Genomic DNA, 72,089 nt, shown 5'->3' on the forward strand with positions numbered 1-72,089 from the left:
GTTACTGTTTATTTTTCTGGTGATCAACAACTTCTGCCATTCAACTGCATTCATGTATTAATATTTAAACTTTATACCATGTTCAAGACATTTTGTTGCCCTGAGTTATCAAGTTTTATTTACTTATTTATTATTTATTTTACATTTGTTTACCAGGAAACACCGACTAGGCATAAACTGCCCATTTTCAGTGGAGGCCCAGGTAGAAAAACTCCACATAGTACCTCACGGTACAATAACTTTCATGAACATTCAGTAGAGAAAGACATGCAACATAATCACAGTACAAGCAATATTCAAAAATTCTATAGAAAAAAATATACAACATAGCCATTTTGAAAAACATTTAAACAATACATAGAAAGTTGTATACTGGTGGTTAATGTGAGAAAGTGATACACTTTGAAGTATCATACATGTTACTACAGTAGAACTTTGTCATTTAATGTACCATTAGCAGTTAATAATAAGAGATGGACTAGGTATTTATTAGGTTAGTCTCGGGCTTGAAAGTTGCATATCCAGGAACTGGATAAATAGGACTTCAGCTGACTTTTGAAGTTAAATATGTTATTTTGCATTCTGATTTCATTGGGGAGGGAGTTTCAGATTTTGTCAACTGCACTTGAATAAAGGGAATCTCCAAAAATATAGTTCCTATCTTTCTATACAGAAAGTATATATATGTCTATATATATGTGTGTGTGCTTGTGTGTGTGTGTGTGTGTGTGTGTGTGTGTGTGTGTGTGTATATTTATATATATATATATATATATATATATATATATATATATATATATATATACATACATATATATACATATATTATATATATATATATATATATATATATATATACACACACACACACACACACACGCGCGTATTTCCATATACTTTTCCTAATTACTCTCCTTTTATGTAGTAACATATATCCTCTTACTCACTACTAGGCAAAAACCCTGTTCTCTTTTTTGAACTTGTTGCTATAGTTCGGAGTTCTGTCCTCTTGGAATTCTACTAAAAATTGGTTTAACCAGCTGGTCATGTCAATTAACAAATGAAAGAATTAATAAAGTGTTAAAATTATCATATCCATAACTCCCTAGTTTATGTGTTATTTTTAGCTGTTTCCTTTAGTATATATAAACACTCCATTTTGTTAGGCCTCTCAACATTTTACTTTGAAATCCACATACAGCTAGGAATATAAATGAAATCCTACTTCAATTTACAGGAAAGAAGCATGGATACCTCTCAACTGTACAGATTTTTGCAGAATGTCCAGATTTTTGCCTCATATTTTTGGTCCTTTTCCTCAGAAAACTGTGGTTTTCTGGCAAATCATTGGCAATTCATTGAAGGTTAAATTTTAAAGTAATGGGAGGCATTCAAGTTTCAGATTTCATACCCTTCAGAAAATTAATGCTAATGCAAAACCTGTAATTCTATCAATTTTGTAAGTTTGTAAGAGCAGTACATTTAAAAAGTATCCATAGTTTTGGGCCTTTGTCCCCCCATTTTTGATGGCTTTGTCCATATTTATAGTTCTAGGAGGTTGAGAGGTATGAGCATACTGTGTGAGAAGATATGTGTGAAATGCTGAAACAAGTAGGTAAAAGAAACAATCATATTAGTACAGAGATAACAAATAAATAACAACTGAAATCAGTATTATGAATAACTAGGAAAAAATAAACAGATCACAGATTTAAGGCAAAAATAATCATATGTCTAAGAGATTTGAGTGAGGATTTTTAATCAAAATGTTCTTTGCAACACTTGTTAAAATCAGTTATCTGTCAAGTGAAGAATTCTGAACCAATATTCTAATAAGATGATAAAAACACAAACTATTTGAAGAAAAAATAGAAGGGCTAAAATGTATATTCAGATCACTGGAAACCTGCACTGGCAACATAACCAAGGCTGGTAAATTATGTAATGTTCCCATTTACTTAAAAATCATACCAAAGTCAGAGCGGGCATGAGTAAATTATAAACATATTTTCATAAAACACTGCATGATTGCATGGTATGTGATGCATGATAACTTTTATTTTATGCTCCAGTTAAAGGCAGCATATCTATTAAACCACTACTTATTTTCAAGAGACAAAAATAATTATGAGTGGTAATCTTAACTTAGATATTTTTAATGGTTTTGAGTAGAAATTAATGCCAACTTTCACAGTTGTCAATATTTGGAATTTTAAGACTTGCATAAGTTCATAGGTGTGTACTAAGCTAACAACCACAAGGGACATTTTAAGCCTAACCATGCATCCCAGATTTCTAACAATTTCTGGCAACCTTGGTAGTGTAAGCAGGGAATTGGGAGGGGGATGAAATATTTACAAGCAGGGGTCTGGGAGATGAGCCATTTGTGGGCTGCTTGCATCCATTAGAGACATAGGTGTCACATCAGAGGTGAGTCTCCATTCCTCATACAGTTATAACTCTGATTTACATGGATAATGAGCAGTTCCAGAGAAAGGGTAGTCTTTGGGGCACATACCTTTCTATCCATCAGTTCCTATTTATATGACAGACAATGTTTAAGTCTTTAGAATGGGCAATTATTGTGGTGTTTGTTTTGAGGATATGCAAAAGGTCCACCAGAGTGAGGTCCAGAAATGCCTTGTATGTTAGACATTGATCTCCTCTCAAAGGTTTGTGGGAGACAGAATACAGGGAAAGGGATTTTTGGTGGTCTGCATAGGACATGTTATTTACACTCTGTATTCTTTTACTGAGAAACCTCTGTAGATGTTACAATGTGTTAGATATGACTGGTTAGTTAGATTCCAAATGGGGCATTGTATTCAGTGATAGGTCTGATGAGTGTTGATTATAATGCAACACTGAGCTTACTGGACCTAGATGCTATAACCTTTGTTTGTAAGTTCCACAACATAGAGTGATTTCCTTATTACTGTAGACACACGATGTTCAAAAGCTAGATTACTGTTTATGTGTGTCCCCAAGACACTGACAACTGGATCGACTGTTGAGTGTGTGTTGTCATTACAGTAGTTACAAGGAGTGGCTGTCTCCCCAAAGGATACTATTAATGAGTTCTTGGAATTTAGTTTTAATCCTTGGCTCTAACACCAGTTATTTGTCTGTGTCAGCACTTCTTAGAAAGAACATTACCATCAGTGAGGAATTCTATGACTGCTTATAACTTGTAATCATTTACAAATTTTATCATCAAGAAGCCATTTATTTTGGCATTAACTTCAAGAGAAGTAGTAGATGCCAAAAAGGAACAGTCGCAAGACCACTCGCTGTGGAACTCCCCTGTTGACTGGCCTCCTTGTAGAGGTAGACTTTCAAATTCTTACTTCTTGGGTCCTATCATTGAGCAAGATGACCATCTACCCAGTGAAAAAAGATTTTGCACCTAATCTCTTGATTTGTGAACAAGGGCATTGTGTCAAATGCCTTAGCCACGTCAAGGTAGGCAATGTGAACCATTTTGCCCTCATCCATTGCTTTGGTGTTTTTATCTGCATTCATTGTTTTCTTTTGTTCATTTATCAGTTTGTACCACAATTTCCCTGATCCCCTCTCTCATTATAACTCTTCCTCTGGATCCAACCTTCCATAAATTTCTTGATAGTACTCCAAATTATGTTTTCTATGCCTTTATCTTTGCATTCTATTTTCTCTCCAGTACCCTTTCTGGTTGGGATTTACTGGGTCCTTCTGTTTCTCTTGTATTTGCTAACTAGATATCTCCCTTGTTCTTCCCAATATGCCTACTGACATCTTTCTGTTACCATAGTTTGATCTCTCCTGCTGTAGTTATCTGTTCTTGAGCTATCTTTCTGTCTTCTGAAGCCATTGTTTCCCACTTCCTTCTATTCTATCGCCTTCTGTAATCATCTAACAATTCCTCTTGCATACATTGTATCTGCTCATTACTTAATCTCCTTTCCCAGACTTCTCTCATCACAACTTTACTCCAAAATGCTGCTTTTATTCCACCTCATCAGCATTTTCCTGCTTCTGTTCTCCTGTATTTATTGCCTCCAGTGTTTCACCTGTTACATGTCTCAAGGCCTGCTTTCTCTCTTCATCTGACCCACCTCCATCCATGCTCCTGTCCCTGCTCATTCTTTGTCCTAGCTACTGCTGCCTGATCTGATAGATTACTATCCTGTATGTTGATGTCTTGAACCTGGCCCAGATTCTTCCCTTTCCATAGCAGTCTATACTGTCTGTGTACTTTGGCTACACACTTCCTAGTAAATGTGCATTCCCTCGTATCTGGGTGTGTCATCCTCCTGATGTCCACCCACCCCCCGTGTTTTATCACCTTCTGCAGTGCCATTTTCATTTTCTCGTTATCCTTTCTTTTAAAAATGGGCACATCTCTGCCTGGTCTATGGTGATATTGTAGTCTCACACTGTGATCTCCATCCCTTCTTTTTTCATCTGATTCAGCTCCTGAAAGAATCACTTGTAAAATTCTTCTTTATCATTATTTGCAGCATATATATTCTGGACTACCCATTGCCCCCCCCCCATTCTACCTTGCCAGCTCACCCATCTACCTTCTCAATTTGTTTTGCACTCCATCGATAATGGTGTGTAGTCCTTTCCAGAATGATATCACCACCCCCTTTATACTCCTGTTGGTTTACTGTCCATTTCACCTCTGGATAATTCTTTGCTTAGAATCTTGGATTGATATTTACATTTTGCTTGGTCTCCTGAAGTAGCTCTGTATCCCTTTTCATTATGTGTAGTTTATTATAGATCTTGTTTTTCTTTATAGGAAATTAAACCTTTTCTATAGTTCATCTGGTTAGTTTTGCCGTCATTCACCTCCTCTCTTATGTCCACATTCTCTCCCTCCCACCACCAACGTCGGGCTACCTCCATGGGTGTTTCCACCATGCTGACCTATCCTCAGTCTGCCTCCTCTGCCCATTCCCCCTTCTACTTTCCATGGCTTGGGTCTTGTCCCCATCTAGCATCAAATCTGTAGGGGTGTCCTTGGAAGAGATTTTACTTCTTTTCTTTTACTTGCAGTTCTTTGATTCACCTTTCTTCATGCTTCCTTATTTCAAAGGTTTCTATTTTTTTGGCTGCCCTCTGTGTGCAATTCCCCTACATTTGAAGGTATTTGGTATAAACCAGAATGAGCATTTACAGAAATTAATCAGATTAAACATATATATATATATATATATATATATATATATATATATATATATATATATATATATATATATATATATATATATATATATATATATATATATATATATATATATATATACAAATGAATTTACATGTGTGTTTAATGCCCCATTGATGATAAAATGCATTTTACTCCTCTTATTTTTTATCTGCAGTGGTGTGCTGCGGTAGTGTTGTCACCTCACAGTAAGACATTGTCCTGTTCAATTCTCAGCTAAAGCGTCTTCTGTGTGGAGACATGCATGAATGGGTATACCTTCTTTGAAGGTTGTGCGTCAGAGCTGGCAACTCGGCATGTAAAAATCTACTGCCAGTCATTAGCGGACCAGAGTTCCACTGTGACGACCCCTAACCGGGAAAAGCCGAAAGACACAACAACAACATTGTTGTATCTTTTTTGTGACTGAATTTCACTGTTGTATTGTTTCTTTTAGTGGAAAACAAGAAACCTGATGATGTAAACCTTGACTCTGGATGATTGTCAGTGTTGAAATTACACCCCGACTCCATGTGCAAAAATGGGAAAAAGGAGTTATGAATGGATAGATGGATGGATGAATGGATTTGTTCAAAAAATAGAACAGCATTTTGTTCTTAGCCTCCCATTCTTCACCTCTTCCATTTTTTCCATCCTTCACATTTTTTGTCTCATTGAGCAATGAAAAAGTTGTTTTGCTTACCTTGGCCAGTATTTTTATTCTATGGTTTTACACACATCTGGATCCCCTGTATTTTATGAATGGCCATCAGATAAGCCATATCCTCTTGAATTTTGCACAATTGATTAGAGAAAGCTTCAAATATTTTGATATAGCAGACTTTAAGAGGATTATTCTAAGGATTTATACTTGTCATGATTTCTTCTTCAACCCCCAAACCATTTATACATCAGAGCACATTGCATGGTCTATTCTGTTTCCTCCTAGCTTCCCTAATTTGTGAATCCTCACCGTGAGGTGTGTCTTTGTCCTGGAAGTAAGAACTTTGTGCCCAACAATTCCATTACCAGTAGCTCAAACTCTGTCCTAGTTTAATTCCCCAAATCCTATAATTCTCATATTGCTTCACCTTGATCTTGTGTACTTCGACCTGCAATGTTCCCTGTAGGGCAAATGACCACAGTACCTGTCTGCGATACTGACTCATAAGGATATCAAGAAAATGTGTTCACTTTCATTCGGGGCTTCAGGGTTCTGAGTTGCCTTATCTGTCCCATCTCTATTGCTTTTTTCTGAACCAAGTTTTAAAACATTGGCTGATCCTTTGCTGCTGGAGTCAGGAACCCTCTGAAAAATGCATAGCAGCTAATTTTGAGAGTGTTTACATAGCCATCTGGTAGTTTTAATGGAGTGATATGCTGGCTAGGTCAGCGGTGTCAAGCATATATTTCTCCATGGTGAACTGCATCATGACATGACATATGCTGTTCTACTATTAGAGTGAGCTATGACAGGCTATTCTAGAAGACCCCTTCTGTAGTGAAGCATCCTTTAGCAAGCTTCTCATACTGTACTCCTTAGTGTAATATTCTGTAAACCTTTTAATTATTTGGTCTATGCTATATACTGTTGTTCTAAAATTTTGGAAATTGTACTTAACTGTTTTACCTATGCATTGTACTGCTGTGTACAATTTTTTGACTTGTACTATATTTCTGTGACCCTACTTTAATATTTTGTAAATATCATAATTGTATTATTTCTGGAGCTTTTCTGCTCAGCTGTCCACTGATAATGGGCCCTTGGCTCAGTTGGACTAACCCGGTTAACAAATGTCAATAAATAAATAAATAAATAAATAAATACATAAATAATGTCCAAATGGGCCCTTTCAAGCCCAACCATGCATCTCAAATCTCTGATAAGGTCTGGTACCCCTAATAAGTGTAAGCAGGGGCTCGGGAGATGAAACATCCACAAGCAGGGGCATGGGAGATGAACCATTTACAGGCTGCCTGTGTCCATTAGAGACATAGGTTCCAAACCAGGGATGAATTTCATGTTCACCATCCAATTGTCTAAGTTGCACTTGAATTTGGTTATAGATGAACTCTGTTTCACATGGATGAGGAGAAGGTCATTATGATACTTCCATTGCATCTTCCATGATAGTCCATTTCTCCAAGAAGATATAGACTTCTCAGGTGATATGAGCAAAAAATAATGAGCAACCTCTGGAACAGAAACTCCCACCTGTAAGGTCTTTTCAAAGTCAGATCTTTCAGTGAGGACAACAGGGATTCTTACAGTCCCTTAAGATGACAAATGTGAGGCTGCTTCTACACAACTGCTGCAGAATCTAGAGATGGTTCAGATAAGCATAGATTGCCTCTTTTAGTTTTATCACTTAAAGAGCTCAATTAAAAGAACAGTCATTTACTACATAACTCTAGGAAGGGGGCTAGACTATACTTCAAAAGACTGGTAGCATAAAGTTCTTCTTCAGAACAAGTTAGGGACTTTGTTTTCTTGCATCCGCCTCATTCCGCAGGAGACACATAGTTTTCATCCCTTTTTGAACCTCAGCGACATTCAAGATTGCATCTTCTATGTTAAATTGCAGTTGTTGATTCTATTGAGCTTTATTGCCTTGGTAACAGATTTCTCCTGAATAATATTGCCGTATAAGATAAATATAGTTAGTTACACTGACCTACAAGATACTCACAGTATAAGATAAATATAGTTAGTTACACTGACCTACAAGATACTCACAGTATAAGATAAATATAGTTAGTTACACTGACCTACAAGATACTCACAGTATAAGATAAATATAGTTAGTTACACTGACCTACAAGATACTCACAGTATAAGATAAATATAGTTAGTTACACTGACCTACAATATACTCACAGTATAAGATAAATATAGTTAGTTACACTGACCTACAAGATACTCATAGTATAAGATATAGTTAGTTACACTGACCTACAAGATACTCACAGTATAAGATAAATATAGTTAGTTACACTGACCTACAAGATACTCACAGTATAAGATAAATATAGTTAGTTACACTGACCTACAAGATACTCACAGTATAAGATAAATATAGTTAGTTACACTGACCTACAAGATACTCACAGTATAAGATAAATATAGTTAGTTACACTGACCTACAAGATACTCACAGTATAAGATAAATATAGTTAGTTACACTGACCTACAAGATACTCACAGTATAAGATAAATATAGTTAGTTACACTGACCTACAAGATGCTTACAGTATAAGATAAATATAGTTAGTTACACTGACCTACAAGATACTCACAGTATAAGATAAATATAGTTAGTTACACTGACCTACAAGATACTCACAGTATAAGATAAATATAGTTAGTTACACTGACCTACAAGATACTCACAGTATAAGATAAATATAGTTAGTTACACTGACCTACAAGATACTCACAGTATAAGATAAATATAGTTAGTTACACTGACCTACAAGATATTCACAGTATAAGATAAATTTAGTTAGTTACACTGACCTACAAGATGCTCATAGTATAAGATAAATATAGTTAGCTACACTGACCTATAAGATGCGCACAGTATAAGATAAATATAGTTAGTTACACTGACCTACAAGATACTCACAGTATAAGATAAATATAGTTAGTTACACTGACCTGCAAGATACTCACAGTATAAGATAAAGATAGTTAGTTACACTGACCTACAAGATACTCACAGTATAAGATAAATATAGTTAGTTACACTGACCTACAAGATACTCACAGTATAAGATAAATATAGTTAGTTACACTGACCTACAAGATACTCACAGTATAAGATAAATATAGTTAGTTACACTGACCTACAAGATACTCACAGTATAAGATAAATATAGTTAGTTACACTGACCTACAATATACTCACAGTATAAGATAAATATAGTTAGTTACACTGACCTACAAGATGCTCATAGTATAAGATAAATATAGTTAGCTACACTGACCTACAAGATGCTCACAGTATAAGATAAATATAGTTAGTTACACTGACCTACAAGATACTCACAGTATAAGATAAATATAGTTAGTTACACTGACCTGCAAGATACTCACAGTATAAGATAAAGATAGTTAGTTACACTGACCTACAAGATACTCACAGTATAAGATAAATATAGTTAGTTACACTGACCTACAAGATATTCACAGTATAAGATAAATATAGTTAGTTACACTGACCTACAAGATACTCACAGTATAAGATAAATATAGTTAGTTACACTGACCTACAAGATACTCACAGTATAAGATAAATATAGTTAGTTACACTGACCTACAAGATGCTCACAGTATAAGATAGATATAGTTAGTTACACTGACCTACAAGATGCTCACAGTATAAGATAGATATAGTTAGTTACACTGACCTACAAGATGCTCACAGTATAAGATAAATATAGTTAGTTACACTGACCTACAAGATACTCACAGTATAAGATAAATATAGTTAGTTACACTGACCTACAAGATACTCACAGTATAAGATAAATATAGTTAGTTACACTGACCTATAAGATACTCACAGTATAAGATAAATATAGTTAGTTACACTGACCTACATGATACTCACAGTATAAGATAAATATAGTTAGTTACACTGACCTACAAGATACTCACAGTATAAGATATTGTTAGTTACACTGACCTACAAGATACTCACAGTATAAGATAAATATAGTTAGTTACACTGACCTACAAGATACTCACAGTATAAGATAAATATAGTTAGTTACACTGACTTACACGATACTCACAGTATAAGATAAATATAGTTAGTTACACTGACCTACAAGATACTCACAGTATAAGATAAATATAGTTAGTTACACTGACCTACAAGATACTCACAGTATAAGATAAATATAGTTAGTTACACTGACCTACAAGATACTCACAGTATAAGATAAATATAGTTAGTTACACTGACCTACAAGATACTCATAGTATAAGATATAGTTAGTTACACTGACCTACAAGATACTCACAATATAAGATAAATATAGTTAGTTACATTGACCTGCAAGATACTCACAGTATAAGATAAATATAGTTAGTTACGCTGACGTATAAGATGCTCACAGTATAAGATGAATATAGTTAGTTACACTGACCTACAAGATACTCACAGTATAAGATAAATATAGTTAGTTACACTGACCTACAAGATACTCACAGTATAAGATAAATATAGTTAGTTACACTGACCTACAAGATGCTCACAGTATAAGATAAATATAGTTAGTTACACTGACCTACAAGATACTCACAGTATAAGATAAATATAGTTAGTTACACTGACCTACATGATACTCACAGTATAAGATAAATATAGTTAGTTACACTGACCTACAAGATACTCACAGTATAAGATATTGTTAGTTACACTGACCTACAAGATACTCACAGTATAAGATAAATATAGTTAGTTACACTGACCTACAAGATGCTCACAGTATAAGATAAATATAGTTAGTTACACTGACCTACAAGATACTCACAGTATAAGATAAATATAGTTAGTTACACTGACCTACAAGATACTCACAGTATAAGATAAATATAGTTAGTTACACTGACCTACAAGATGCTCACAGTATAAGATAAATATAGTTAGTTACACTGACCTACATGATACTCACAGTATAAGATAAATATAGTTAGTTACACTGACCTACAAGATACTCACAGTATAAGATAAATATAGTTAGTTACACTGACCTACAAGATACTCACAGTATAAGATAAATATAGTTAGTTACACTGACCTACAAGATACTCACAGTATAAGATAAATATAGTTAGTTACACTGACCTACAAGATATTCACAGTATAAGATAAATTTAGTTAGTTACACTGACCTACAAGATGCTCATAGTATAAGATAAATATAGTTAGCTACACTGACCTACAAGATGCTCACAGTATAAGATAAATATAGTTAGTTACACTGACCTACAAGATACTCACAGTATAAGATAAATATAGTTAGTTACACTGACCTGCAAGATACTCACAGTATAAGATAAAGATAGTTAGTTACACTGACCTACAAGATACTCACAGTATAAGATAAATATAGTTAGTTACACTGACCTACAAGATATTCACAGTATAAGATAAATATAGTTAGTTACACTGACCTACAAGATACTCACAGTATAAGATAAATATAGTTAGTTACACTGACCTACAAGATACTCACAGTATAAGATAAATATAGTTAGTTACACTGACCTACAAGATGCTCACAGTATAAGATAGATATAGTTAGTTACACTGACCTACAAGATGCTCACAGTATAAGATAGATATAGTTAGTTACACTGACCTACAAGATGCTCACAGTATAAGATAAATATAGTTAGTTACACTGACCTACAAGATACTCACAGTATAAGATAAATATAGTTAGTTACACTGACCTACAAGATACTCACAGTATAAGATAAATATAGTTAGTTACACTGACCTACAAGATACTCACAGTATAAGATAAATATAGTTAGTTACACTGACCTACATGATACTCACAGTATAAGATAAATATAGTTAGTTACACTGACCTACAAGATACTCACAGTATAAGATATTGTTAGTTACACTGACCTACAAGATACTCACAGTATAAGATAAATATAGTTAGTTACACTGACCTACAAGATACTCACAGTATAAGATAAATATAGTTAGTTACACTGACTTACACGATACTCACAGTATAAGATAAATATAGTTAGTTACACTGACCTACAAGATACTCACAGTATAAGATAAATATAGTTAGTTACACTGACCTACAAGATACTCACAGTATAAGATAAATATAGTTAGTTACACTGACCTACAAGATACTCACAGTATAAGATAAATATAGTTAGTTACACTGACCTACAAGATACTCATAGTATAAGATATAGTTAGTTACACTGACCTACAAGATACTCACAATATAAGATAAATATAGTTAGTTACACTGACCTACAAGATACTCACAGTATAAGATAAATATAGTTAGTTACACTGACCTACAAGATACTCACAGTATTTTCCTTCATTTCATTCTGCTCAGTTCAATAGGAAAATGAGAAAGAGAGAGAGATGCCACTAAATGCATTCTCCCAACTCAGCTTTAGGGAAATTCCAAAATGCCTTTCCACATTTTCTTCACAATCCACACAAGTGAGCAAAATATAGGGAAGAGATACCAAAGCAGATCTTCGTCAGAGCTTGGTTGTTGAAAATCCAATGATTCAGGCTCTGAAGTTCACTGATGTACAAAAGTAGTTCCAGTACAAGGTAGGAAAGACTATATTTGCTTGTGATGAGACTTCTTATTTACAAGCACTGCTGGAAACAATTTATATTTCATTTTGCATGAAAGGAAACAGGACCACGTGGGCTGTTTTTCTGCTATGGACTAATTAAAAAATATTTAAAAATGATGCACACATTCCAGCTCTGGTGGCACACAGGGGATAAAGGCCTGACTATAACCTCCATTCTTAAGTTAGAACAGGTGCTCAGGTACCTAACAGAACTAGGAAGGTGAGAATGGCAGTGAATTATCACTGTTAACTTATCTATCCTGGGGGTGGGTGGAAAGTTACTCTATACCTCCACTTTCATTAACATGTAGCAGGAGAACAGGGTATTGCACCAATGTAGAATCCACCTGCAGAACATACAGTGCTTTTGGATCTGCACAAATTTGGGGTATTTAACATTTGGTGGCATACTATCTGCAGCAAGCATCATGCAGCTGAGTTTTGGGAGCCTCTGAGAAGAAGATACTTCATTGTGGGATAGCTAGGCCACTCATCAGGATCACCAAGTTCATCATTTGGTACCACCTGATTCTCACTGCTGGGGAACTGAGAGGTTGCAACGGTTACCCAGTCAAGAAAAAATGGCCCATAGTGTGCTTACCCCAGGGATGTCCTGCTCGCGCTCTTAGAATGAATGGGCTGATTGTGTGGAGGTAAAGGGGCTATGGGTGAGCTCCTGGGAAAGCAAAAAATGTGTACATACACACATACATGAACATGCATACACACACAGTGTAACGCTAACCGCTGCACCACCATGGCCGCCCCACAGCTTAGTCATACTATTGATCTTTATATACTGCACCAAGAGATGACAAATTAATCCAAATCTCTAATTTACTATATGATTCATAAGTTCAGAAAAAAAAAAACACGGTTATGTTTTAAATGTAAAATTGAGAAAAATGGGACAAAGAAAACACCCATTCTGCATAACAGCCTACCTTCATTCATGTACCACTTATTTGAAATCAGACATGAAAAATGTATTGCGGATGTGTTTGCAGTCGAATATGATAGATTTCAGTTGAGAAAAAGAAAACATTTTACAACTCATTAGCAGTATTCAGTGTCTATGTTGTCCTGGTGACAAATCCCACCGCTGTTTTTCAATCTATTACACAAATCCTGTCATGAAGGTTTATCAGGTGGATGCATCTAAGTGCACCCAACAATGTCTGCTTGGGTTCCCAGAAAGTAGCCTCCTCAGAATGTTTTTTTCTGCACTTTGAACAAATAGCCAAAAGATCCATGCAGTGGACAGCCCAAGAAGAAGATTGCTGAGTACAACATGAAGAAGAAGATTGTTTGTGTGTGTGTGTGTGTGTGTGTGTGTGTGTGTGTGTGTGTGTGTGTGTGTGTGTGTGTGTGTGTGTGTGTGCGTGTGTGCGTGTGTGTGTGTGTGTGTGTGCGCGCGTGCGCGTGTGCGTGTGCGTGTGTGCGTGCGTGTGTGTGTGTGCGTGCGTGTGTGTGTGTGTGTGTGTGTGTGTGTGTGTGTGTGTGTGTGTGTGTGTGTGTGTGTGTGTGTGTGTGTGTAAGATGTACTTGACAATCCCTCTTTCTCTCTCCTCTAACCTTCATTCTATTCTACATACCCCTCTCTCCCTGTAGTTCCACAAGTTTTTCTATCCTCAACCTCCAGTCTCATCTCAAATCTAAGTTTCCTATATAACATCCCTATGTATGTCTAGCCTCTTCCTCTAACCCCTTTTTCACACTGCCTCTTATTTCCAACCTCCCTCTCTCCTATACATGATTCCTAAACCCCCTCTTTATTACATCCACTCATCTCCACAGTTTCACTCCTTTACTATGCTCTGTAAAGCCTTACTGCAAAACTGCTCTTTAATCTTGACTGTAATGGAAATATTGTAAATAGTTCTCTGCTAACTCTATTGTTAGAATATGATGTGTAATCTGTATACTAGACTGCTATATTTGTACTCTAATGAAGCTTTTCTCTCCAGGTCACTGCTGAAAAAGGGCTTCTGCCCAGCCAGACTAACCAGGTCCACAAATGTAAAATAAACAAATAAATAAATAAACTTCTCTCCTTGCAGTTGCACTGTTTATAGGGGACATTATGAAGGGAAAAAGTTAGTCACATATCTTTGTTCTTTGTGATGACTGGTTGCAGAGTTATCAGGACAGAACAAATTCTCATTGAAGGTCATTTCTAAGCAGCTTTCTGTTTGCATACTTAAAATCATGTAATGCATCTCAGGTTCACTATTGTTACAAAGATACATTGGTTGTTTAGTCATGGTCATCAAATTGTAACAAGTACTATATGCTAACAATAAAAAATGTAGTCAGCAGCATACCATATCTCTCAGTATAATCTGTTAATGTTTTAACATTATTGAGATATGTACTTTTGTCACTATGTGTTTCCCCAAAGAAATAATTTATAGTGTTATAGATACTTTTTTTCCAGATGTCTAAAGTAGTATCTTTGTGGAGAATGGAATTAATTCTTTACCAGATGGGCATCACATGACACTGTTTTGTTAAAGAGAGTTGCTCATTGTATTTTATTTTCTTAATATGGAATAACACACACACCCTTTAATTTCAGAATTGCAGTATACCTGTCTTTCATGACACCACATGATGTGAAGTATAGAAACAGCATTCTTACTAGTACACAATCTTCTACATTTCTTTGCTGTGCTCAACCACATAAGAATCATGCCATCAGATGCATATTGCCCACTTGATACTGTAAGTAAAATGGTGGAAAGTGGCACACAGTTGATGAAGTGGTGTCATATTAAAGCCATAAGTTATATACATAAATTCAGATCTAAGTAATTAATTCAGCTTTGTCTACCCAGAGTGTCTCGTTACTAGCTAGATGGTTATGGCTGATATCTTATATCCCTATGAGTTTGTGGCAGTGTAGGAAAATACAGAGATGAGAGACTGTAAAACATTAATGGAAAAGTAAAGTTTGCAATTTGTTTGATTCATGTGTGTGTGAGTACCTAATACTATGGATTGCATTGGATTATACTGCTTGCATCACTGGTTAGGTACAATGACATTTAATTTATGCTGTCATAAATCTTGCATATCTGTTTTTTTTTTATTTTTATTTTTTATTTATTTTTTTTACACTGGAAAACACAGTTCACATATTTGTTTGATTCATGAATGAGACTGCTTAGTGATATATCTGTAGTGTGGTATGTACCCATTTCACTTTTTAGGTATGATGTCCAATGCTTTGTTCATCAGTTTTATTGAAATAATGATAAAACATATGTTCTCAGTTATCACATTCTTTTCCATCACACCTCCAACATTTGCTATTTATCTGAGGAAAAATTCTTTTAAATCTGCTTAGCATATAAAAATACCTATGCAGACAATTTCAAGAAAAAGATCTCAAGCCTTGGGATGTGGTTGCACACTTGGGAGCCATGCATATGTCTTCCCATTGTTTTCTTGTAAAGTTTTCTATCATTTACTAAGAGTAGATCATTTTGCAGGTTGGCATGTATCATTTTGGTATATAACATATTCTAGCAACAAAATAGCTTCCTGATGCCCTGAGATAATGCAAATTGAATTCTTTATCAAAGGGATATTTCTTAGTTACAATGTTGGTAATAGCTTGGTTGAATTACAGTAGCACAGTTAAATATATGCGACAGTACTATAGTGTTATAACCCTTGCAACAAAGATTAACATGAAGTCCTAAAGAATGCATATAGTTATCAATTGTTGCCAAAATACAGCATCAGCATGCAGTGTCTGTTGTGTGCCTATTACCTACGAAAACTCTAGTAATATTAAATAGTTGTGTTAAGAACCTTTTTCAAGTTTTGCTAAAGATCCAATGGAGGTCCAGCGGCAAAGAGGTTTTAACTGGTCTCTTAACCCAAATTTGTTGAATAAGGAGGAAATAGTGCAGGAAATTACAGGTCATCTTAAAGAATTATTAGATAGATTAAAGAAACAACAAAGTGTACCTGATATTGATTGGGCGACAGTTAAAGCACAAATAAGAGGGATCTTTTTGCAAAAAGCTTCATACTATAAAAAATACAAAATAGAGATATTCAAAAACTAGAGGCTAAAATTAAGACACTTGATCAAGAATTGATGCAAAACTGTAATACTCAAACAGAGGTGGAACTACTTAAATGTCAAAAAGATCTCTTCATAATACAAAATCGTAATTTGACGTTTCAGGAACATAGAATGTTAGTGAGGTATGCCAATCATGTGCAAACACCATCAAGGGCATTAGCTAGGATAATTAATCAATCGAGAACAGCAGTACAAATTTTGGAAATACATTTTAGAAACACAACTTATTTCAAAACTGAAGATATCATAAATGTCTTTGAGCAGATATATACTAATATATATGGTGAGCATAGTGACTTATCCCCCCATAGAACTAGCAAGGAATTTTTACAAACTATTAAATCTCTGAAAATAGAAGACATTATTCAAAGTGATTTGATTAAATTGATATCTGAAGAAGAAGTGATATATACAATTCAATATATGAAATCGCTCAAGTCATCAGGTCCGGACGGTATGACGGTGGAATTCTATAAGAAATTTGACAATATCTTTGGCAAAATACTCTCACGTGTCTTTAATTATATAATTAAGAATAAAATTAATGATCCCCATCTTAATGCTTCAAAAAACATTTTTATACTCAAACCTAACTCTGATTCTCAAAATCCAGATAATTATAGACCAATTTCATTAATAAATGTAGATATGAAAATTTTAACCTGTATTATAGCTAATAGATTAAAAAAAGTAATGAATCATATCGTGTCTAGTGAACAGGCTGGCTTTATGGCAAATAGACAAACTAGTGATAATACACTTACACTACATACCTTAATAGCTTATGCTAAACAGAAGAACCTTAACATGTATGCGCTTATGATTGATGCGCAGAAAGATTTTGATAGGGTTGATATAAACTTTTTGTTTGAAATATCATATTTTAATATATCTCATGAGTTTGTTGAAGTGTTAGAAATTCTATATAGTAATCCTTATACCACACTCTATATAAACAGCAATTTTTCTAAAAGAATACCAATCAGAAATGGAACACATCAGGGTTGTCCTTGTCTTTTTAAATTATTTAATATATATGTTGAACCTTTATTCCTATATATTAAACAAAATATATACCACAATGCCCCACTAGTTTACGGAACAAAAATATCAATGGCAGCGTTTGCAGATGATCTGAATATTTATTGTACAACTCCAATCTCAGACACTAAAAAGATACTAAAAGCAATAGCGAACTTTTCAGAAGTTTCCAACTATAAAATTAATCTAAAAAAAACTAGCATTTTCCTATTGAGAACTCCCAAACCCTTTTCACTGTTGCCTCTGGTGGGACAAATAATGTGGAAAGATAACATGAAATACTTGGGTATTGGCTTAGCTACGGATGATAAGGATTTTTATGTTACTAATATTAAAACAGTTTGGGATCAAATAGTATCTGATTTGGGGAGATGGAAGAATTTACGACTACCAGTATTATCAAAAGTATCAATTATCAAAATGAATGTACTACCACGATTATTATATATTTTCAGATCTGCTCAGGTAGTAATTTCAAAAACATTTTTTAAATTAATTCACAAAGAATTAGCTAAATTTATCTGTGAGCCAAAGAAAACAAGGATTTCATATGAAAAATTAATGACCCCAAAACATAGAGGTGGATTGGAGTTACCAAATTTTGAAACTTACTATCTTATAGTAAACTCAAACAGGCTTCTTAGAATTGCTAATTATAACATAACTAGCACTAAATGGATACCTACCTGGGTAGTTCTGAACTATAAATATATTTTACATTTAAATATTAATCCTAAAGCCATACCCTTTTTACCTAAAGAAACTTTGAAACTGTATGGGATAATGGATCACATTAAATTATATGTAACATCTTTACAAACCTTATTTCAATCATTAGATCTTGCTCAATATATGATGGCTTATCAACCCTTTCATAGAAACCCTAACCTGAGACTAAATAAAAAACTAATTGATCTTAAAGAATTCCCATTAATAATCAATTTAACTTTAATAGATATTTATACGCTTCTCAAACTCTCGGCTAATCAGATAAGACAAGAATTAAATTTACCCAAAAATGATCTCATTATTGTAAGACAAATTAGGGAACTTTCTATAAGTTACTTTAAAAATTTTAAACCCCAAGAAGAGAATATAATTAAATGTTCGAATTTGTGGCAATCTCTCCAACAAAATATTAAATTTATAGCAGCAGCAAATAATCTAATAAAGGAGTTTAAATTCCAAGATAAAATTCTTGTGTCAGAATATTGGAAAGAGAAAATGCCAGAGATAGAAGACAGTCATATGATAAAAGTAATTGATTTGACTACAAAATCTATTTCTCTTCAAAAACTGATGCATACCCAGTTGATAATATGGAATAATGCGTATTATACACACCTTAGCCTGCATAAATTTAATTCCAAAAATTCTCCAGTTTGTCCATACTGCAAGGATCAATCTGCTGATCTTTTTCATATGTTCTGGAGTTGCAAATGCATATACAGACTTTGGAACTCACTAAAGATACAACTTCAGAAGATGGGTTACCAAAGTACAACATTGTCATGGAAATTTATGATTTTGCATATTCCCCCAAAAGAACTTCCTAAATCTCAAAGTATTGTATTAATCAATATCTTTTTATTAATGAAGCTATACATAGCTACTAATTGGTTAGACCCATCCAAAACATCATGGAATAATTTTAGAGTACTAGCAATAAGGCATATACTAGCTCACAAATTACTTTTGAACCAACATAATAAAAATATTAACAATCCAAAAATATGGGAACAAGTATTTAATATTATATTAGCGTAACATATCATATTTGAATTTAACAAGAATTATTTTTACACCTTTAAAAAATTCTGTAACACTAACTTTTTATTACTTGAATTGATCTTAACCATTTGTATACTTTTGGTGTATAATTCAATGTGTTACTTGGAAGCATTTATGTAAATATTGTATATATGTTTTGTGTTTTTGTTAATTACTTTAGTTGGTAGTTTCTTTTTAATTTTTTTTGTTTTGTTTTAATTTTGTATGGCATATAAGAAGATAATAAAAATTATTATTGAAAAAAAAAAAGAACCTTTTGCACCACCCTGGTTACATATTTATATAAAAAATTCTACATTCAAGTTATCACAGTACTGGATGATATAAGCCTTTGTGGCATGAGGTATGTCATTGGACTAGTCATTTTTATTCAGGTTTGTACATTCTTTAGGCTCATTTTGTTTAGCTTGTTTTGAAAGTTTTAATGGCTGTTTCATTTCAAACCATATTAACAAATTGTATTCCCAGTTGCTGGCCCTATTTTGCAAAATGCTCTTTCTCCTGTTAATGATCTAAATGTGGATCTGATTCATTCTAAATTGTATTGAGTGGCTAGTGTTTTGGATAATTCATGGTTAAACTATAGCAGGATTGCAGTTTCATTGTTTTGAAAATGAGCGCATCCATTAGTAGGGTCACTGTACCAATGATTGGTAGCTAGTTAATTTTTCTAGTAATTGTAATGGTGTGTTCCTGTGTCTGTTACAGGAAGGCAAATCAGCATATTTTGTTTACAGCTGTTAGTGGTCTCTGTATGTTAATAGTAAAATGTAGGATGTTTACAGGTAAACTGTGTTCGAGTTTTGGTATTATGATATTTCTTTCTGTTGCATGTCTATTTTCTGGGAGCAAAATGCCTGATGTTATGCAGTATGCTATCAATTATAACAGTTTTTAGTAGTATGTTATCTGTGTATGGTACAAAAATAACAAAGGGCCCAGCATTGTCTATTTTTTTTTTTTTTTGGATTATAATGTGGATTTGTAATGGTTGGCCTAGGTACTCTTTTGTTTCCAATGTTTATTTGATTGTTGAGTGTATCATAAATTTTAAGTGAAGATGGATTTACAAGAGTTTAATGGGGAGCAAAAAAAGCATTGATCCTGATTTTTTGATGTTGATAAGGATCAAGTTTGTACATGCCCACTTACACAACTTTGTGAAGTCAGATTATAGTTTTTTATTTTGCTAACAGGCTAACATATGCACAATGAGTCAGATTTAAGACAGGGAATTTCAGAGTTATGTCATTGATAAAAAAATGCCAAAAAGGCCTAAGTCCTTGTGGGACTTTGCAGTAGAAGGTATTGAGTTCTTATGGCTACTTTAAATCTTATTTGTGAAAAATAATTCTGAATCCATTTAATTGTCCCTTACAATGCAAAAATTAGCTGTTAGGAGTATAATAGCAATGACTAGGCAAGTGATCATCAGGAACATTAGATGGCAAGGATATACATAATCTTTAAGAGACACACTCAGAAGTGTGTGCCTCCCTTTACAAGCATTTAGCATTGCTCATCTCCTAACTCAAATAGGGCTGTAGACAGCAATCCTGCCGTAGGTTTGTGAATGCTTATCCAATAGTCGACTCCAGCCTTAAAGGCAGTCAAAGCAGTAATTTGTTTGTCTTTTAGTAATAACTTATTCCACATGCTCAGAATCCATTGATCCTATGAGTATGGAACTTATCTCTTTCCAGCCAGTCTGGTTTATTTGCTGGTGTAGATTTAGGTGCTGTTTCTGGGTTCTAATTTATGCAGCAAGAAATTGTGCTCTGCAGTTTTGTAAGTTAATTTTGTGAATCATAAAATTTTGGCTGTGAAAATGCTATCATTCATGATAAGTTAAATGATGTTAGTAACTGAGCATAGTGTAGTTAATGTTCTAAATCCATTTTGAAGCCACTGTGCATATCTGTTAGTGGCCTATGGTTATTGATGTGCTTAAATTTCTATTTGCAAACTCATTTTTTGAGGAATTTTAATAGAAGATATATTTGCTATCGGATAGTAGTGTTTAAATGAGGTTGCACTGGATTGTGTGTGTAGTGGAATGATTATTGCATGCTTCACAAGATTGGTAGCAATGCCTGTGAATTAGCTTTTTCACACCTAGTCTGAATAGAATTCCATACCTTCTGACACCTAAAGAGTTCTTGCCTTAGCTAAAGAAGCCCCCCAACTACTTTGCTTTTATATTGTCAATTTTTTTTTATTGTTCACTAAAACCAAAGTAGGTAGGGGGCTTCACCCCCCACACTCCCTTACTATATATATTCTAACTCCAGGATCCACTACTGTGGGGAAAAGGACATGTACCTTTTATTTGCCTTTTTCTAATTGTCGGGCAAATGAGCTGTCAGGCAATTGGGCTTCCTGAAATTTCTGTCAGGCAAATGAAGATGACCCGCATATATATATATATATATATATATATATATATATATATTTTTGTTTGTTTAGCTGCAACAAGGAAAGGTTACACTGTTCTAGTAGATTAAGACACTGGATTATTTTCAGTATGTGTGTCTGCATGACAGGATAAAACAGTTTTCGATACAACTATATAATAGAATAAATTATTTATTCTTCCTGTACTAAATTGATTGTAATCATAATAATGAATATCACCAAAGGACTTTCAAAAATATCCCATAGAGATATAAAGTACTGGTGTATGTTTTGTAAAAGGGTTAGTTGGAAAGATGTACCATTGTGCTCTATAACAATATTTGGTACTACAAAATGTCTTATATTATAGTTGTGCTTTTCATAAAATAGAAACTATGATGCTGCGTTTCAAATGTTCGCTTGGGTTGTGGTTGTTAGATTGAGGGTCATGGTCATTGAATGGTGTTTGAATATTGAGGAGTGTTTGGATGTTTGGATTGGCAGGTAAGATGCAGTGCAGTGGTTGAGTGTGAGCTGGGAGAGCGTCAGGTCCATTTCAGTCATGCAGCAGGAAGGGCGTCATTGGTGTCTGTGGGTTGGTGGTATTGTGGATTGCAGGGATCAGTGGTGGGACATTACACTGTTAAGTCAAAGTTTTTACACAGAAGGGGCCTGGGTCGTAGGAGGTGGATTTGTGGGGAAAGCATGTTCAGGAGTAACGACTATTGATCGTGCATGTACAGAGCGAGATTACCAGATTGGTGCATGCCTCTCAACTGTCCATATTTCACAGTGTCCAGAGTTTTGATTCATAATTGGTCCATTCCTCATAGTATTTGTGGTTTTCTGGATTTTATAGCAAACCAGTAAAGGTTGAGTTTGCTGGCGACCGAAAGGCAGTTGAGTTTCAGACTGCATATCCTTCAGGAATGCATGGTAACACACAAGCTTTTATCCCATCAACTCCCATAGTTTATAAGAGCAATATCTGAGAGTTGCCCTATTTTTGGAGCTTCCTCTTACCATTACTGTTGCTGTTCTCCAGATTGTGTGCTGAAAAGTTGATAGGTATGTCACTTGGGTCGGGGAATGTATGGGGTTTCACTCCGGAGGGATGCTGTGAGGGTCAGGGTGGTTATTTCATAAACAGCAACAGGTTTTGCTCTTCACATTTCTGGAAGGGGAATCATGTGGATTTATGGGAGTGAGCATGGTCATGAGTAATGGCTGTTAATCGCATGAGCATGGCACAATTAATGGTCTGGAGTGAAAGCACCAATTATATAGCCTAAACTGTACAGATTTTTGCAGACTTTATGGGTGGGTTTGGGGATAATGGGTGTGTTGGTTAAGGTATTCCCCTTATCAGCACAAGGTACAGGGTTTGATTTTAGCAGGTTTTGCTGCATATTTCTGTCTGTGGCTCATAGAGTTTGCGGTTGCTGGTGGTGCACAATGGCTCAAAGTTCATGAATTATGGCATTCATTTGGGTTTCAGACTGAATATCTATCAGGAGATGCCAGGGGATGCATGCCACCAAACTCTTTTGGCTAGCGACATTTAGATTATAAGAGCAGTATTTAAATCTGTCCCTGTTTTGGGCCTTTGTTCCCCCATTATTTAGGATTGTTCCAATTTTGCACTAACAGGTTGAGAGGTATGAAGCCCATCATCATATCTGGTAGTAGTGAATTGCAGGTTTCCTTAGCACTTGGCTCAGGTTAATGCTGGGCTGAGATGGCTGCTGTGGGGTGGAGGGGAATATATATATATATATATATATATATATATATATATATATATATATATATATATTTTTTTTTTTTTTTATCTTCACTTTCAGTGTTTAGTTATGGTGTTCTCTTGTTTTTTCACAGGTGGCTGGACCCCATCATGTTTAGCAGAAATGGACAGCTATCATAGCACAAACCAAAGAATTGTTTTAAGAATCAGAGGTGCAGATACCAGTAACAGCATAGCTCAGGCATCCCAGGGGAAGAAGAGAGATTGGACAAGGTAGAGCAAGTCCATGAGAGGCAGTTCATCTTGGGTGAAGTGTTCCCAGAATGGCCGCAGCTGTGGAGGAGACTATGGCTGGATGAATGAGTCATGATGGCAGTACAGGTAATGATAACTTGCTGTGAGTACATATAAGGGAAGGTGAACCTTTGAGGGATCATGATAGTGTCAGTGGGGGGTCAGGATGAAGTGGCAGCTGCAGTGTGGGTGCCACAGTTTATCGGAGGTAATGTGCATGGCCAAGGGGAGGTAGATGGCAGCACTGGCATAGGGTCAACATTTGTTAGTTTAGGGTTTAATTCAGATAGTGCAGAGATGCAGCATGAGGTTAGTTCTGATTTTGGGATGCATCTAGGGATTGGTAAGCAACACAGGTGTTATTTAATGCAAAGGAGGTGTCTTTTTGACACTACACATTCCATCATTGATAGAAAAGATTTGGAAAAGGGAATATATTGATATTTTGAATTAACTGATGCAGAAGGGATGCAGTGTTTGCTAGAGGTTGACATGGCCAATAAAAAGTACCCGTTAGCAGCTTTAGAAGCCTTGGAGAATGAGTATGTGAAATCCTGATCCTTCAGAGTAAACAATGCCAGAGATATTTACAGAAATATATGCTCAAATGCATATGTTATTACTCGACTAGTATAATTATTGGCGGACTGGTAGAATGCAAACATCAGGCATTATTGCTAACTTTTTCAGAGTAATGTAAGCTTCCATTTGATAGCATGCCTTACCATATGTACTCTCTCTGGATTACCTTATTAACAGAAATAGTGATGCGGTACATACTCATAAATTATCATCTAAAGAAATCACGCTTTCATGCTTTTTGATGTCTGTATTTGGATTAGAAGATGTTATTGACCTATGTGCTGAGTAGCCCAGTGAAATGTTACTCCATTATGCTTCTAACTTTGACACTGTCTGAGATATTTATGTAAAATATGCAGATATGCATAAAACATATTTATCGCTAAACATGTATAAATATCTGTAAACTGGTGGTAGTTAAACACTAGGCAACAGTGAATAGTTTCCCAAGATTATGTAAGCTTTCATTTTATACCATGAAACACAAAAAGCTCCTTCTAGGGCAATGTAGTAACATTACATATATCCATATGCTGAATTAAAACAAGTGATACTTCCACAAACCTATGTAAGACTTCTCAAGTGTTTCAAATGTATCCAGAGGCATAAAGGCTAAGAAAAGAATATTTTCTTGATTTACTGCTCAATGCTGGGAGCTAAAACAAAAAATTCCATATAGTTTGAGTCCTCCTCAATCTGGAGTATGTAGACATTTGGGCTGTGACTGAGACTTGGTTTAAATCTGTAGAAAGTACTCTGGCAATGCAAGACCTTCCACATATTTATACCAAAAAGAGCACAGACTTTGGCCAAAAGTGGAGGTATCTGGAGCTACATTAGCAACACACATACCTCCAGGTTGGTTACAGAGGATGATGCAATGAAGCTCATCCACATGCAAGTCACTTGAACCCAAATCCAGCCATCTTATATTGAGAATGGCTCCCCTGCACCCTTGTGGTAGAACAGTGTGGCTCTAGCCTTGTCTGAGCTGGGGATTGCTGGAGGAAGGGTTATTGAGTGCTTTTTATTGGCAGACTAGTTTAAAACTGTTTAAATCTGCCTGTATAAAAGCCTTGTGTCTGCACGTAGATGTGCACTATGCAACAGGGTTTAGTGGTGATCTATATAGAGACAAATGCCAAAAATCACTTTTTTCCCTAGATACCAGACAGTGAAGCACTCCCAGGCTTCCCTGCTGCTTGGTGGACAACTCAGCTGTGCACTTCTGCTGCTCTGCAGGTAACTCAGCTGTACACTTCTGCACTGCAGGCATTGCCACACTTTCCATTCCTGATCCTCTAAAGCATAAGTCCCTTGTTAATTCCAGTACAAAAGCGGATCTATATAATATGTCCCCTTTTTAATCCCAGAGAAAAGCTGATCTAACTTGCCCTTCTCAGAAATTACTACGCAAGGATTACCTGATGCTATAGACAGTCAGGTTCCAAACATTTCTCCAGCCAGTCTGATTGACACGGGCATCCTGAGGCAATGTAGCAATTGCCTCATGTATACTGACAACTACCTGCTCCTAAAACAAACAAATACAATATGTGAGAGATGCAACTATACCATGAAACCATGAAACTTGAATCAGACCCTGACATAACAATAAACAAGATATCAAACGGGTTGTCAGTATACACAGCTCTTCCACAAGATAAAGACACATAAACCCACTTATGCAGGTGTACTCACCAACAGCCTACCAAGAGATCAGAGACCTCCCAAGTGCAAACAACCCACACATACTGGTAAACAAATATAATCTAACCATACATAACAACACACATATCAGTGCCACAAAAATGTATTTATTTATTCCTTTGGCATTTGTTTACCTGGAAAATCAGACTGGGTCATGAGTTACCCATTTTCAGTGAAGGCCCAGGGAGAAAAGCTCCAGATACATATGGTTAACAGACTAGTCAGACATAATAAAGTCATAACATTCAAGCACAAATTTTGAAAAAACTACACATTAGTTTGTCGGAATAAAAACTCAACAGACATAATAATGTTATAGTGTTCAACCATAAATTATATGGAAAGCCTGATAATAGAATATGTAACATTATTTCCATAATAGACGAGTATCATAACAATTATTAATATTCTAGATGTTGTGAAATATGGTAAGAGATTATATTGGTGAAGGCATAGGATAGTACAAGTAGAGAAGGGTAGGAACAATTAAGCTCCTAAGGGAATATACCTCAAAACATGCTGGTCATAGGTGACTCAATACTGAGAGAAACAAATGTCCTTCTCAGCAGATTGAAAAAGGAGAAGGTCACAGTCAGCTGTCTGTCAGGTGCCAGGATCCATCAAATCATTCACGCACTGAAGTCACTCAGTAACAATTACCATTATGGCTGTGTCATAGTACATGTTGGAGTGAATGACTTTAGACTTATGTCTCAGGACTATATGAACAGAGAAATGACTGAAATCTCACATTATGTATCCCAGGGAGGAATGTCCTTTGCCCTAAGTAGTATTCTACCTGAACCTAGGATGATGCCACTGTACAGACAAAAAAATGATTGATTCCAATAATTGGCTTAGCTTCTGGGGTCACTCCCAGGGGATCCAGTGTCTGTCAGCCTGGGAAGACATGGTCGATAGACTACACTGCTTTGCCAGAGATGGCCTTCACTTGTCTCCTTAAGGCTTTGGGATACTGGCAAAGATGCTTGCCTCCTCCATAGTGCCTTTTTAGGCAATGTCAAAACAACAAAACTCTAACATAAAGAAATCCACTAGACATAAACTTAAGGTCATGCTGCTTAATGCTAGGAGATTAAACAGTAAACTGCGCTCCCTGGAAACACTCCTCACCTTGGAAGATGCTGACGTTTCTGCAATCACAGAGACTTGGTTCAAGGCCACAGAGGACACCCCGGCCATACAAGGCTACAATGCAATTCACAAGTTCAGACCCCAAAGCAAGCATGATACAACCAAAGGTGTATCCATATTCATTAAATCCAAATACACCTCAAAACTGGTAAAACTGTATGACTGGCTTGAGCTACTCTAAATCCAAACAGCTATAGATAAAATACCCTTCCACATCATTGCCTGCTACAAGTCACCCACCATGAGCTAAGAAAAGCACACCGCCTACCTGGACTTACTAGAGTCACTCAGTATACAGCAAAATATCTTGGTCATGGCAGATTTCAACTATCCTTCTATCGAGTGGCTGACATACATGAGCACAAACACGGTTGCTATGAGGTTCCTGGACTTTGTTAATTCAAATGACCTGGAACACCTTGTCTGCACCCCCACAAGGGGCTCAAATGTCCTAGACCTAGTGCTCACCAACATGGGGGAACAATTCACTACCTCCTGCGTGTTGCTTTCCCTAGTAAGGTCAGACCATAAATCTGTCTCATTTGAAGTAGAGATCAGAGCCGACACCCCAAAAGGGGAAAAAAAATGAAAAATTTATCCAAAGCAAACTATAGCCTACTAAGTGATGGTATAAAGAGTTTCAAAGTCCCTGCTAACACAGCCAACAATGCCTAACCAGACATATCAACAAGGCCATGGAGAGAATCATCATGGACTTTATCAGCATGGACATAGCAACCAACCCAGTCTGGTTTCTTCAAGACTAGATTTTGCTTATTAAACCTAGTGGACTTCTTAAAGAATGTCACATAGCCCTGGGTGAGGGAAAAGCATTGCAAACCTCTTGTCTTCATTTAGCAAAGGCTTTTGAACAATCCCCAATGCAGGGATCATTGAGAGACTCTCCCAGATGGAGATTAACTCATATATCACTAGATGCAATGCTGACCGGCTTAAAGAACTCCAGCTATACTCTGTCGCATATCGTCTACTCAGATGTGATCTCTGCTTAACATACAAGGCTATGTCAAACCCAGAGCTGTTAGACATGCTACACTTAAAGAAATCCCAATCCCTCAGAGCCACATACTCCAGGGATCTAAACCTTGTCATCACAATAAACAAAACATGCTGGAGGGATAGGTTGTTAGCCGAGAGACTCCCCAGACTCTGGAATAGACTGCCCATACATGTCAAGCAGAGCACCTCTTTGGCCCTCTTCAAAAGGCACCTTGATGATTGGATGGGAGAAAGGAAATTCACCCCGTGGATCATGTCAGTGGCCCTGCTAGACAGGGGTCCAGGAAGTAAATAGTGTGGAAAGAAATAGCCAGGGATTTGTTATGGCTAGGCTTGTATAGGGCCTAGGGCCAATAGCCTAGTACCAACCTATAAACCTATGAACCTATGGGTGGCCAACTGGCTCACAAACAAAACACACACCGTCAAAGTTGGGGAGTCCACCTCCACCAGTAGACTAGTTACAGGTGGAGTACTACAAGAATCTGTTCTGGACCCCCTACTGTTTAGAATCTATTTCTCTGAAGTACGGATGAGAGTAGATGGCCTGTAGCTTGCCAAGTTTGCAGATGACTGTAAATAGAGCATAGTCATAGAGTCCCCAGTGAAGTAAACATATTACAGAATGAACTGATGCAAACAGATGATTGGTGCCAAAGTCACAGGCTAAAACTAAATGCGAAAAAAAATGTCTAATTATCCCCTTTGGTAAAGAAGTAGCCACTGCTAATTTTGACATAGATGGCACCTCTCTAAGCTCAAACCCAGTTGTGAGACATTTGGGAACACACGCTGATAGCAATCTAAACTTCAATCGCCATGCATCCATAGCAGTGAAGAAAGCCTTCTACATTGTGCATCTCATAAATAAGGGCATTGTATCCAAGACTAAGGAGGTTATAACTCTGCTCTACTCAACCCTTATCAGACCACTAATTGAGTGCAATGCCTCCTTCTGTATGTACATCACCAGAAACCTGCAGCAACTGGAGAAACCACAGAGGTTTCTAACCAAGAGAATCCAAGGCCTCCAAAGCATGACCTACATGAAAAGATTGAAAACACTGTCACTATACTCTATCATACAGGCTGCTCAGAAGTGACCTGTGCCTAGCCTATGGAGCAGTATGTGCCCTAATTGAAATACTGCACATCCACAAATGAAATGGGGCAATAGTCTCTCACTCCAGGTATCTCAACCTAGCCTGTGAAATTAATAAAACATGCTGGAGAGGCAGATACATCTAGAGATTGATGTTCCTCTGGAATAAGGTCCACTTCATGTGAAGTAGAGCTCTTCAATGACCCTATTTAAGTGGAACCTTGACAACTGGATGGAGGACCATAAATTCACCGTGGGGGTGACACCCATGTCACTCATGGACAGGGACAGTTAGTGCTGATCATAGAATCACTCTGCTAACAACAACCATCTAACCATGGTCAATTAGGGTACTATATGGCTAGGCTTGTAAAGGCCCTCTGGCCATTACCCTAGTAACCTCCTATGACCTATTACCTAAGTCATCATAGATAAGACACTTTACCTTATCACGACTAGCTACAGGTCACCATTTATGTCCCTAAAGTCTCATGACTCTTACCTAAACCCAATAGAGGCACTCACCAGCCAACTAAACACCCTATTCATGGGTGACTTTAACCCATTTATAGATTGAAAAAATTTCTCTGTCTCAAAATTACAGGCACAATGCTTCCTCAACTTTATTAACACAAACACCTTGAAAAAGATAGTGCACGCTCCAACTAGAGGATTAACCTTACTAAATTTGGCACTCACCAACATGGGAGAGCATTGCACCCCCCAACACACACACACTCACACACACACACACACTCTCACACACACACACACACACACACACACACACACACACACACACACACACACACACACACACACACACACACACACACACACACACACACTATATCACATCCTCATTAGTGAGGTCAGATTACTAAGCTGTCTACTTTAAAGTAAAAATCAACCCAGAAGGCCCAGCTAAAGCAGTAACAGTTAAGAACTATTCTAAGACAAAGTATATCCTATTAAGTGACTGCTTGGCAAAATTCAATGCCCCCTTAACCCCAAGACAACAGCTATCTATGGAGAATTATTCACAGAGACCCTATAAACATAAGAATGGCTGTATAGAGGCTGCCGTACCTACCAGATGTAAATACAAAACAAACTTTAAAAACAAATCACACTAATGGAATCCTCATCTAATCATATAAGAAAAAAAACTAATTTTCAAAATCAGGAAGAACAACATCCTTAAAGGCAAATGCTCTCTAAGGGTCTAAATAAGTCCAACAGGGCTAGCTGTGAGGTCAGGATAGCTTAAGGTAACATACAGTAGTGTGCTGAACTGTGGTGAATGGTACTACCTTCACCGATCAAGGTAACATAGCAAGTCTTCAAGCTGATTAAGTCAGCACAAACTTCTCCCCCACTACCCCTAGCTCCTCCAGGTAGAATCCCCTCCAACATACTTTTCTCAACTACTAGCAGGGACCAGGTGCTGTCAGCAGTCACTAAACCCAAGAACACAGCCTCTATGGGTCCAACAACATCCGAAGTTGCTTCCAGAACAGTTCCACAAGGGAGGACCATCAATCCACCTAGGGAATTACATAACAATCACTTTATCAGTCTAATGAGCCTAATATGCAAAGCCATGGAACAGATTATTATGGAAATTATAAACAAGCCCACTGGCAATTTACAAACATTGGACCCATCTCAGTTGGCTTTGTTAATGAAAGATTGTGGGTACTTAACTTGGTAGACTTCTTTGTGAGGGTCACTAAGGCAAAGGATGAGGGTAAAATAGCACATACTGCAAATCTTGACTTGGCCAAGGCATTTCATACAATACCTATTCAGGTATTGTTAACAAGCTCTTTGATCTAGGCATAAATCCCTTTAAAACACACTGGATTGCTGGATGGCTCACAGTACCAAAGTAGTCAGGATCGGTGAGAACACCTACACCAAGAGACTAATCACCAATGGAGTACCCTAGGGTTTTGTACTGGGTCCACTTTTGTCTGGCATTTACTTCTCAAATGTTAAAGCATATGTTCAAGGTCTCTGGCTCAGAAAGTTCACAACTGACTGTAAACTGGGAGCTATTATGGATTCGCAAGACAATGACATCTTTCAAGAAGGTTTAACCCAGATAAATGACTGTTGCCAAAGCCATGGCCTAAAAAAAGCAAATGCCAAAAATGTATTCTAATGTTCTATAATTACTCCCTAGATACAGATCCCCTAAAACTCAGCCCATTAGTAAGGGATCTGCGAACATATGTAAACATCAGTCTGGCTTTGACTAACCTGTAGCTAAGATAAAACTAAAAAACTATAAGTGTCTTTCTCATTCATAATTAAATCTGAAGAAGCGTAGTTATTCTACGCGAAAGCGCTCATTCTTGGTTTGCAAATAAAGACGTTTTATGCTACAAAGGAGGTTTCTTTCTTGTGGTGATTCCTTCTGCATCTGCTGTTACACTGTAGCTAAGATAGTAAGAAAATATTTTATGCCGCCCAACTTATAGGTAAGAGGATGGCCTCCAAGTCCAAGGAAGTTACAGTATCACTCTACTCTGCACTTATCAGACCTATCATTGAGTACAGTGCCCCCTTTAGCATATACCTAACCAGACACTTGCAACAACAGTTGGTAGTTCCCACAAAGGTTTCTCACTAGGAGAATTTAAGGCATGAATACTCTGTCCTACACAGAGCAACCAAAGGGCCTGTCTCTCTATTCAGTCTCCTACAGACTGCTGAAAGGGATCATTGCCTGGTTTACAGGACTTCCTCAGACCTAGTTGTAATGGAGCTGTTACATATCTGTGTAACAAACAACACCGGAAACACTAGATCCAGGGATCTGAACTTTGCTTGCGACATAAACTGTATCTGCTGGAGAGACAGACATGTGACCCAAGCAATCCCCAAACTATAGAACAGGCTCCCTAATCATGTAAAACAGAGTTCATACCTGACCCTATTCAAATGAAACCTTGAAAATTGGATATGAAATCATAAATGTATCCCACCCCATTCTGTCCCCGATGTCACTTATGAATAGAGTCCATCAATAAGACAAGTGTTAGCCTAACACCCTCACACACAAATCCATTAGTTACCTCCTTATTAATTTGCTCCCACCCATGTAGATGCCCATGATACTTTGGATTCAAATGGGATTGGAGTACTTGGCTATACTTGTAAGGGTCCTAGTGGTCAATAGCCTAGAAATAAACTATGAACAATATTTCAATTTCTGTCCATCTAATTTCTGACTTGAAAAAGTGCTAAAGTTTTGTGCTGACTGAGCTTATGAAATGCTGTTCCACACAATGTTTCTAACTACACCCTGCCAAAGATATTTACATATTTTATTATCAAGCAAAGCACAAATATGTACAAAGTGTTAATAGTTAAGACATCTCCTAACATTGCAAAGTTTTCCAGCATTATGATACCATGACACCTCATATAAACTTCTCCTGGTGCATGTTATGTAAGAAATATTAATAGGATACACTGTCATAATTTTACACAAAAATAAATCATGTTTTCTCACTTATTGATCACTTTTTGGTTTAAAGCCTTTCCTGACCTGCCGGCTGACAGTCTGTGAAATGATGTTGCCCAGAACTTTGACATCATAATTGCTTAAAACCCAGAACACTTAATCTGCAACTGGATAACATTACACAAGCATATTATTCTCCATGCCCACCAATAAACTAGTAGCTTCCCATCCCTATGCTGGTAGCTGCATCAGAGAAAAGTTGGAGTGAAGCAGAGGAGACCCAATCTGACTACCTCAGCAAAACCCCATTGAATTTATCCAGAAACACTTTCCATAAACATAGATCATCTTTTACCCTTCTTGTCATTCAAACCCGATGTTTTTTCTTTCATCTGCCTTTTAACAGGTTTGTCACAGACCTTGGGAATATCCTGCCTGGTAAAATCATCTAACTTGCAAAATTAAGTAAACCCATTACAGTCATGAGCTGGCTTACATTTGCTTTAGAACCATGTTGGAACACATTGTTGGCTACCTTTAGCTGATGTATTTTATCACAGGGGAGTTTGAAAGATTTACCAGTAATGTCAACTTCTAAGCCTAAAAATGTAATACAGCAACTCAGACGTTCAGTTTTATCTTTAACCAGAGGAACTGCCTGGTGATCACAAAGATCCTTGAATGTTTCCATGCTTACCTCGACATCGTGCACATTCTCCCCAGTAATAAGAAATCATCAGGGTAGTGAGCGGCAGTTTGGTTTGTGGCCCATCACTGCCAATTCCAGTTTAAAGCTGTGCTGAAAACTGAAAAATAGCACACACTGTTGTAGGCATGGCCCTGTTGAAATACAGCTGATCCTAAACATACAGGCTGAGAAATGGCCAGTCTTGTGCCTGTATGGGCAGCAGCAAAATACTGACTAAATGTCTAGCTTACCTAACCAATGTACTATAAACTTCTCAATAAAAGTTGCTATATCATCAAGAGTGGCATATTTTACAATGGCATCACCCTTTGAAATAAAATCATTCACAGAGGACATCTTGGTTAGCATAGGTAATGGATGAGGTGGACTTCTTCTTTTTTCTTTGGAACTAGCTCAATGGGTGCAGTCATAAACTGCACCCAGAGGGAAGTTCTAAATGACCCACTCATTCTTCCAGCTTGTAATTCATCACTAAGAATATCTAACACTATGCTGCCTTTTCCAGTTGTAGATTTCAAGTTTTTGACAACCTTGTTATTCTAAGGAGCATTGGATTTCAATGAAAAAACATTGGGAGAAACCTTGAATTAAAATGTTTGCCTCCTGGGGACTGCGGAAAAGTTTAAATTTCTAAGCTAGTTCTTTTACTTTAATGGGTGAGTTGGTTAATGGGTAGAGTAGTTTCTATTTTGCCACTGAGGAAAAATCTTGTATTGACTTGAAAGGAGCCTCTTCCTTGAAAGGAGCCTGTTTGTTTCATTTGGATAGTCTTATCTCCATAGTTTGCTCATGGCGCTGGTTTGGATTGGCTCATTTTTTTGCCAACAATTGAAGGCTGGATGATATTTCCCATAGTTTGAACACATGTAAGAAAAAAACAGGCTGTCCAAAAGCACTTGTTGATGTTGAAGGTCCAACACGCTTTTATAATCTGAGAAGTCTGCATTAACTCCCAGGCTATTGGGAGAGGATCTGTCTGTCATAGCACTTAACCAGGTATCGGGGAGGTGGTCCCACCTTAAGGATTTATTCACTGCTTTAGTTTCCTGAACCTCTGATCATAATCTAACAGTGTAAATTCCCCATGAATATGATGGGCCTCTGTGAGGTCACTATTACTATAGCCAAAAAGTTATTCATTCTAAAGTTTGGCATTCCGTATTGCATCTAGTTAGATTGAAACACCTATTTCCCTAGCCAGATATGATATATAGCAATATATGTGAAGTCTAATGTTTGTAAACATGAACTTGTTAATACAGTTTGATTCCTTTTATATAAATGAAAATGTACTTATGTCATAAGTGATAATTCAATAAAGGTGTTTAAAAAAAACAGCTGGGCAAAAAAATGAGTATGACTATTCAGTATATCTGCTTTCATTTCCCCAAGCCTCTGAGATAAAATATTGATACAACAATGTATCTATATTGTAAAGAGCTAGTGTCTGTTCTGCAGCAGATCTACTACTAAATAGCTACAGCTCAACAGCAGCCTGATCCCTCTTCTACACATGACATCAAGCCTGGCAACTGGATCTATATTAGGTCATTTACCTGACAACATTCATTTCAACCCAGACAAAATGGTCCCTTCCTAGTCATACTCACAACAGCAACTGACACAGTTATTTTAAGTGTTGGTTCAGCAGCATGGATACCTGTTTCCCAAATCAGGAAAATCCATATCGATGTGGAGAGCTACACAGAGTTGCCAGAAACCACCATAGACCATTAGTACCAGGAGCAGCTATGCCTACCATTGACCCTGACCCTGGGGCTTTCAGTCAGATCAGAACCAAGACCCAACCTTCTACCACTGGATGAGACAAATATGTAACCTGATGCCACCTATGATGTCATTACCCAGTGATCCAAATTACCTGACTCTAGATACATCATGTGGACTAAGTGCCACTTGTGGAAAACATTATGCCATATTCAAAAGGTATGGAGTCATCAGAGTAATCTTTGTGCCAGAATAACACACCCATACATACAATTCCTTGAACAGCCATTCATTATTCATTTCAACAGTACTGCAACCTTATAATTAATGCCACAATTATGTTTGTACTGCTGTTGCACTTCTTACTTAATGAACATCACAAATACCGTTTTTCTTCCACCAAGAGAAGTACAACACACTGGCATCCTTACTACCAAAATTTTGAAAGTGTCAAACTGCTGGGTGTGTTCTGCCATTACTTCTGATCATGCAACAGCCATACCCATATAGCCATCCTAAAAATATATCAAAACACCCAAAGTCTTGTGAACTGTGGATACCAACAACCAAGAAGACAACAAGAACAGACAGTTCCTTTTGTCTATCTCCATCACTGTGGAAAAATGATTATTGTATCCAGCAATAATGATCTAACCTTGTTCAGACAAGCCTGTGTGAGATGATTCTTACAAAAACCAGCACAGAGTGAACCATGTAGCCCTGAGAACATTTACTGCAAACCTGACAGCATTTTTTATCAGTAAGGGAAACAACCATCCCTCACACAAGACATTGGTTAATATATTTCATAATATACTCAGCATAATCTTGATTGGATAATCTGTACTGATGGTATTGTTGCTTGACTCTTACCAACCCTAACCCCCTAAATTAGACATGGCACTAATGAATTGAGACTTTTTTCCTGGTAACCTCAACTATTGGACTATGTAGCAAAATGTACTTTATTTGTGGCAACAAGACTTACTGGTAGTTTACAAACAGAATGATGGTAGGTAGTTGTTACCTTGGCTATGTAGGACCAGTTATTCATCTTGCAGACAACCTGCCTTCAGGAAAAGTCAGAACTGTTCAATGGAAGAAAAACACATACTGCAAAGACAATAACCCTTAAGAATCCAGTCAGGAAAACTGAGGCATCATAGATTTACTGCCACAATCTAGAGCAGGTGACATTTAAAGGATTTCCCAAATATGGACTTGGATGATGTCATGTTTGGGGCAGATAAACTTCCAGCTTATAGGGCACCAAAGGATATTTGGGAATTATGGCTTTTGTACTGTAGAACAGAAATCAGACTGGTTACAACTATGCTTGCATTATTCTAGCTTTATTATTATTATTATTATTATTATTATTATTATTATTATTATTATTATTATTATTAATAATAATAATAATATTATTATCATTATGCCAAGCATTGGTATCAAAGTAAAACTGCAGAATGTACAAACCGCTTGACTGACCCATTTTAGAAGGATTTATGGTAACGTGTTTAGATAGAATAATAAATCAAAGACATTTATGTGTTAAAAACTTAATGTAGGGAGACAGGATACATTTGTTGCTAATCAAAATGATTTTCATTTAAAGCTAAAAAAAAATTACTTTACATGTTAAAGATTACATTGGTACAGTATGTGAAAAAATGTCTCTTGAATGTTGTTTGTGTATATTAAAAGCTTTGGTGTGAGTGATGCTTCATAACTTCAGATGAGGTACTGTGAATAAATTAACATTTTTTATGAGAAAATAAATCAGAAATGGAATCCACCTTGAACTAAAATGGAGTCTAGGCCCTTGTGACTTAGAATGTTATTTTTTCTCCTGACCTAAGCATGTTTTCATGTTTTGTTAGCTCAGCTATACATTAATACAACTAGTTATTCAGATATTCAGAATGGTCTAAGTTATGATAAGAAAGCATGAGGATGTACTGCCAGCATGATCTTTCAGAAACATGAATTGTTCTTTCTGGTCATTCAGCTGAAACTATATAATAACTGATTCATTTATACTGTGTGGTTTTATTATAAAAAATATGAACATTCCCTTTTCTCAGGGAGACTCACATTTATTTTACTTGGTCTCCCACAATCATGTTCTTCAACAAAGATACTACTTACTTGGCTAAAGTCTGAGTTTTGTATCTCTCCTTAACAGTCCTAAAATAAAAGTTGTTCCTAGACATACTCAGAAACTTATACTGATATCATTGCAGTAGAAGCTATAACAATGACTGTAAAGTTACTATAACATTTTGAATGTAAACTTGTTCAATGCAAAATTCTCCACCCCAGTTTAACAGTCAATCTAGCCCTTCAGGCATTATTTAATATCTTTAGGCAGATATATATATATATATATATATATATATATATATATATATATATATATATATATATATATATATAAATGTTTTATTAATTAATTATATATATATATATATATATATATATATATATATATATGCCAAACATTTTACACTAGGAACAATTCTCCATTTTTTTACATTGTTTTTCAGGAGGGGGATGTGGAAAGGAGTCCAAGTCTACAATTTGCTACAGTCATTTTTTTTTGTATGCTAGACAAGACAGTGGGAAGTCATGGGAGGGAGTATGGGGACTGATAATATCCACAAGTCTACCAAAGCCTGCTATTGCTTTAAGGTACATTGAACATCACCCAAACACTCCTCACATAGTGTAGGGCATAAAGGTGATGTTCAGGCATACCATCCTCTGAACTGATTGCCCCAGTAGGAACACCAGTCCAAGGAAAACCAAAGAGATGCTGTACATCCAGGAAGGAAAAAGACTAGGGGGATGGAGGGAGGGAGTGAATATTACAGCGGTAAAGGCAAGGACATCTACTGTTATGGCAAGATTTTACACAACTTTACTATGTCCTTACATTCACTGCTGCAGTATTCATCACATATGGATAAGACTAAAGCTATCAGAAAATGTGATCAGTTGTTTGTTTCCTTAAATCTTAGTTCTTTAGGATCAGTTATTTCCAAGCAAACTATTTGTACTTGTTTTTCAAATGCTATTTCTTTTTGTTACACTTTTCATGGCAAGAGCCTTCCTTCTTCTGTAAAGGCTCATTCTACTTGAGCTGTGGCTTCTTCTGGTGCTTTTTTTCTCAAAAATGTTTTTATTTTTCAAATACATTTGAATTAATTCCATGGTATTTATACATAATATCTTAAATAACTATGTACACTATTTACATTAGCCTGACACTATAACATATCTTAATGTATATAGTTACTTTATAAGTATGTCCAATCCATTATCAGAGTTTCTGATTAATTATTGTATAGTGTCAATCAATGATAAGACTTTTCCCCAAGGGTTGTTGATAAATGGCTTTGAATAAATTCTTAGTTCTTTAATTTTAATTTTCAGTAATGCTGTGGTCTTCAGTAGGCTGTAGAAGTCTTCCAAAGTTAGTATTGTGTTTGTATTCCATCTTCTTGTTATACACTTCCTTGAAATTGCAAGTGTAGTCCATACTAGATACATATTTGACCTATTCAAATGAGTACCTTCATTCACATTTAATTATACAAGAGCTTTAGCTAAATAAAAGGATTCATTAAATAAAGCTTGTAGAAAGTTATTAATACCATTTCACAATGGCTTAATTTTAACACAATCAAAGAAAATGTGGTTCCAATCTGCATTGTGTACTTGCTCACAACTCCAAAAAATATTCCTTTTATGAAAGAACTAATTTTACTGATTCTATCTGAAGTTAAGAATGCTCTGTTCAATCATTTCCAATTAAAAACTCTCCAGTATTGTGTAAAGGATGTATATTTTATCGATAATACAATATTTCTTTTAATATCTTCAGTGTCCTTTTTTAATATATTTGCAATATGAGTATTTGGGTGTTGTTTTATAGTTTATCAATATTTCGTAAATTTTTGAAATACTGTTTCCCCATGTCAAAGTCATATATGATTTCATATATGTATTTCGTAAATTTAGGTATTTCTTTAAAGGAAGAATTGTTACTTATTCTACTTAAATCTTGAGAATATAACAGAATACTCTGTAAAGTTAGCCAGTCCTTATGTAGAATTTTGTATGTCATTTTTATTACTTGCATATCTAAAACTTTTAGTTCTTTGATACATTGGAGCCAACAAACAAATTGTTTCTGTTCCCAGGAATTAATAATTTCTCTATATATTTTATGTGGAAAGTTCTTTATGAATATAAGTGGTGTTAAAAGATCAAACCAGATTTTTAAATCTATATTGGAATTAACATTTTCCTATATAAGTCAATGTAATAATTAATCATACGAGTTTTAGTGGGTTTAGTTATGTTATATTGCATACTAATATATAATATGTGCCATGGCAAATTGTTTTTATCTGTTATTTTAATTTTTTTTGTAAATCAAATTCATTTATTGATATTACAGTTAGTAATTCTTTCTAATTTGCAGAGTAATTTGGACTTATCCAGTCTGAGATTGTTTTAGATATTGATGCTTTTGTATATGTTTCTATATCTGGAAAGTTTAATCGTCCCTGTTTCCATGGTCTGACATGATGTATAAAAGCTATTCTGTTTCTTTTGGGAAATCATAAAAATTTTATTAGGCATGAATTTATTTCTTAAAGTATATTCCTTTTTGGTAACAGTTGTATTGCCAAGGCTATATATATGATATTGGGAAGTAAAACCATTTTTATTAACTATAGTCTATCTTCAAATGTTAATATTATTTTGTTCCATTTTTCCACAGAGAATTTAAATGTATTGATGATATTATTGTAGTTTATTGAGACTAATTCATTTTTATCCTTGCAGAACTCAATTCCTAGATATTTTAAGGTAGATTCTTGTTTCCCTATGATGTGATCCCCCCTTAGTCTGCAGTTATTTTCTTTATTTAAAATTAAAAATTTTGATTTGTTGAACTGGAGTCTTGAAGTCATGTGAAATTTGTCAATTAATATATCTAATTCTTCTAATGTCTCTTTTGTATTAGATAATGTTAGTAGTATGTCATCTGCAAATAGCATTTACTTTAGAATTGTATTGTTAATAAACATCTATTCCTTTGATTTTTATATTGTTACGAATTGAATCTGCCAATATTTCAATAGCCAGAGCAAATAGAATCGGTGACATGGGACATCCTTGTTTAGTGCCTTTTGTTATATGTATAGATTCAGAGGTAAAAGGACCTAACTTGACATACGCTAAATTATCCATATATATATTTTTTAGTAGATGAACAAAGGATGCAGGAAATTCAAATAGCATTAGGATTTTGAATAAATAGTCCCAATTTAGGAACTCAAAGGCTTTCTCTGTATCTAAGCCAATTATGAGTGTTTCTTTATTTTCTTTATTAACATAATTTATAAGATAAATTATCCTTTTAATATTGTCATGTGTGTCTCTATTATATATAAATCCAGTTTGATCATTATCTATTGTTTTGGATAGTGGTATTTTCATTCTGTTAGTTAATATTGTCATAAATATATTATAGTCATTATTTAATAATGATATAGGTCTATATGAGGTACAGAGGTTTGGGGCATCTATATCACATTATCGGATGATGACAACAGCGAATGCTTTTTCACCGAACTGATGATGTTGAAACAAACAAAAAAAAAAAACAGAAATGCACAGAACAGCATTTTTTTATCAGGGAAAAAATTCACTGCACCACAAAAAAAAAAAAAAAAAATTTTTAAACAGAAAATTAAGTAGGGGCTTTGCCCCTCCACACCCTAATAGCCCCACCCCCCTACTCAAGTATACTCACTCCGAGAATGCACCATAATCAAGGAAATAGCAAAGTCCCGAAGGCGGCCCACCAATTTTTTCCCTGTTAAAAAATCGATGGTCCGTGACATTGCTATTTTCTCCTTTTGATATTATCAGATGGATGAAAGAGTGTTTGCTCTTTTCATTGTCTGATAAGACAATATAAACCTGATTTGGGGATTTGTTTTGCTTTATGATTGATGTGATTAGAGAATATCTCCAAGAGGGTGGTATTAAAGCTTGTGACTGAATTTCTAATAGAGTTTTATAGAAGAGGGATAGTATCTTTGAAGGAAAAAAATTATATATTTCCATAATTATGCCATCTATACCTGGAGCTTTATTATTTTTACCCTCTTTTATTGTATCTGTAATTTCTTTGTAGGATATGGGTGCTTGCAGATCTATTTTTAATTTTTCTGGTATTTTTTATATTAGAACATTTTTCATCTAGATTTACTTGATCGATATTTTCTTTTTACAAATGTTCCATATAGTGATTTCTATAGGCATCAAGAATGTCACCTATACCTGAGACATTTTCCCTTTTCTTTTAATGGAAGATACTTTTAATGTTATGAGCTTTTGATTGTATTTTGATTCTTGTGGATAAATTATGTAGATATTTAGGAGAAGTGACCAGGGTATTAATTTTTAGTTTTTCTAAAGCTAAACTAGTTTTATGTGTTAGAATTTTGTTGTATTTATTGTTTCATACTTCTACTTTCTTTTTCATCTCCAAATTCTTTTGATTTATTTCAGCTTTTAGTGACAACAGCTTGGATTGTAGATCTAATAATTCAGAATCCTATTCTCCGATTTTTTTTATACCAAGTTAGGGTTTTACCATATGTAAAGTAAGCTTTTAATGAGTCCTGTATCATTATTTTATTTATCTCTGTAGTATAATTAATATTTAAGAAGAACTGTAATTCAGACAATAACCAGGGTTTGAATGCTTTAATTTTAGTTATATATGCTGGAATTCTGGAGTTAAAGATTAATGGTTTGTACCCATTTTGAAGTTTTAGTATCAATGAATTGTGGTCTAAAAGGGGCAGGGAGTGATTGAGAAATGAATGATTGTAGACTGTAAGTCATGGGCAGCAAGCATTTTATCTATTCTAGTTTGGGTACCAAATCTGTGATCTTGATAGGAAAACAACAAAGATTTATTTTCTTTAAATTTGAAAGTATCTATAAGATGAAATGATTCTACCCACTTGTTTAAAGCTTTTGACACAGAAGATGTACACAACGGCCTTTTATTTGTAGTTTCAGAAATATCAAATATACAGTTAAAATCTCCTCCTAATATTAAGCTGCCTTTATAATTATTGGAAATGAAATCCAAGTGTTTTTTTAACAGTTCCTGTTCTAATGCCTGGGAACCAGTATAGATTGGCTAGGGTCCATATTCTGTTATTATATTTAACTATTACTAATGCCATAAGTCCTTCTTTATCTTAATAATTATAAATGATTTCTGGGTTAATTACATTTGATTTCCATAAAATTGTTACACCTTTTGTCTTTGTCTTATAAGTGGATTGAGCCAATATCATATATTCCTTAGGATTCTATTTGTAATTGTCATTTGTTTTGAAATGAGTTTCTTGAAGACAATTTGTGCTTTGTTCAGTTTTAAATATTTCAGCAGATTTGATCTCTTGTTAGGATTGTTTAAGCCATTGGTATATAAAGATAATAAAGTTAAATCCATCTTAGGTTATTTAGACTATATTTTTTTTGTTTTATTGTGACTATTAAACATTTCCTCTGGGAACTATAAAGTATATGTTTGAGTTTTTAAAGGAAATTATCATTTTTATACTTTGAGTGTTTACCAGTAAAGTAATGTTTTGGTCAGGCATACCAATTTTTTTTGTGAAATAACAAATTTAAATTAATAAATGTTAACAAAACTAAGATCTGCACTAGCCATGGAATGAAAATCATTCCTAATCTGATGGATAAACCTAAGTCCATCAGATTATCCCTCATACCTTGACAATCCAGAACATCTGAGCTCTATAAATTGAATTATCACATGGAGAATATTTGCAATAGGAATAAGCAATATTTATATTATTTTGAACAGATATAGTACTATTGTATATTAGACAGAATTCTACAACAACATAAACGTCTACTTATTGTACAAGCAATTAATATTTAAATGAAAGATAGATGACAAGCAATTCAATCATAGTAAAGTAGGATTTATCATATATAAAACCTCAGTAAAAGATAATAGCACACAGTTATTTAACATATTCAACCTTATTGATGAAGTCTTTCAAAACTTATTACTTAATATAAATAAATGGTAATAATATGTATACCTAATGTTTATAATACAGTGTATTTTACTGGATATATCAGAAGTTATATTTCATTGTTTGTCAGCATTTAAGTAATCACTTTGTTGCTAACTTGCTTAAAGCATCAAGTTTGTTTTATGTGAACATTGATGGAAGTTAGTGCATTTTAATTATCAGTGCACCCCCCCCCCATTTCTGACACATAAGGATTTTCATATCTATTATTTTTTATTATAAAATGAGTGATATAATAGGTTAAAAACAACAATTTCACTTATAATGATTAATGATTACAAGTTCCCTTTCCATATTCATAAATTGCCATTTTATGACATATACTGAAAGTTTTTTAGATTTAAATGGCAACATTCTATTTTGTATAATCAGTAAAGGTTAAACTGAGTGATTATTTTCAATTTAATACTATTTGTTTAGAATGTGATTGTTATATTCTGTGACATTTCTAGTTCAGGTTTCTATTGTTTCCCTTGAACAACTTTGTCAGTTTGATGTCATGTATAAAACATTAGTTACCTTGGTAACAGCTTAAGTATTATGTATGGTCAAGATGGGTTAGAAAACCATAATTCAAGTTAAAGCATTTATATGACTTGTTATGCACATTTACTTATATGAGAATATCATCATGTTTCCCCTTGATGTTCAATATAGTGCATGCCATTTATGACAAGTTAAAACCATAGTGTTATTATACACACACCCATGTTATTAAACTGAGTGTCTACTGTCAATGTAATACTATTTGTTCAGAATATGATTGTTACATTCTCTGACATTTCAAGTTCAGGCTTTTATTGTTTCTCTTAAACAACTTTGTCAGTTTGATGTCATGTATAAATATTAGTTAACTTGGTAACCGATTAAGTATTATATATGGTCAAGATGGGTTACAAAAACTACAATCCAAGTTAAAGGAGTTGCATGACTTGTTATGCATATTTACTTATATAAGAAAATCATCATGTTTCCCCTTGATGTTCAATGTAGTCTATGTCATTTATGACAAGTTAAGAGAGTAGTGTTATTATACACAAATACATGTTATTAAATCCTGTCTTTAATATCTAAATTCAACAGACTGCTTCATCTTATATGACGATTATATATATTTTATTTCTAGATTTATTAAAAATCATATGTTACATAACTATTTTGTGTTTTTTTGGCTGTTGCTTAGTTATTTGAGAGACCACAAGCTGTAATACGTATTCTTATTATTAGCTCCTTCCAAACATGTTTATATGGTCCATAGACTTTAAATTATAAGTCCCTTCTAGTTTCTTATTTGTTATAAGTATATTTCCATCCTTACATGCACACATATCAGCACTTCAAGCATGGGCAACAATACCCACCCACTTTTGCCAGAATACCATTCACTAGTTCATGTGGTGTGTTTCCATGCTGTTCTTAAAATATCCAACCAATAGGTTCATAGGTTCATAGGTTTATACTAGGCTATCTGCCCTAAGGCATTTATAAGCCTAGCCCAAATTTTTGTGGCTTACGCCACCCCTTATATGAAAAAATACTGTGCCCATTAGTTTGTTGTGCCTCTGTCCAGCAGTGACACAGAGATGATTCCCGGGGTAAACCTACGATCTCCCATCCACAAGTCAAGATTTCTCTTGAACAGAGCCAGCGAGGTGCTCTGCCTCACATGGACCAGGATTTTATTCCACAGCATAGGGAGTCTCTGAGTGATAAATCTATCCCTCCAGCACATCCTATTTATATCCGTGCTAAGGTTTAAGTCGCTTGCTCTAGTGGTTTTGGTGGATTTGGATTTTTTGAGGTGGAGCATGTCCATTAATTCTGGGTTGGACATGGCTTTGTATGTCAGGCACATGTCACCTCTGAGCAGATGGTATGCGACTGAATAGAGCTGGAGTTTCTTCAATCTGGCAGCATATGACAGATTTTGGAGTCCCTTTATCCTTTTGGTGAGGAACTTTTGGGGTCTCTCCAATTGCTGCAGATGTCGGGTGAGATACATCCCGAATGGGGCATTGTACTCGATCATTGGTCTGATAAGTGAAGAGTACAGGGGAACAATGACCTCACTAGATCTGGATGTGAATCCCTTCATGATCAGGTGGGCAATGTAGAAGGTCTTTCTAACCACTTTAGCAATGTGAGTGTCAAAAGAAAGGCCACTGTCAACCTGGGTCCCCAGGTCCCTGATAACCTCAATATTTGTCCTTTTCCATTTTACCATCCTGTTCCATGCAGTGGCCACTCTGCCAGTGAACCACTCAACACACCTTCCATTCCCACATATATTTCCATGAAGGAAATCTGATGAATCTCTAGCCCTTCCTAGCAACCCCAAACATCCCTAGAATCAGCTATCCCCACATGCCCAACATGTCCGAGCAAGCTCACCTCCCAGACCACTGCAAAGGGTTCTGCACAAGACCAAGTGCTCTTAGTCCTTCACAACTTCCACTCTTATGTAAGTCCTTAATGTGTTTGGACCAAAAATACATTTTTTATTTTTATTTATTTTTTTTTATCAAGAATCAACTTAATAATCTAAACAAAGTGATGGGAGACCATCAATATGTGTACATGTGGTTTAAAACAGCCCTTATATATATATATATATATATATATATATATATATATATATATATATTTTTTTTTTTTTTTCCCTTTTTTAAACCAAAAACATTGCCGAGAATCATCTCAGGGGCTCCTCAGAGCCATTAAGCCTTATTGTCACTCTGTCTCCATTACCATAACAACCTGAGAGCATCTGTTTCTGTTAGTGTGTCTGTGTACTGCATACCAGAGGCTCGCGATTCACCTGAAGCAAAGCTTCACTTCACTGTAACTTCAAGCCTAAATTCCCTCCCTTTCAGTGAGGCAGCAGCCAGGAAAAGAACAGAGAGAAAACAGATGAAAAAAAAAAAAAACTCCCAACAAGCCACCACAATAAGAGATAACACATTCATCAAGCCTTCCCACCTCTCACTCAGCAGCTCTATAAACAAAGTATTTCCTGCCAAAATATCCCAAATCTCAGTTTTATCCACCCTCTCCTCCTGGATCCAGGCTAAAACACCAAATGTCTCTTCCTAATACACAAGCATTAGTAAACCTCAATCAAAAGCCGCAACCCACAGCTTCCCAGAGATGAAAACGGCAACATACAACAGCTGCCAGACACAGTTGCATCCACACACATCATGTCAGGCTTAATCAAACAGCACTCAAAGCAAAGATATGCACAATAATTGATATTAACTATGTTTAGAGTGAATAATAATGACATTTGTACTAGCTGCCAGACATGGCTGCATCCACGCACACCATATCAGGATTGATCAAACAGCACTCAAAGCTATGATACCTGCCATAATTGATATTAACTATGTTTAGACAGAATAATGATGACGTGTACTAAGAGCTTGCTGGTGTTATTCAACCAGGATATACATGACATTTCTAAATCATACTTTAACTGAAGACGCCTTTAGTCTCCATGACAGCATTTTTTTTTCAAAACACTCTACTGTTACTGCTATTATATATGATGTTAATTTGTTACATTTGAGTCTGAACTCTGATGAATGGTACCTTGTTGAATTAGTTAATTAATACTTAAATTACTATAAGTAAAAACAATGAAAAATGAACAAGATAAGTATGCACTGAGTTTAAGTAGGGGAATAGAAACTTCTATGTTTATATTATATGTTGCTTTGTTTGGCTTATATATAATGTAAATAGTAACCCATCTTGACCCTCCTTTTTTTTGAAGAATTACTGAACTCTTTGAACATTCTGAATAAATCATTACTGTTTTTCAGTTGTTTAAGAAACCCTCCCTTTTTTAAATAAAAACAGATGGCAAGTGGTGTACCATATCAGTTGATACTTTGAGAGATGCAGTTGTAAGATTTTTTTTTTGTTTGTTTGTTTTTGGGACAGCTATCTTGGAATCATTTTTTTTTGTTTCTTCTTTCTAGCATCAGTCCAATGATTTGTTTATTTTATTCTTTTAAGAGTAGGGGCCATCCATTCCATTTCTTCTGGGATAGACGCTATGGTGTTGTTTTTGATGAATATAGTAGCTTATTCTAAGTCATTAAAGGTTCTTATCTCATTGGCAAAAAGTATTTTTATCTTGGCTGGAAAGGCCAGCTGTGCTTTAATGTTGTTTTATTTCAACAGTTTTATTACTGGCCAGACTTTTTTCCTTAGTTCTAGTATTCTGGAAGAATAATCATTGTCAAACCTTATCAGGCTCTGATTATATTTTAAGGGTGATTTTCTCCAAGCAGATTTTTATATTAGTTTCTTGTCCATAAACAAAAGAAATTTTATGACTATGGATCTAGGTGGAGTATTTGTTGAATTAGAAGCAGGTTTCCTTAGTGCTGTATGTGTCATTTCAATTCCAAATGAAAGTCCCTCTTTCAAGTCTAAAAATTCAGGAATCCAGGTTGTTAAGAATGAAATAATGTCTTCTCCTTCAGTGTTTTCAGGCAGAGAAAAGATCCTTATGTTGTTTCTCCTTTCCCTGTTTTCTAAGTCATCTATTTTTTTATGCAGCAATATATTCTGTTTAAGTAGAAATTCTTTTTGGAATTCTTCCGCTTTGAGTCCCCATTCAATGTCATTTAGAGAAGTCCCTATATTTGTTATTTTTGTATAGTGTTGCTGTAATAGTTCCTTAAGAGTATCAGTCTGTTTTTGAGAATTTAATTTGAGGTTTTCTTTCCTATATTATTATACTAGTTTATTGAGCTCTCAAAATTCACTGCTCACAGTTGGCCATCTAGGCTCCACCCCCCTTCTGGTGCTTTTTTCAAGGGTTTAGACACTAATTCTATTCTTGATGTAGCTACCTGGACTTCTGTTGCATACCTTTATCAAACATTGCCCTGCTCCTCAATTAAATTGATAATTAATATAATAATAAAATAAAATAACAGTTAACAAGTAAACTTTTCTCTAAACATCATCTTAAAACTTTTTTTGAGAGACTTAGTGATAACTATAGAATGACACAGAATCATTCTGAGGTAGACTGGCACCCATTGACATACATATTCACCTTAGAGAATGAACAGAATACATGAAGAACCTGTGAACATGCATTTGCTTGTGGTAAATATAATGAATATGAGGATTCACACCTCTGGGTGGTATAAGAAGGTTGTTTACTGAAGTTAACAATGTCGACAAGCAAATTTGAAATCAACAACTTCCCACTGTAACTCATCTCTTCTCTTATATTTTAAAATGTAATTGAATGTATCTATCATCCAAAGAAGTCCTTTCTATCCTTGTTCTGCCAAAGTGCAATACTGGATCAGCAACAACTGCCCATTAGTAACATGTAATCTGACGAAACAGATAAAATGACTAACCCAATTGATTCAAAAAGTATGCTAAAGCCAAAAACACCCATCTGCATCTTCATTCACCTAAACATAAAACCATATACACTTCCCAGAGAATGTGGAACAGATAACATGCCAAAAAGAGCAAAGGTCTCCCTCACTAACCACAAATAATCATAAATGCATCTTAAAAAATAACAATCCAGCCAGCTAATTCTGCCAAAGCATTTTCTGAAAGTCAATCAGCATCAAGATTCACTGACTTAAATTAGCTCCACCACTGTACTATAAATGGGAAAAGAAAGCTTGGCACAAGTGCCCTGCAAACAAAAGCTTTAGACTTTTTTTAAATAAATAGGCATGTCTTACCAATTTGGTCATTGGTGATTGGCTTGACTGATATGCTGATTCCAACAAATAACAAAAGCTTTGAAATTAAAAAGAGGACCCAAAAGTCAACAGCTGAATCATCATGATGGACCAAGTTCAGCCAATCATTTGAGTGAATGAGCTGAATTTATGTTGGGAGAAAATATTAACAGTTCACTCCCTTGACTGATGTCAGTCCAATGAAAGATGACAAGAGTGTTCACTCAAGTAACTACTCAGTTGTCAAAAGGTTACAAAACATCTTCATTCACCTTTACACTGAAATGATCTCTCAATTTTGCACTGTTCAATTAGACAATTTACTGAAAAGTATTAATGAAAATCTTAAAACTTTTGAAATTGAATTGGTCGAGCAAAAGAAAATAGAATTGAAGAGGGATATCCATAATTATGATAGTGGATGGGATCTTCATTTGGAGGTCCAGTCAGAAGGCTGAACAATGAAGCAAGTCCACATATCTGACTGGAGCTTTTAAAAAAACTCAAACTCTTTCATTTGCTAATCAGAAGGTACAGGATACACCACAGAGACAGATAGTGATGAGAGTACATTTCCTCCCCTCCCTCCTGCTCAGGATCCATCAACACATCAGCAGCATTTATGTGCTAATGGAGGAGAATGGGGCTACAATAATCAGAAGAGAGGGAAAAATGTTCATGGCACCTATGCAGCTGCATCTGAGGGACAACCTCGGCCAGTTCAGAAAAGAGGTACATGGCAGTGAATTAATGACTGAACTTAAAGTTAATTCTTTATTGTGAGCTTATCAGGATGTACATTACAGAATGATCAACTTAATGTTTTAAATCTGGGTTTAAAATTTATGCCCACAGTAATACCACATTTACATGTTTTAAGCAGGACGTTTTTCAGTTTACGCATATGTTATGTTCAATTTTTTTATGGAGAAAAATTGTTCAGAAATGCATTAGAAACTAATGGTGTTTCTGATATTTCAGATGATAGTTTCTTTTCTTATGAATCAGAAAGATATGAGCAAGCAAGTGATGGTTTGGTTTCACATGCTTATTTTTGTTAGATACTTCTAATATTCCATATAAAAGTACATTTATAACCCCATATATTAATGACCACATAAAGAAATGTGCAACCATGTTGAATTATTCAGTTGAGATGATATATGGAGAATTTATAAAATAATAAACATCATGTATGTTATAATTTGACAAAGGGAGAGTGGAAGGCCTTAAAAAGTTTGAGTGCAAGGAAAGAGCTGGTAATAAAACCTTCTGGTAAAGCTAATAAGATAGTTATTATGCATCATACCCAGTATGAACATATGCGCTTTGAACATTGGAGAGATGAGAGAATTTATGAAAAAAGTGATATTGGTCAATATAATTATGCATTAATGCAATTTAAATACTTATTAGAGAAGGGTTTGAGGTTGGGTTAGTTTTGCAAAGTGGATGTGGATAAGAAGTTCAGTGTGGAGGGGTGCAGTATTGCAACCTTTTACAGCCTACCTAAAATACATAAAGATATAAAGAACCAACCTGGATGCCCTATTATCTCTGCTTGTAACTATTTTTTACATAATATAAGCCATCTGTTACATAATTTTCTTCTCCCTTTTGTTGAGAAACTTCCATCTTTTAATAAAGACACCTTTGACTTATGAAATAAAATTTCTATAATTAAATGGAATGAGAAAATATATTGGGTTACCCTAGATGTCAGAAGCTTATATACCAACATTAGACATGAAGATGGAATACAAGCATTATATCCTTTATTGAGTGACAGCCCTGTTTTTAATAACATAATAGAACTGGTACAATTTTGTACTTTGAATAACTATTTTAGTTTTGACAATGTTATTTACCATCAATTGCAAAGCACTGGATTTATTTGATATGGATTATTTATATCAGCATGAAAAAATATGTTTTGTATTATTACAGATGTTTTGATGATTTAATTTTTATTTTCCAGGATGGTCAAAATTATTTAGAAAATGTTGTGGTTGATTTCCACAGAAATGTTAATATTTTAACTTTTGATGGGTTACAATGTGGCAATGAAGTCATATTTTTGGATGTATCTTTGACAGTGGCAGCTGATGGCTTCATATCACAGGGGCTCTGCTGGAGACAGCTGAATGGGTGGGGCCAAGGGGAAGGGGTGTGGCCACTAGACAGGGTGGGACTATGCTAAAAAACGCAAAAACTGGGACATTAATTAAATACGCTGCCCTGGGTGCCAAATCATCATTATGAGAGTACAATCGAGACAAAATGAAGTGTAGAAGAAAAAAATATTTTAACGCATTGGCTACATGACAGCTTACTTAATACCAAGATGGAAGCCAAATGGTTGTGAAGCATGACAAAAGAAATTACTTTTTAAATACATTACTGGAATGCAGTCAAAATCAAGTATAAAAAACAAGCATCACTCAACTCAAATCACTTCTCCTTCCACTGCAGTTCTAATTATAATTTATATTTTGCTTTATAAAAGTACCAAGTAACATGCTGAAAGTAGCAGTCTCTGTGATACCCCCACTTATAAAAATGTTTCTTATCCAAAAAAGACCTGCTGCCTGACAACTATTTACTTGTTTCATAGTGAAAACATGATCAAAGTAAAAAATGAACAGCAAACAAGAAACAAGCTCAAGATAAATAGCTTAAAGGATTACTGCACAGATTATGGACTACACATGATTGGCATTCTGTTTAATTTACTGGTAAAGCCTGCAAAGATGACTGCAAGTCTCAAACAAATGTAATGAGCTTCTGAAAATTCTGTAATCCTGCCCTTTATTACAAATACTGTCATATGCATGTCAATATCCAAGGCTCATGCACAATCTAGGTATATAAATATTCTCTGCATGGCAGCAACAAAAAGGCTTTCAATGTTGGAAATTCTTTAACAATATGCTTATTAAAGCTTACTTGTATCTTACAATCTCAGACAAGCTTACCTGATGGTCATTAAAGCATTGCTACTTAAACACAGAGCAACATGCTCTGCAACAACATGCATTTTCTGAATAAGAAGAAGCATAAATCAACAGTATAAAAATATGACAGAAAACCAGAACATTCTGCAAAATCAAGGACAGATGAAAAGTCACTGTAGTACTTGTGTCTACCTTGGATGGGAGGATACTCTGCACAAACACACACAGCATAACTGCTCCTTGCCTTGCTTGGACACATCCAGAGTCACTATGTTGGGGAGTGGGGTGCAACAAGTATGTCACCATTTGAAATGTCTCTGGCTGACAGTGATGGCCCTGACACATTTGTCATACCGCTCAACCTCAAAGCAAGAACTCTGGACAAATCCATACATAGAAGTGAGACAAAGGCCCAAAAATAAGGGTAATTTTTCAATATTGCTCTTATAAACGTAGCAGGATAATACAATAGTAGGTCCTGCATTAGTATGAATTTTTTGAAGGGTGTGAAATCTGAAACTCAAATGTCTGTCATTATTTTCTAATTTCAATCTTTAATGATTTGCCACTAATTTGCCAGAACACCACAATTTTATGAAAAATGGAACAAAAATGTGATGCAAAAAAATAAAATAGCCATACAATACAGCTGGGAACCTGTCAAAGAAGGGGCACTTTTTTAAAATATTAGTACTGTTAACTTGAGCAGCTAACAAAATAAGAGAATCTACCTGCATTTCTGAAATTAAAAGTAATTTATTACCCTAATCATTATAATTATTTATTAATTGTAAACCCTCCATGTTTTCTTCCAAATTTGTCATTTTGCTGAGGGATTATTGGGGGAGAGCAACATTTTGAGCTAGAATCGCGGACAGTTGAGAGGTTTGGATATACCTAATTCTATAAAGCGATTTATTTGTTCATACCTCTCAACCTAAATGCAGGAAATTTGAACAAGGCCAAATATATTGGGGGAACATACAAACAGTACTAAAAATTGCTCTTGTATAAACTTAGACAGTTGAAAGAAAAACATGTCTTGCTTTAGCATGCATTTTTCTGAAGGGTATGAAGTCTGAAATTCAATGTCTGTCATTATTTAGTGACTTCATTCCTAACCGATTTTCCAGAAAACCACAAATGTTATGAGGAACAAACCAAAAATAAGAAGCAAAAATCTATACATTCTGCAAAAATCTGGACATTTAAGAGGTATAGTTCAGCTGGGGCTCAGTTACTGCCCTTTCCTGCTCACAAAATCATGGTTCAATGGGGCTTCCCCCCTGCGGCTATTCCAGTGTCCTTGGCAATGTACTTGGCTATTTCACCCCATTTACCATAAACACGGTAATGTGCATACTGCTTTACTTCTATGATGATTTAGATTTTATTTAAAAGTTTTATTTTACATTTTACAGCACAAACACTAATAGACATCTGCTAAACAATGCAATGCAGTTTCACAATGAAAATACACTTAACATTAAAAACTATGACCCTTGAAACTCACATTCATTGAAACAGCATCAAAACCCACATTCAAAGAAAATACATCTGGCCAGTGGCAGATAAAGATTAACTTGGGGCTTTTTTTCAAATCATAGGCGCCTTGCACAGGAAACATACATGTGTTATTTGATACCCTTTCCTGATTGTATTAAATTATATTCCTTGTATAATACCGTACAGTTGTTAGACAGCATTTTAAATTTATTGTTTTAAACATTTTTCCAGTAAACAATGAAACAAAATGCATGCACCAATAATGACAAAAATGCCCAATTCAGAACATTTCCATCATAAAAGTCTCCTCAAACTTCTACAGTCCACAAGTATCACTAAATATGCACAATCTCTGCAGAAGTAAATAGCATCTAAATAGTTCCACATTAAATAGATCTGTAACTAATGAACAGGTTGCTGCTAGCACACAACGCTTTCATTGTTTCATCTACAAATAAAGTGCTTGTTGCTCTTGAGGAATAAATTGCCTATACTACATTAAAAATGATAAGATAGTAATATTGCAATAGGGAATGGATGGCAAACTGATAACAGGTTCATAGTTACTAGGTATCTCCGCAAAAGAGGACATTCATAGGACTGCAGCATCCACCCCCCCTTTAAAAGTACAAAACAGTACACTATCAGTAATGGGTCTATATACTGTGGGAGAAGAACCCACAGTCTTCTGCATCAAAAGCAAATATACTACGTGGCGTGCTATTAACAACATAAGCAGACACAGCATACGCAGCACTAAACTTCTCTTCAAGCTCTCAGCTCCTTGTAAAATGCACTCAACAATCAACTGTATCTCTCAACTTTGAAGCACAAGAAATCTGAAAAAAAAAACAAAATTTATTGGGGGGGGGCCCAAAAACTAGGGACACATTTTAAACATTGCTTGCATAATCTTGGAAAGTTGCTAGAATAAAATGCTGTGTTACCACCATGCATTTCACTGCCAAGTCTTGAATCCAGGACCCTGTGCACTACATTCAGAACAACATACCACTATGCCAAATCAGCTGTTTCTTGAAAGACAGGTAGACTGAAATTAAATGGCTATCATTTAGTGAATTCAGTTCTCACCATAGCTCTCAACTTCTTAGCACAAAACACCTAGACAAAGCCAATAATGGAGGAATACAGCCCCCAAACATATTCAGTGAATTCAGTTCTCAGCATAGCTCTCAACCTGTTTGCACAAAAAACCTGGACAAAGCCAATAATGGGGGAATACAGTCCCAGACATAGGGATGAATTTCAAATGTTGATCTTATAAACAGAAAATTGCTAGAATAAAAGGCTTTGTGTTACCATGTACTTTCTGAAGAACATGAAGTCTGAAATTCAAATGCCTGTCATTATTTAGTGAATTCAAAATCCAGAAAAAACACAGATTTCATGAGGAACAGAAAAAAATGAGGCAAAAATTTCACAAGTGGTGGTGGGTAGGGAATTCAAGCTGTTGCTACCTATTCACAAGGTACAGGGTTTGTGTCTAGCTGCCACGTACATTTCCTGACTTCTTTCGAGCTACCGGAGCATTTTACTTACACACACTTAGGGTCCCAAAGCAGACCCAGAATTGTATTTTAAAATGGGGCATCTTTGCAGTGTTTAGCCTGATGTAGTGCAGTAAGAGTGCATTAAGCTAGATGGTGTAGCAGCTGTAAAAAGCAGCAGCCAAGGACTAAAATACACTACTTGTTAAAATATACAGGAAACAGCAGAAAGCAGGGTTCCCACAAGCTAAGGCTGTTAGTAATGTTAAACAAGTGCCAACAGCCTAGTTTTTTTTTTAATTACGTAAGAAGTAGTACAAGCCTTGTTAGTTTATTTTTGGTTGAAGCAGCAGCTGTTGTTCTTTGCTAATCCTGATTGCTAGGGGGTGGAGTGGAGAAATGGGGCTACAAGGAAGCCAAATGAAAGGTTTGAAGGTAAAATCAGTTGTGGACCTACCAGAAAAGACAAAGAAAGGGATGAAAGTTATGTGGTATTAACAAGACCTGCAGAAGGAGGAAAGGCAGTAAGAACACAGGGGTAGGAAAAAAGGGAGCAAGAAAAAATAGACAGTGAGTAACTTTTTAATAATCTCTACCAGGAAAAACAGAAAACACTACAATAATTAATGATATTCCTATAGTACCACTGAACAACTTTTAGCAATGTCAAGCAGTCCAAGTATGTCCAAGAATTAACTACATATAACCGAGCAGTATTGTAACAAACCAACAAACCTTTGATGCATAAAAATATCAACATTGAAATATTGCTTGCTATAGCAGAAATGTAAACTAAAAATTAAAAAATAAAATAATAATACAGTATCAAACTGTTGCAAGGGTAAACCACATGACCACTTCAAGTTCATCAAACTAAGTACGTAATCATAACAAACAAGACTCAATAGACTGCTCTATGCAGAAAAAATAGGAGTACAAATGCAGTAAATACAATAAACTGCTAATACGAAACACAGACACACACACACACACACACACACACACACACACACACACACACACACACACACACACACACACCCTTCTGTTACTATAAACATGTACCTGCAGAGATTTTCCAACTTTGTTAATACCAGCCAAGCTCAAGTTTCAAAACCAAAAGCCCCACAAGACCAGGCTCCAGCCTGCAGACATTGTGTTGTAACTGCAGAGACTTCTTGGACCTTTGCTGTTGCAGGCTGTCTTTGTAATTCGGACTATCTTACCAGCAGTCCAGATTTGGTGCACATGCTCTGGACTAGTTCAGTAGCAGTCCGGACTCGGGGAACACCGTGAGTGTGCATGTGTGAGTTCCAGGACTCGCGTTTGTTTTTATATTTCTTTTTTCTTTTGTTTTTTTCTTTCTTTCTTTCTTTTGCATATCTGGCGGGGGTGCAGTCCTGCAGCCCAATAGCACGAGCCACCCCTGATCTTTGAAGGGCTTTGAAAATGGTGAAATTTGTATGTCCATGCATAGAAAACTTTTATAAGGGGGTCAGTATTTGCATGGAGTTAGTTGCTATCCCCCTCTTGATTTCAACTCTACCTTTTGGGGAACTATTAGAATTACATAGAATTTGTAATAATAAAAATGATCTTGATGAAATTCAGAGAACAGTCAATATGTTTTTGAATAGGGGTATGATTATGATTTAATTAACAAGCCCTTACAAAAAATTGTGGGTCTTGATGATGGTCATAATAAGAATAGAAAAGTAGACCATGGAAAGGAAAAGATGTATTTTGTCATGACATAATATTTTGAATTTAAAATAGGGGATGTGTTTAAATATTATTGGAAATTTCTTAATGAGAGATAGGGGACTATCTAAACTTTTATGTAATGTTCCTTTTATCTTATATAGATTGGACAGAATTTTAAATATATGCTTGTTTGTGGTTATTTTGTGTCTCCTGATAAAATATTTTTAGGCATCCAGCTGTTTTTGGTACCTTTGTCTATAATAATTGTAGTACCTGTTAGTTTGTGGTACATTGTTTTACAAAGATAAATAATGTTAGATTTTATCCAACTGGACTTTTTCTTACAACACTGAGGGTATTATTTATGCCCTTAAATATCCCTGTGATTTGTTCTACACTGGGGAGAGCAATTGGATATTTAGAGCAAGGTTCCAGGAGCATGTCAGGAACATTAGGAAGCAAAACGTGGAAAGGTCTGCTGCAGCCCATTTTAAAGAACAACATGATAGTGATTTTTCATTATTACAAGGTATAGTTATTGAAAAAATAAATATTAAAGTGGGTGATAATTCTATATTAAAAGATAAACTTCTCCATAAGGAATCTGTTTTTATATTGAAATATAATACCTTAATGCATTATGGTCCTTATTGTGAAGTAAATTGAAGATACTTAATTTAATTGTTTTTTTGAATAATTAAGTAATTGTCTTTACATTTTATATATAAGGGGTTTGTTTTAAATTGTTTGTTACTCCTGGAAGACTGTTGAGCCAAGGAGCTAGAGTGTGATTAATAAAATTTCTTGTGTCAGTAGCCTGTTGTTTTATCTTCATTCATCTTACCTGTTTTTTAAAATTTTTCTCATAGAATTCTCGAAACATGATGTTCTGGCAAAGGGCGTGTGTGTCTCTTTTCTATACTATTCAATAAATTCTTACCGCACTCACCAGGTACTGTTTTAGGTCGCTCACTATTCAATAAATTCTTACAGCACTCACCAGGTACTGTTTTAGGTCGCTCATTTCTCTGTCCACAAAACTCAGATATTATCATGACAACGATATTATCATGACAAAGTCTGTTATTCAAAGGGTTTTTCTACTTTGTTCACATTGTGTGTGTATGTGTGTAGACATTCAGGCAGTACATTTTCTGTTAGATTTTGTTTTATAGCTTGGTTTTCTTTTTCTGCTAGATTATGTTCTATATCTCAGACAGACTATTACGTTTCATAATTTCTTTCAGTCCTAGTTTCCCATGCCAATAAAATCAAATAGTATCCTTTTTCATACATCGTGGAATTATTTAGCCATTTTCTCATTAAAAAAAAAACGTCCCTCACTACTCTGTTCTATTACTGAATTGAAAATAAAAATACATAATTTTTTGCCAACAGCTATAATCACACCCTTTTAGCTTCCACCAGATTCTTCAAAACATAACTTTATCAAATGAAGTCTTGTCCATGGCAATTTACAATTAACCATTTAATGCATAGAATTACAGTCATCTCTGATCTGAAATTACACCAGAAATTCCTTTTCTTCTTATTGTCTAAATGCACATATCCATAATTATAACAACTAAGTTTTTAGTTGTATAATTAAAAGGGGGGGTCTCACACACACACACACACACACACACACACACACACACACACACACACACACACACACACACACACACACACACACACTCACACACACACACACATACACACACACACCCTTCTGTTACTATAAACATGTACCTGCAGAGATTTTCCAACTTTGTTAATACCAGCCAAGCTCAAGTTTCAAAACCAAAAGCCCCACGAGACCAGGCTCCAGCCTGCAGACATTGTGTTGTAACTGCAGAGACTTCTTGGACCTTTGCTGTTGCAGGCTGTCTTTGTAATTCGGACTATCTTACCAGCAGTCCAGATTTGGTGCACATGCTCTGGACTAGTTCAGTAGCAGTCCGGACTCGGGAAACGCGGTGAGTGTGCATGTGTGAGTTCCAGGACTCGCGTTTGTTTTTTTATTTCTTTTTTCTTTTGTTTTTTTCTTTCTTTCTTTCTTTTGTATATCTGGTGGGGGTGCAGTCCTGCAGCCCAATAGCACGAGCCACCCCTGATCTTTGAAGGGCTTTGAAAATGGTGAAATTTGTATGTCCATGCATAGAAAACTTTTATAAGAGGGTCAGTATTTGCATGGAGTTAGTTACTATCCCCCTCTTGATTTCAACTCTACCTTTTGGGGAACTATTAGAATTACATAGAATTTGTAATAATAAAAATGATCTTGATGAAATTCAGAGAACAGTCAATATGTTTTTGAATAGGGGTATGATTATGATTTAATTAACAAGCCCTTACAAAAAATTGTGGGTCTTGATGATGGTCATAATAAGAATAGAAAAGTAGACCATGGAAAGGAAAAGATGTATTTTGTCATGACATAATATTTTGAATTTAAAATAGGGGATGTGTTTAAATATTATTGGAAATTTCTTAATGAGAGATAGGGGACTATCTAAACTTTTATGTAATGTTCCTTTTATCTTATATAGATTGGACAGAATTTTAAATATATGCTTGTTTGTAGTTATTTTGTGTCTCCTGATAAAATATTTTTAGGCATCCAGCTGTTTTTGGTACCTTTGTCTATAATAATTGTAGTACTTGTTAGTTTGTGGTACATTGTTTTACAAAGATAAATAATGTTAGATTTTATCCAACTGGACTTTTTCTTACAACACTGAGGGTATTATTTATGCCCTTAAATATCCCTGTGATTTGTTCTACACTGGGGGGAGCAATTGGATATTTAGAGCAAGGTTCCAGGAGCATGTCAGGAACATTAGGAAGTAAAAAGTGGAAAGGTCTGTTGCAGCCCATTTTAAAGAACAACATGATAGTGATTTTTCATTATTACAAGGTATAGTTATTGAAAAAATAAATATTAAAGTGGGTGATAATTCTATATTAAAAGATAAACTTCTCCATAAGGAATCTGTTTTTGTATTGAAATATAATACCTTAATGCATTATGGTCCTTATTGTGAAGTAAATTGAAGATACTTAATTTAATTGTTTTTTTGAATAATTAAGTAATTGTCTTTACATTTTATATATAAGGGGTTTGTTTTAAATTGTTTGTTACTCCTGGAAGGCTGTTGAGCCAAGGAGCTAGAGTGTGATTAATAAAATTTCTTGTGTCAGTAGCCTGTTGTTTTATCTTCATTCATCTTACCTGTTTTTTAACATTTTTCTCATAGAATTCTCGAAACATGATGTTCTGGCAAAGGGCGTGTGTGTCTCTTTTCTATACTATTCAATAAATTCTTACAGCACTCACCAGGTACTGTTTTAGGTCACTCATTTCTCTGTCCACAAAACTCAGATATTATCATGACAACGATATTATCATGACAAAGTCTATTATTCAAAGGGTTTTTCTACTTTGTTCACATTGTGTGTGTATGTGTGTAGACATTCAGGCAGTACATTTTCTGTTAGATTTTGTTTTATAGCTTGGTTTTCTTTTTCTGCTAGATTATGTTCTATATCTCAGACAGACTATTACGTTTCATAATTTCTTTCAGTCCTAGTTTCCCATGCCAATAAAATCAAATAGTATCCTTTTTCATACATCGTGGAATTATTTAGCCATTTTCTCATTAAAAAAAAAAACGTCCCTCACTACTCTGTTCTATTACTGAATTGAAAATAAAAATACATAATTTTTTGCCAACAGCTATAATCACACCCTTTTAGCTTCCACCAGATTCTTCAAAACATAACTTTATCAAATGAAGTCTTGTCCATGGCAATTTACAATTAACCATTTAATGCATAGAATTACAGTCATCTCTGATCTGAAATTACACCAGAAATTCCTTTTCTTCTTATTGTCTAAATGCACATATCCATAATTATAACAACTAAGTTTTTAGTTGTATAATTAAAAGGGGGGGGGGGTCAAATATAAAAATGCTAGAAATCAATATTATTTCTTTACCGCTTTGATACCAGACCTATTTTTTTACTAAACCTCCATTTTATCACTGCATGCAAACCTTTAATTTTAGTTCTATTTAATTTCATATCTCTTTTCAAAAAGTCAGCAGTATTTAAAAACTTGGCTACAGTGCCTTAATTCTTAAGTTATTGTGATGTTCAATACATTTTGGAAAAAAAAGAAAAATCCTCATTTTATTATCAAATTCAACAATATCTAATTGTTTTATGACCAGATTAAAAATAAACTGATGGAGATGAAGAGGACTCCATTGCTTATCTCTTTAGAAAGTGTCTTTCTACTAATGTCTACCTATGTGGTGTCAGACCTTTTACCTTACTTGCATTTGAATATAATATAGTAATAATTATTAATATATTCAACCATATATTTCATCTTAGAAATCTACATTATTTTAAGATCCTTTAATAATAGGTTCATAGGGTCATAGTTAAGTACTAGGCTAGCTGCCCTTAAGGACCATTTTAAGCCTAGAGAATTTCCCTTTTAATGTACATAAATTAACCCATTCCATTTGGTTAGAGACTGGCCTTACCCATCCCGTGGTCCCTAATTTTATATTACCCTTAACAAGAATAAATGAGATCAATGACATCATATATCACAGATAATTTGAGGAGATCCATGCATGTTATAAAGCATTTAGGAGATGCCTCTGTCCATTAGAAGTACAGGGGGCAGTCCTGGGGTAAACTTTCCTTTTCCCATCTGTAGATCCAAGTTACACTTGAATATGGACAGGGATGGATTTTGTTTTATGTGGCTGGAGCATCTGATCCAGAGCAATGGTATCCACTGCAAGAAATGCCTGTCCCTCCAAACCTTTCTGTTGATGTTGTAGAAGATATTTGTATTCCTAGACTGAGTATTTCTGATGTCATTTGACTTGCTGATGTACAGTTAAGGTATCAGTATTGAATCATAAGATACCTCATATGCCAGGCACAGGTCACATCCTAGCAGTGTGTAAGAAAGCAATTCCAATGACTGGACTTTAAGTCAGTCCATGTAAGATGTTGTTTAGGCCTTGTATCATTTTAATAAGGCACCACTGTGGGTGTTCCAATTGTTGCATGAGTCTGGACAAATACATGCCAAAGGGAGCATTATAGGCAGTCACTGGCCTAATGAGGACTGAGTGAGAGTGGACAATGAAACCCCTAGTTCTAGTCATAATCCCTATGATTATAATCTGTACAATATAGGAAGACGTTTTACAAGAATAGACACATGTTGGTCAAAAGTTAGGTCACTCTCCACATAAGTTCATAAATCCCAAACAGCTGGGTCAACTCTCAGAAGCGTGTTGTTAATTTTGTTGTTCCCTCGAATAGATGACTTCCCAAACAATACAATAATGCATTTTTTTAGCATTTAGTTTAGTTCATGATTTTGGCTCCAGTTATTTATTTGAGACAAACCTTCCTGCAGAATGGCCAAGTCATTTGGAGATTCAATGACTGCTCCTAGCTTGCATTCATTTACAAACTTGGTAAGATAGTGCCCTTTGGTATTTGTTTTTACTTCATAAAACTAGATGCCAAACAAGAGAGGTCCCTTCACAGAACTCTGGGGAACTCCAGTGGTGACTGGTCTTTTGTGGAGGTAACTTCCCCCATTTTGATTTCCTGTATCCTATCTGTGAGACTGTTAGCAATCTAGTGGGTGATCAAGGGGTTTATTCCCAATTTATTTAGCTTTCTACAATTCATGAGTGGGAACTGCTTAAAAATCTTTCCCGGGTCAGGGTATGTGGTGTGTACCATTTTCCCTCCATTCATTGCTTTGGTGATCTTTTCAAAAACAAAATCCACCAGGTTGAATCCTTGACTAATCCAAACTGAGACTAGTCTGGTGCTTTAACCTTCCCTATGTCCTGATTGATTAGTTCCATGGTAATTCTTTCTAAGGCTTTGCATATGAATCTGGTCAGACTTACAGGTCTGTAATTGCCTGCATCTGTGGAAAGCTCTCCCTTATGCAGGGTAATGATCATAGCTGTTCTCCATTCAAATTATTTCAAATTGTTTAGTTTTCCTTAAGTACATTTATCTCAGAGCAACAAATCCTCTTGTTTCATCTTTCCCGTAAGTGATCTACCACTTTTATTTCTTAGTAACCAAAAGCCTTGTCCTTGGTTAAAAAAGTACACCTTTAGCAAATGGCTGACATTTTTTTCATTCACTAATCCCTGTTTTTGGTTCAGCCAATTTTTTTTTTTGTAATCCCAACATCACTGTGCAGAGATCAGCTTGTACTTAAGCTAAATAATTCACTTTGTTTGCTTTTTTGTGTCATTACTATATTTCCTTAAAACACACTTTAAAATACTATTTATCTATATTTTTTATTGTACAATGACTGGCCATTAATATTCAAAAATGTGCATGCTGATTGGTCAGCCCAACCAGTGTGCCCATTGAAAAATCAAACATATACCAATAGAAAACAGTCTGATCACCCAGACTTTTGTCTATTAATATTTGCTATGGAGCTTTCCAGTTTTCTTGATTAAAAAAAAGTAAAAATAAAATAAACATTGAAATCTGAACAGGGACAAGAGAGATGGGACAGAGAACATACAAAGAAAATAGGGTATGTTATATAAAGCTAAAGAAACATACTCGATTATCTTTGTATTTTCTCTGCTCTGTCTCTCTCGTATGTCTGAACTGTCCAGATTTCAATTCTTTTTTAGTAACAGAAAAAAAAAAAAAGCAACAGAGATATTACTTTTTCCATTGCTTTTTTTTAAAAGCACTGATGTACTGCATAAGCATGGGAACGTAAGTCCCACACCAATACGCAATACACCAAAAAAGCTCCATGATACTGGGGAAAACATGGAAGAGCACAACATTGCCATTATGCAAAGATATTATTTAAGAAAAGTAAGCAACTTTTTTTCTTAAATAATGTTATTGTATAATTGCAATAACCCATGGATAAGTGTGGGTAATGCTGGATTTACCCACTGCTGGATTTGTTTGGTCACTCAGCCTTCAATGTCATGATCAAACCACACCAACTGTGGGTAAATCCAGCATTATTCAGACCCAGCCATGGGTTATTACTATAATAATTCATTAGAAGGTAAGTTTTTTTTTTACAAGATGTGTTTTTTTAATTTGTAATTTCCTTTCCTAGACGATCTGAATGTAGCTTTGTGGTCCTTTGCCTTTGATTCTTCTTAGCAAAAATAAAGCCATGCCAAGACAAAATTAATAGTAATTCACTTATCAAATTAACATTTTCATCTTCATCTAGCAGAACTTCTATTTAAGGGGTAAACTAAAACATTTCAGAGCTTTACTAGAAAGGCTCACCCAGACTCTGCTACAATTTTCTGTGAGGGAAAGGTTAGTTTTTTTTTTGCTATATTACTTTAGTGACTTATTCTATTTTGCATACTGTTATTTGTTTTATTGACCTTGTGTTTTACTTGTATTCTGCTTTTAACTGAGTATTAAAACTTGAAACGAGACCACAGCTCTGTCTCTTGTGAGTTAGGCAGAAATTTTTTCCCCACCCTCCCACCTAGTTACTGTAGTGTTCTTAAACACCACTGTATTTCTAGTTGCCTTCCTCTTATGTTAATTTGACCATATATCTCATTTCCTCTCTGTTTTTACTGGCTTGTGTGAGTAAGCACAAAATTATCATTTTGTGAGATCACTCCCCTTCAACTATTTAAATGTATTGGCCATCCTACTGTATTCCATAGTACCAGAATACAAAAGTGACCAGCCCCTTTCAATCTATCTTGCTGGTTTAGAAATAGTGAACCTCCACTAAAACTTAACTTTTTAGACAGGCAAAACCTAAGTTACCTACTTTCACATCTAACTCCTCTAGTGCATACTGCAGTCTTTAGGATAAACCATTTTTTTCATCTTACCTTTAAGCATTCCTGTGACTAGCACTTGCTTTAAAACCTGCTGGAAAGCACTAGGAAGTCTTAAACTGATACAAGCACTCAACTCTCCTTGTTAATAAGGAGAAATTAATCATATGCACTAAACAGCCTATAATTGCAAAGTACCTTGCTAAGGTAAGGGAAAACAACTCTTGTACTTTACAAAAAAAAAAAAAAAAAAACACCAAACCAGGCATGTCCAAGGGTCAGCTTCTGATGATTTCTCCTGTAGACCTGGTGAATCTGGGCATACTGGGGCAATGCAGCAATTGCCTCATGTACACAGACAACCCTCTCCTCCTACCACCCAACACTACAACCTGTGAGAGATGCACTTACGTAGCCAAACTGGAAGCAAAGCTCTCTCCACCCAAGACTGTGCTAGACAGTCAGAAGGAGAAGGTTAAAACCTACACTACACTTGAAGCAACACATAGCCCTTCTAAACCCACACCACCAACACCCACACATAGCAACACTGAACACACATATGTGAATGCCATTAACAGTAACCTGCCCAAGCAACAAAGACCTCTGAAGCTGAAACGCAAACAAACACCAATCACAACCAAAGTGTCACATAGCTCACAACACCAGTGTGCCACCCAACAACAGCCCCTAAGGCAAGACAACATACCCAACACTTTAGTCATAGGTGACTCTATAGTCAGGCACACAGATGTCCCACTCATCAGGCTAAACAAGGGGAAAATCACAGTCAGCTGCCTGCTGGGTGCCAGGATCCACCACATAACGCATGCACTCAAGTCACTCCACAAGTACAAATATGACTCTGTCATTGTCCATGGTGGAGTTATTGCCTTGAGATGTACCTCCCTGAACTACATGAAAAGAGACATGGAAGAGCTTTCAGATCATGTGGCCCAGGCAGGTATGATCCTAACCCTGAGTAGAATCCTGCCTTCACCTAGAATGATACCACAGTATAAAGACAAAATTATTGACTTCAACAATTGGCTAAGTTTCTGGTGTCATTCAAAGGGGATCCAGTATCTGTCTGCCTGGGGCGACATGATCGACAGACAACAATGCTTTGCCAGAGATGGTCTGCACCTGTCACCCCTGGGATTCAGGTTACTGGCTAAGGCTCTTGCCACCCCTATATTGCCTTTTTAAGGTAAAGTTCAAAGGACAAAACCACCACCGTAACAGGTAAAAGCATACAAAATCTGAAGGTAATGCTACTCCATGCTACAAGTCTAAACCTCAAAATGCACTCTCGAGGCACTCCTAAAAATGGAGAACATCGATATCTGTGCAGTAACTGAGACCTGATTCAAGGATCCAGAGAGCACCCCTGCAATACCAGGCTACCACACTTTTTGGCTACCAAACCAGGACCGAAACATTAAAGGTGGAGGAGTGTCCATATTCACCAAGGATATTCACAACACCAGGCTAGTTGCCCAACACAATGCGTCTGAAATTCTCCAGGTGAAACTAACACTAGGTAAGACTGCAATCCAAATTGTAGCTTGCTACAGATCCCCCACCATGCCCCAATATTCTCACTACAACTTTCTAAACATACTGGAAATATTAAGATACAGCCAAACACCCTAATACTGGGTGATTTCAACTACCCTGCCATTAACTTGGAAAACTACTCATGTATCAACACCTTTGCCCAATGGTTCTTGGAATTCATAAATTCCAATGCCCTGGATCAACTAATCCTTAGTCCCACCAGGGGCTCCAATATCCTAGACCTGGTCATTACCAACATGGAAAATTGATGCTCCAAGCCTATGGTCACCCCCTCATTGGTCAGGTCTGCCATAAGCAAATCACCTTTGCCATCTAGATCCCACCCCCCCACCCCCAGTAAGGAAACCTCCGTAAAAAACTTCTCCAAAGCCAACTTCATGTCACTCAAGTCAGAAGTGACAATCTTCATGACACCCATGCCGATGGGAATTGAAAGTTTGATAGCTGAATCCTACACTAAGGCACTGTACGAGGACATCCACTCGTGCATTAATTGTGCCATCCCCAATAGAATCAAGATGCTCTCCTCCAAAAAAAGGAAGCCGACCTAGTGGTCCCTTGCCATAAACAAACTTTACAGCAAAGGGAAGAAACTGTTGCAGAAAAGAGGAAAATCCCAGGATGCAAAAAACTCCCTTACCAACCTCAGTAAGAAGCCGCGATCCCTCATAAAATCCTCCAAAGCTAGTTACAAAAATAAAATTGCCAAAGATTCCAAAGACAACCACAAGGCATTCTATAGCTACATCAAGAATCTAAATGGCAATGCTCAGATCTGCTCTGAGCTACAACAGAATGACATTAAATATACTGATCCCAAGGATATTACCAATATCGTGGCACATCGATTCAATGCAAACTTCACCCCCTCTCACCCCATAAATGGCCCATCTCAATACTGAAAGATTGCCAAATTCCAATAATAACGGCCACACAGGTTAATAAAACGCACTCTCCAAAGCTAAGAATAAAGTATCCATGACACCAGATGACATCCCAGGCTGTGTACTACATGAACTACAAAATGAACTGGCACCTCACCTAAGTGTCATGTTTAATCATAGCCTCACTTCAGGCTTCATGCCCACTGAGTGGCACACAGCTACAGTTTTACCACTCCATAAGGGGGGATCCACCTTGGATCCCAGGAACTACCACCCCATCAGTCTGATGACCCTGATCTGCAAGGCCATGTTATGTATTGTCATGGAACATATAAACAAAGACATTGGCAACCTTCAAACACTGGACCCCATGCAGTTTGGGTTTATGAAGGGCCGATCTTGTCTACTGAACCTAATTGATGTCTTCAAATCAGTCTCCAGAGCCGTAGACAAGGGTAAGGTAGTCCACACAGCCTATCCGGACCTTGGCAAGGCTTTCAACACCATCCCCCACTCTGGAATCATAGATAAACTTACTAAGCTGGGCATTAATCCCTATGTCACTCGATGGGTTGCCAACTGGCTTACTGACAAAACCCACACTGTGAAAGTAGCCAACTCTAAATCCAGCTCCAGACAGAGTACCTCAGGGTTCAGTCCTGGGACCACTCTTGTTTGGCATCTACTTTTCCTGAAGTACAGGCCAACACTAAGGGACTCTGGCTAACAAAGTTCACAGATGACTGCAAACTGGGAGCCATTATTGAATCCCCAAATGATGTGGATATTCTACAAAAGGACCTTACAGAAACAGATGCTTGGTGCCAGAGCCATGGGCTCAAGCTCAATGCCAAGAAATGTATAGTTATCCCCTTTGGGAAAATACATGTACCCGTGAATTGCCACATATGTGGCAGTACACTAAGCACAGAAAGTGTGGTAAGAGACTTAGGGACACAGGTGGACAGTGGTCTCACCTTCGATGACCACATCACCACAACAGTCAGGAAATCCTTCTGTGTGGCACACCTCATCACTAAGGGCTTTTCATCCGAAAAAAAGGAGGTCATTGTCCCACTGTACTCATCCCTAATTAGACCCATTATAGAATACAGTGCCCTGATTGGTATGTACCTCTCAAGACATCTGGAACAACTGAAAAGGCCACAGAAATACCTCTCTAAAAGAATCACAGGCCTAAAGCAGTTGTCCTATGCTGACCATCTAAAAAACTACACCTATACTCTGTCGCATATCGTCTGCTCAGAGGCGAGCTCAGCTTAACATACAAGGCCATGTCAAACGTAGAGCTGTTGGACATCCTACACTTAAAGAAATCCCAATCCCTCAGAGACGCACTCTCCAGGGACCTAAACCTTGTCATCACAATTAACAAAACATACTGGAGCAAATGGTTCCTGATCCAGAGACTCCCCAGACTCTGAAATAGACTGCCCATACATGTTAAGCAGACCTCTTTGGGCCTGTTCAAAAGGAACCTTGATGATTGTATGGGAGATAGGGAATTCATCCCGGGGATCACGTCAGTCACCCTGCTAGACAGGGGTCCAGGAAAGTAAACACTGAGGGAAGAAATAGCCAGGGAATTGTTATGGCTAGGCGTGTATAGGCCCTAGGGCCGATAGCTTAGTACCAACCTATGAACCTATAAACCTATTAACTTGAGATCAAAATGGTCAGCAGTAGTATTAAAATAATCATTTGCTTAAGTTAAACATTCAGCTTTCATTACCAATGTGAATCCACCACTTTTAGTACTTCTTAATTTCTTTTCCTGAAAGAGTATTGATGTCCTATATTTATACCTCTCAGCTTCTTAGCACAAGAAATCTGAACAAGTCCTGAAATAATGCATGGACAAAGACCCAACATAGGGACAGACTTAAATATTGCTCTGGTAAACTTAGAAAGTTCTACAATAAGAAGATTTGTCTTAGCCTGGATTTTCTGAAAGGTATAAAGTCTGAAAATCAATCATATATCAGTATATAGTGACTTCAATTATCAATGATTTTCCAGAAATAACACAAGTTTTATGAGGAACAGACTGAAAATATAAGGTGAAAATCTGGACAGTTGAGAGATATGCCTGTATCCAAATAGAACACTGAGGGCCAGGCATTTATAAGCTACCTCTGTCCATATGGAACATGGGTGCCAAGCTCATTAGTTAACAATTAAAATGAAACATAGACATACCTCAGTGCTCAAACAATGCACAGACCACAAAGTCATGACAATTATCTGTGCAGCCACTTCCATCCCCAATCTCTTAAAACTAATTCAAGATGCCTTCACTACCACAGAACAGTGGATGAAGGACAATCATCTTGCACTCAATGCATCAAAAACCAAACTCATGGTATTTACCCCCCCTCAAAAAACAGAACCATTGATAAAAAGCTATTCTCCATAAATAGTCAAAATAACACACCCCTTGAATTGGTATCTGAAACCAAACTACTTGGAGTCCAGATTGATGAGCAACTGAAATTCAACAGCCACCTACAACTAAACATAAATAAAACCCACCAAAAACTAGGTATGCTCTACCGACACAATCGATTCCTCACCCCATCTACTAAACTCACTCTCGCTACTACATTACTCATCCCTTCCCTTCTTTATGGAGCCCCTCTCCTTACAAACCTGCAATCATCTCTCAAAACAAAACTGTCCTGATATAATAAAATTTCAAAATTTGCCACAAGCCACAAATCATCTACTCACCACTGCACATCTCTTCACAAACTTAACTGGCTAGAACTCCTCAACTATCTCACCTATACTCAGCTAACTTTCGCTCACAAACTAATTTTTCATCCCTCCCTCTGTCCTTCTCTCAGCTCTACCTTTAAAATGCACCTACCTCAAAGACTCCTATGCTCTAGCAACCAAAACCTAACTGAGCTGCACAAACCCCTTCATACTCCAGGACAAAACCTCCTATCCTTCACTTTAGCATGCCTGTGGAACTCCATCCGTACCACCACCAACCTCCCTGGCTTTAAAAAGTCACTGCACTCACACCTAACATCCTCATGGGAATGCTCCTGCTCCCATCCCTCATAGTCTGTTCTCCACTTCTTATAGCCTTCTATATCATACATCAACAGTTACCAAATAATAAGCCAACTGCAACAACATCTTATAATTCTCTAATCCTAAGATTCGTCTCTAGAAACTGTATATTTACCATAGCTATGCTCTGATATTTCTACAAAATTTAACCTAAAGAATATTTTACTGCACCTGCTTAAACCTTTGTTTTCAACAAAATGAAATCTAAACACTACATTATAAATGCTTAATCTCTGCCTTGTCTTGAGTCCACAACTGTTTGAATTTTAACTTCTGAAATCTTTTGTTACCACCATTTTAAAGCATTGTCTTTAACCTACTAATTTTTGTAATTGTAAACTACTATAACATTGTTTTTGTAATCAAAAAATGCTATAATATTCGTTGTAACCTTTGTTTTGGAGCTTTTCTCCCCAGGACTCCATTGAAAATGGGTTCTCTTGGCCCAATGGACTATCCTGGTAAAACAACTGCAAATAAATAAAATGTAAACTGTGACTGAAATTATATAACTAAACATGAATATAAAAAAAGTATTTATGCATGGAAAGTGTTCATTGTATCACTTTTCCCGTTATTGTTTAACCACACATGTACTAACATTGATATGAGAGCCAAGATTTAAAGTTATGGGAAAACTTCCCAACCTCAAATAATCACCTGTCTTTTTTGTTCACTATTCACTATTCCTGCATGATACATAAGATCATAGGTTTATACTAGACAATCCGTTAACCAGATCTTTTGGAGCTTAGCCACTGTAATACCCACTACTTGCTTCCTTTAACCATAACTGCCTATGAACAGCACTGTTGGATGAATTTATGCACCCCTCCTACTCATTAATACTAACTGTAAAGATAGTTAGGGAGCTAATGTGTTTGATGTTGAGTAAATGTTTAGTTAATATAGAGGGCATTCTTTAGGAGAAATAGCTATCCGCCAACAAGACCTGTCAATATAAAAATGTAAATTTACATTATTAGAACAGGTACTTGTGATATTCTACATTTTTTCAGTTTTGTACAAATCAAGCATGACTAGGTCCTTCATAGATGGATAGATTCATAGATAATTACTAGGCTAATGACCGGGGAGGACCGTTGTAAGCTTAGCCATATTTTCCAGTAAAAGTAATGATGTCCTGTATCCATACCTTTCAACTTCTTAGCCCAAGAAATAGGGGCAAAGCCTAAAATAACAAGGGGACCAAAGCCCTAAAATAGGGACAGATTTAAATATCGCTTTTCTAAACTTAGAAAGTTCTAGAATAACAGGATTTGTCTTAGCTTTTTTTCTGGAAGATATTAAGTCTGTAACTCAATCATATGCCATTATTTGGTGAGTTCAATGAGAAATAGACCAAAAATATGAAGTGAAAATCCGGACAGTTGCGAGATATGGCTTTATCCAAATAGAACATTCAGGACCAGAATTTTACAAGCTCTGTCCATAAGGGACATGGGTAAAAAGATCAGTGTAAATTTCCTATTCCCTATTCTTTGGTCTAGGTTGCACTTAAATTAAGTAATAGACAAACTAAGCTTCACATGGATGGGAAGCCTGTTCCATATGAGGGACAGTCTCTGGGACACATATCTGACTCTCTTCATAGCCTTGCATGCTGTGAGAGTAAAGAACAGGTTAAAATGGACTTCAGAGGATTTTTTTCTGA

The sequence above is a fragment of the Protopterus annectens genome, chromosome 4.part0 (genome assembly GCF_019279795.1).
Source record: "Protopterus annectens isolate FY-2018-M chromosome 4.part0, PAN1.0, whole genome shotgun sequence".
Classification (NCBI taxonomy): Eukaryota; Metazoa; Chordata; order Ceratodontiformes; family Protopteridae; genus Protopterus; species Protopterus annectens.